Consider the following 72,089-nt stretch of genomic DNA (forward strand, 5'->3'; position numbering starts at 1 on the left):
ATTTATTTATTTATTTATTTATTTATTTATTTTCATTATTAAATTTATTTATTTAACTTTTAACATTCATTTTCACAAAATTTTGGGTTACAAATTTTCTCCCCTTTTATCCCCTCCCCCCCCAAACACCAAGCATTCTAATTGCCCCTATGACCAATTTGCTCTCTCTTCTATCATCCCTCACCGCCCTTGTCTCCATCTTCTCTTTTGTCCTGTAGGGGCAGATAGCTTTCTATACCCCTTTACCTGTTTTTCTTATTTCCTAGTGGCAAGAACATTACTCGACAGTTGATCCTAACACTTTGAGTTCCAACTTCTCTTCCTCCCTCCCTCCCCACCCCTTCCCTTTGGAAGGCAAGCAATTCAACATAGGCCATATCTGTGTAGTTTTGCAAATGACTTCCATAATAGTTGTGTTGTATAGGACTAACTATATTTCCCTCCATCCTATCCTGTCCCCCATTACTTCTATTCTCTTTTGATCCTATCCCTCCCCATGAGTGTCGACCTCGAATTGCACTCTCCTCCTCATGCCCTCCCTTCTATCATCCCCCCCACCCTGCTTGTCCCCTTATCCCCCACTTTCCTGTATTGTGAGATAGGTTTTCCTACCAAAATGAGTGTGCACTTTATTCTTTTCTTTAGTGGAATGTGATGAGAGTAGACTTCATGTTTTTCTCTCACCTCCCCTCTTTATCCCTCCACTAATGAGTCTTTTGATTGCCTCTTTTATGAGAGATAACCTGCCCCATTCAATTTCTCCCTTTCTCCTCCCAATATATTTCTCTCTCACTGCTTGATTTCATTTTGTTTTAAAGATATGATCCCATCCTATTCAATTCACTCTGTGCACTCTGTCTCTATGTATGTGAGCGTGTGTGCATGTGTAATCCCACCCAGTACCCAGATACTGAAATGTTTCAAGAGTTACAAATATTGTCTTTCCATGTAGGAATGTAAACAGTTCAGCTTTAGTAAGTCCCTTATGACTTCACTTTGCTGTTCACCTTTTCATGGTTCTCTTCATTCTTGTGTTTGAAAGTCAAATTTTCTTTTCAGCTCTGGTCTTTTCATCAAGAATACTTGAAAATCCTCTATTTCATTGAAAGACCATTTTTTCCCCTGAAGTATTATAGTCAGTTTTGCTGGGTAGGTGATTCTTGGTTTTAGTCCTAGTTCCTTTGACTTCTGGAATATACTGTTCCATGCCCTTCGATCCCTTAATGTAGAGGCTGCTAGATCTTGTGTTATCCTGATTGTATTTCCACAATACTTGAATTGTTTCTTTCTAGCTGCCTGCAGTATTTTCTCCTTGACCTGGGAACTCTGGAATTTGGCCACAATGTTCCTAGGAGTTTCTCTTTTTGGATCTCTTTCAGGCGGTGTTCTGTGGATTCCTTGAATATTTATTTTGCCCTCTTGTTCTAGAATCTCAGGGCAGTTTTCCTTGATAATTTCATGAAAGATGATGTCTAGGCTCTTCTTTTGATCATGGCTTTCAGGTAGTCCCATAATTTTTAAATTGTCTCTCCTGGATCTATTTTCCAGGTCTGTTGTTTTTTCAATGAGATATTTCACATTATCTTCCATTTTTCCATTCTTCTCTCTTTGTTCTGTGATTTCTTGGTTTTGCATAAAGTCATTAGCCTCCATCTGTGCCATTCTAATTTTGAAAGAACTATTTTCTTCAGTGAGCTTTTGAATCTCCTTTTCCATTTGGCTAATTCTGCTTTTGAAAGCATTCTTCTCCTCATTGGCTTTTTGAACCTCTTTTGCCAATTGAGTTAGGCTAGTTTTCAAGGTGTTAATTTCTTCAACATTTTTTTGGGTCTCCCTTAGCAGGGAGCTGATCTGCTGTTCATGCTTTGACTTCATGTCTCTCATTTCTCTTCCCAGCTTTTCCTCCACCTCTCTAACTTGATTTTCAAAATTCTTTTTGAGCTCTTCCATGGCCTGAGCCCATTGGGTGGGCTGGGACACAGAAGCCTTGATTTCTGTGTCTTTGCCTGATGGTAAGCATTGTTCTTCCTCATCAGAAAGGAAGGGAGGAAATGCCTGTTCTCCAAGAAAGTAACCTTCTATAGTCTTATTTCTTTTCCCTTTTCTGGGCATTTTCCCAGCCAGTGATTTGACCTCTGAATATTTTCCTCACCCCCACCTCACCTCCTGATCCTCCCAGCCCGTGTTTGTGGTCTGAGATTCAAATGCTGCTTCCAGCCTCAGGGCTTTTGGCGGGGGCAGGGCTGCTATTCAGTATGAGATTATGTTCTGGTGCTGAGATCGGGGCAGGGCCACCTCTCAGGCTCAGTTCCCTCAGGGGGTTTATGCACAGACCTTCCGCAATGGATTCAGGCTCCCGCCCGCTTGGGGAGCCCCTGCCTGCAGCCGCCTCTCAGCTTCTACCTCCCGGGGGGGGCCTGTATTAGGGGGGCACCCCACTCCCCTCTCGACCCGCCAAAGAGACTCTCTCACCCACCCCTGTCACCTGTGGGTGGAGGGACTTGTGCGGCCGCTGGAGATCCCGTCCCTGAAGCCTGCTCGGATCTGTTTCTCTCGGTGCCGCAGCCGTGGCCGCAGCAGGTCTGGGCTGGGCTTTGTGTCTGCAGCGCGACGGACCTTTTGCGAGAGGTTTGCAGATCCCTCTGTGGGTGGAGGGACCCGCGTGGCCGCTGGAGATCCTGTCTGTGAAGCCTGCTCGGATCTTTTCCTCTCGGTGCCGCGGCCGCGGCAGGGCTGCACTCAGCTCCCAGTCCTGGCGCCCAGTCCGCAGCGCGAAGGACCCCCCCCCGCGAGAGGTTTGCAGGTCTCTCTGGAACAGAAATCTCCCTCGCTCCAATGTTCCGTGGCCTCTGGGTGTGGAATTCGCCGTGAGTTACTTCCCTGTAGCCATTCTATGGGTTGTGGGTTCAGAGCTATGTGTATGTGCGTCTTTCTACTCCGCCATCTTGGCTCCGCCCCCCGGTCCTTGATAATTTTTAAAAGGAGAAAGTCCTGAGAAAGCTCTGAGGGTGAAGCAAACATTCAGGAGGACTTCAAAGGTTTCTTACCCTCTTTGTTACCTACCCTGGGTTTCAATTCCTTCTTAACAATGAGGGGAGGGTCTTATATCTCAGCAGATGACATTTTAAGATTGGAAAGCATTTGTAGATATGATTATAGAGCCACCATCAGTGATCTTAAAGGACTGTTGAAGAGTGAGAGAGGTTCCAGAAGAGTAAAGATAGGAAATTTTTAATAAAAGGAAAAAATTGGATTCTACAATTTACTGATGAATGAAACTAATATAATAGTATACCTGGCAATATGTTAGAGCTGATGATTGCATATATAATTTATCAATAGTCCAAAAAGGAAAGGATAACCATTAAGAACAAGTATCTTGTCACTCACTAAGAACAAATCATGTGGCATTAGCCTAATTTCATTTTAAATTTTCTTCATTTTTTCATTTTAAGTTTTGCCATACCAGTGCTACTGCTACTACTACTATTACTACTACTACTACTACTACTACTACTACTACTACTATTACTGCTGCTACTACTACTACTCTTACTATTACTGCTGCTACTACTACTATTACTACTACTATTACTACTATGACTTACCTACCTATGTAGCTTGTTAGCCAGTATTTATATAGCTCTCCAAGATTTTGCCAAACATTTTACCAATACTTTCTCATTTGAACCTCACAGTCATCTTGGGAGATAAATGCTGTAATTATCCTTATTTTACATGTTAGGAAACAGAGTCAGGCAGGGGTGAAATCCCAAGAAGAGTGAACCGAGGTTGCAGTAAGAGATTAGGTAAAACTTTTCAGGGAGTCCTTGTGGATATGATGAAAAAATTTAGAAAAATACAATTAGAAGATTCATGTCTATCTACGGAAACTGAAGAATATTCATTAATGGACTGACATCAAACAAGGCAAGAAGGAAACATCTAGTCATGTATTATGAGGTTCAATACAATTCAATAATTTGTTGAAGATGTAAAGGGTTTTGCAGTGTGATAAGTGATATAGTTTGATAAGTGACTAAATCAAGATGTTCAATTTAGAACTCCAAACCCAAGCAAACAAGATGAAAGGAGATGGAGATCAATGTAAGACAGAGCTAGGTTTAAAAAAATCAATAGCACTGGATGGAGGAGACATAAATTAACAAAATTAAATACAGAATAGAGGAGACCTAGATTAACAGCTGTTGAAGTGAAAAAGTCCTGGGGGTTTGAGTTGACCTCAAACTCAAAAGAAGCCAAAAGAATAATGAGGTTACCTTTGAAAGATAGCGAAATGTTAAACTATATTATTAGAAATATGATATTTGGAATAAGAGAGGTAATAATGCCACTATACTTCGTATCAATCTGGCAAAACTGAGAGTATTATGTTCAGTCCCAGGCAATTTATGAGGGTCAATGAGAAGTCCAGAGGATGGCAACCAGCTTTGTGAAGGGTCTCAAAACCACATGTAAAGAAATGGTTTAAGGAACTTAGGGGTGTTTAGCTTAGAGAAAATTAGATTTGGGGGAGATATGGTAGCTATCTTCAGAAAATTTAGCAATTAGAGATGAGGAACAACGTAATGACATGGTGCATTGTGTTGTACTGAACTGAATAATAACTCTTTCACTTCCCTAGATCTCCCTCTTCCCCCATGCTGCAGAAAGGATTCCTGCATTAAGTAGAAGTCTAGGCTGGAAGATCTCTAATGTAACTTTCAACTCTATGATTCTTGAATTTAGTCATTAAATTCCAGAAAACATGTCTATTTCTATGAGCTCAGGCATATTTCTAGGTCTCCGTTTCCTTGTTTGCAAAATGAGGGGGTTGAAATAGATTATTTTGTCTTTTCTAGCTCTCCATCTCAGAGTAGAAAACCGAGGTAAATGTTCAGATTCATGAAATGTTTTTTTCAAATACAACGTTGTTTCTTTTCCTATCTTGACTCACGTTTGGGGAGTTTATGGAAGGAAGTGGATAATCTTGGGATGGCGGCTGTGATAGTAGCAAGACATGAATCACCAATGACCCCAGTCTCTCCTGTTGCATGAGAGGAACCTGAAGAAAAAGGTCTTTAATGAGGTGGCAGCACTTACATGGGATAGAAAGAAAAGAAGAACTATTATTTACAAAAACTCCCCTTTCCTAGACCTTATTACAAAGCTTCAGGAACACAAAATCAAGAAAAAAAGGATTTGGAATGATTGGAAGTTTTGACTACTTATTTAACATTTCTATATTCTCATGTGGATATAAATGATCCCAGAAAACCCTTGAGGAGGGCTAACCTTGTCTTTGTCATCTTTCCAATGTGCCGTTTCTACCTTCCAACTTCTCCTTCTTCCCCTTCTGAACTCCAGGCCCTCCTTTCTACCTCCATCATGAGATCCCTTTGTAATAATCTTTAATCCCTGCCAACAAGTTGGATGACAAAGGTATGACGTAGACTATGCCCGTCCAGGGACATTTGAATCAGAGTTGGAGACCTACTCAAGGTAGGAATGATGGTACAATGGCAGCGTGGAAGGTTGGTATTTTGAAGACAGAAGACTCAGTTATACAATCTAAAAGCACATCAGGCCATTCCTTGGTGTATATATTCTCTGTGTATGTGTCTCTTGATCAGATGTGAACAAGAGTATGAGCTAATGACCATGCAAAGGCTTTTTTTTTTTTTTTCAGCCAGCAAGCTGTCTTCAAGGACACAGATGGTAGATGCTAGGGAACCCAGCAGCATAATTAGCCCCTTCCTAATCCCTCTGCTGTGTTTTCCCCAGACAAATTCTTGTTCTTCCTCACATCCCATTCTTATAACCTTTATTATAGACACTGATGGGAAAAAAAAAGCTTGGCGTGCTGGCACATCTGTAATTCCTAATACCGGGGAGGCTGACGTGGGTGGATTTATTGAACTTAGGAGTTCTGAACTACAATAGGTTAAGTCGATCAGGCATCTTTACTAAGTCCAGCACCAACACGGGAAGCTGAGAACTAGGGGAACACCAGACCACCTAAGTGGGGTGGATCAGCCCAAGTCAGAAACAGCAGATGAAAATTCCCATGCCAATAAGCAGTGGGATTGGACCAGTGGATGGCTGCTGTATTTCAAGTCTTGGTGAGCTAGGAAGATCCAGGCTTTTTGTTTTGTTTTGTGTTGTTTTTGGCTGAGATAGGTGATTTTATCACTTACACAGGTACTTCTTTATAACAGAATCCACTCTGCATCAACAATTCAGTGCTACTGTGGGTTATCACTAGGACTCTGAAATGCATTCATAATAGAGAAGTAGATAAACACTATTTTTTAGAGACAACATGGCACTTATCTTTAATCTAGAGATCTTTTGCCTAGGATACAGGTGGACTTACATTACTCAAATAAATGAGAATGCAACACTGTCCAAAAATTTCACTTTAGTCATTAACTTCTGGCTTCCTTCTTCCCTAAGAAATCTTTTGCTACTTAGCCTTAAAAGCAAAAATAAATACATAATTGATATTAGTTTTACTTGCATCTCTTTACATGCCCATGTCCTATTATAGAACCTCAAACTCGAAGTGAGGAAAAATAAACAAATAATATGTGGATGAGAAACCATGTAATACAGATATTGTAAAAACTGCCCCTGTGCTGGGCATGGTAGGTTCCCTGCTTGCTGGGGAGGCTGAGGTTGGTGGATCACTTGATTTCAGTTACTTTGAACTGTTGTGGGCTAACGCTGATTAAATGTTGGCACCAAGATGGCGATCTAGGCAGCTGGAGGGCTAGATTTGATGTCCATAATATCTGATTCAAATTTGGTCTCAGTTATTTGCCCACATTGTGACCCTAGGAAAGTCACTTAAATCCTCTAGAAGATGGGCATAATAACGACACCTACATCTCATGGTTGTTGTGAAGAAAGAGAGATACCGTATGCATAATGCTATGCAGATCTCAAAATGTATTTTAAATTTTGGCCACTATGAATACGAGACTTTTACCATCATGCCTCAGGTATCCTCTGTCTACCTTGGTAGGCTCCTTGTTCCCAGTATTATATTCTTCCTAGAGTCTCCCTTTGGTGGTAAGGCCCAGATAGATCATCCATCTGTCATTCTCTGTACTTTACCGCTGACATACCTGTCTTTTTCCTCCACTCCTACAGGTGCCTTGTTGAATTCTTCTGGGAACCTCCATTCTGAAGAAGATACCAGTCTAGTAATCCCTCATATCTCTAGAATATAAGCTCTTTGAGGGTAGATACCACCTTTTTTATTGGCAAGTATTTGTACCCCAAGCTCTTAGCACAGTGCCTGGTTCGTAGTAGGCTTGACATATAGGCTTGTTGACTGACTTACTATCAACACCTAAAGCCAAGGAGACAGTAATACAAAGAAGAGAGAGGCATAAGATGGGATGAGACTTAGTTAGCACCATTCTCAAACCATATGAGTGTCACAGGTGCCTGCTGTCTGTTTCTAATCTCCCAAGAAACCATCCTACATATATTCAAGAATTCATCTGGCATATTAGAAGTGCTGGCTATGGAAAGGAAGTCATTCATTTTGCAGACCCTGATTTCATTCTTTTGTGATCTTCCTGAAGAGGGCCTATTCAGCTCTTTCCACCAAACTTTGCTGGCTGTGATAAATCAGGACCCTTTGGAATAGGTTTTTCACCTCTGATTGCTGGTGGACTAGGGCTACTTACTGTAGTTCATTTAACAAAAGTGAAAACTTTCAGATTGGCTCCTGTTTGAAGTTTAAACCATTTTGAGCAAGTAGGTCAAACCCATCCCAAGGAAAGTGCCCATCTGGATATGCCTTTCTACCCCTCTTCTACTTCAGTTAAGAATGAGGTTTTGTCCACAGGTTGAGATTAGCTAAGGCAATAATTATTTTATTTTATTTTTATCCCGCAAGGCCCTGTTGTCATAACCTCTACAGAGACCATGGGGACTCTTAATATCAGCTTTATTTTGTTCGTATTCACTTTCAAATGCATAGAGTTTGTCACTTGCTTATAAAATGCATTTGTAGAACTGATGACGTTTTCCCCAAAGGATCCTGAAGTCATTTTAATTTAAATGAAATTGATTAGATGTGCCCTCTTCATTTGCTTCAGAATGACCTCTTGGATATTTGGAAATACAATTTTCTTCTTCTAATATTTTATCTTCTGGTTGGCAAACATTGACTTTCTTTCATATCCTGAATAATGGGGAAATTGAGAAGGCTTTTTTTTCTTCTTAAAAAGCTTGAACAACTTCAAAAACTTTAGAGACCTTATAGATCCAAAAAGCCTAATTTTTCTTTAACATTTAAAAATAAATAATCGAAGTTTTCATTTTCTGTAGCTATCTTCTCCCTTCCCCTGCCTTGACCTCTGAGTAACAATTGTGATTCAGGACCAGTAGTGAAGAAATAGCAGCTTGTAAATATGAATCCTTAATAAAGACTATTATTTAATTAAAGTAATAATGAAGAAAATAAGGACTATCTGGAACATCCAGGCACTGTTGTAATCCTACATCTTTTCTCAGGCTGAGTTGAAACATGTCCATTGATAATGGCCCTGAATGAAGAATCCCTAGGATTCATCAGACATAATGACAGTTCAAGGGAACATTCAGAGTGAGAAAAAACCTCGGAGATCATATAAACCAAGCCTCTGGTTTTATAGATGATAAAATTGAGACCCAGAGGGATGAAGAGATTTGTCCCACATTGTGAGACAGGGTCACAATTCAAACCCAGGACTCATGGAAGCTAGTTCACTGCTCTATTTACTACAATTCATGCAACTTCAAAATCTTTTAGCAGGTTTGAAATCACTGAGGTTTGCAATGAAGGCTCTAAGGAGGACCTGGTCCTCTACAATTTGGTTATTTTGACGTCTCTATGCCTTAATATATCAGTAAAATTCTCTGCACAAATAAAGTATATGGTGAAGGTCTTCAATGGCTTGAGGATAGGAACTATTTTCTATTTTTCCTTTTTTTTTTCTTTTTTGGTATCCCTAACACCTAGATCAGAAACCTGCACAAAGTAGCTACTAAGGAAGTGTTTGTTGGACTGGGTTATATACATATACATGTGTACATATGTATGTAATATATGTATATATATGTATGTGCATATGTATGTGTATATGTGTGTATTATGTATATGCACATATATACACACATACTTATGTGTGTTTACATACATATAAATTATCATTTAAATTTACTATATATACTATATATTATGCAAAAAATATGAATACACACACTTATTTTAAATATATTTTGATATAGTATATAATATCAAACATATATTATGTAATAATATAAAGTGATGTGTTATAATTATATATAATTAATATAAATTATATAATAAATATAGTATACCACACATTATATATATTTATCACATAATATGGGTAATGTATAATATTTTATTTTAATATAATGTATTATATATGATATATAAATATAAGAAATAAAATGAGTATGTAAAATAACATTAACATAACATAGATATGTAATTTCATATATGAATAACATCTAACCCGACCCAACAAACACTTCTTTAGTAGCTACTATATTTTTATAGCTACTATCTATCATCTATCATCTATCTATCAATCTATCTATCTATCTATCTATCTGTCTGTCTGTCTGTCTGTCTGTCTGTCCGTCCGTCCGTCCGTCCTCCGTCCGTCCGTCTGTCTGTCTATCTATCTATCTATCCATCCATCCATTCATCCATCTATCTGAAAAATAAGATTGTAAGGGTAGATTGGGAACAGATTTCTGCTGACCCTGAATATCAGGCTAAAGAATATGGATTTTATCCTCAAGATAATGGGAAGTCACTGAAGAAATCTGAGTAGACCTTTGTAATGGGAATTAAAATTCTTCTCCATTCATTAATAGGCCTCAGGAGGGGCTACTAAGGGAAGCTTGATTAGGGGAGGCTTGTTTTGTAGGAAGGCCCACATTTTTTGTTAATCATTGAGGCACTGGGTCACCAGGCTAGTACCCTCCTGCTCTGAAAAGTGTATATACACACTCTGAGGTGAGGTTTTGCTTTGGGGCTCAAATCATTGGACAAGTATTTGTGTGATTAGACCAAAGGAGACTCCGGGAAGCCGATAAGGAGACCCCTAGCTTTGAAAACCCAGATGTCAGTGCTTCTCTCTTAGGTAACGATGTATGTATTATCTATGGTCAGACAGTTGGAAGCCCCGTCTGTTGGTTTTTCTGCATGTAATTTCTGCTTGTAATTTCTTCCTTTATTTTCTCTGAAGTTCAGGGTGCTGACCTTTTCCCCTGAACTAAATGAATGATATATGGGCTTGATTAAAGTGATTGTTGACCCCTCAAAAGTTGCGTTCTTTTTTAGAAAAACAGATCTAAGAACTTGTGCAGCATGCCCTCCTGGGTATGCCAGGGTACTTGCTGTTCCAACCTCTCATCGGGTATTGTTGAAGAGAAGGAAAGCTTTCCTTGGCCAGATATGTCTCTCCCACTTGAGTCAAGATTATCTTCAATATTTACAGAACGTGGACTCATTGTGTATAGATTCTGTTAGCAGGAGCAGGGAACCTATAGAACCTCATTTGTCATGAGGATGAACACTGGAATTACTTTGCATGAATCAAGAATCTGCAAGAAGTGTATATCACAAGCTCAAGTTGATACGTCCTTGCCCTCTGCATTTTTAGTTTTTTCTCTATCACTTCCTTAAGTCTAGAAAATCAACAAACCAATAAATCAAGCCACGATTTGTAGTTTGCCAATTTCTGAAGTAAAAATACTCACATTGAAAATTAAATAATTATCTCTCTCAGGAGCTGGTAGGAGCTAGCTCTGGTACCTCACTGAGTGGGTCCTCTCCTTCAAGGACTGGTGCAATGCATGACAGAGTGCTGAGAAGCTGGGTTCTTAACCTGAGGTCCATGGACAGATTGCAGTGGGACTGGGAACACAGATGGGGAAAAATATATCTTAATTTTCACTAACTTCTAACTAAAATTTAGAATTTCCTTGAAGTATGAATGTAGACATCAAAGATTATTTGGGGCAAGTTTCCATTGGCTTCACCAGACTGTCTAAAGGGTCTGCAACACCATGGAGATTAAAAATTCTTGATCTACAACAGTGGTTCTCAAATTTTGGTCTCAGGACTCCTTTACATTCTTAAAAGTATCGAGGACCCCCTCCCCAAAGAGCCTTTGTTTGTATGGGTTATATCTGTCAATACTACATTAAAAATCAAAACATCTTCATATTATTATGAAAATGGTTTCTAATTCATAGACAACCTTAAAGTGTGTTGGAGTCTCCCAGGGGTCCTCAGACCACACTTTGAGAATCACTAATTTAGAGGAAATAAAAGTTTATTTTTTTTAAAAAGGCTTGGATTATTATCTGGGGAAATGTGGGTCATGGCTCCACTTGATGTATGTTTCTTATCACTTCATGATGCTGAGTGATTGGGGACATCTCAAACTCTTTTTGTTTTTTTCTTTCTCTCTCTTTCTTCCTTCCTTTCTTCTTTCATTTCCTCTTCTTTCCTTTCCTTTATTCCCTTCTCTTCTCTTTCTTTCTTTCTTTTCCTTCCTTCCTTCCTTCCTTCCTTCCTTCCTTCCTTCCTTCCTTCCTTCCTTCCTTCCTTCCTTCCTTCCTTCCTTCCTTCCTTCCTTCCTTCCTTCCTCCTCTCCCCCCTCTCTTCCTTTTTTTCTTTCTCTTTCTCTTATTCTAGTATAAATAAAGGCACAGATGCAGAAGTGCATGCATGTGTCTGGAAGAATGTAAGTGTTCCATTGTCTCTGGAGTGAATGGATGCTTTCTCTAGTAGAGTCATGGGAAATAAGACTGTAGGGGTAGATTGGGATACGATTTCTGCTGTTCATGAATGTCAGGCTAATGTTCGAGTTTTTTCTTAGGGACAATGGGAAGTCATTAAAGATAATAACAATACTAAAAGCTGATCTGGGAGAAGGAGATGATAAGAGAATAAAGTCTCTAGTCCACTGGGGATTAGGGAACAGGGCTGACAGTTAGTCAAATGGTAAATTGCATCATTTGTCTCCTTCCACCTCTCCCCTTTCTGTCCATCTCAGTGCCTATCTTGCTTTCAGGCAGCCTTCAGCAACTGTCCTCTAAAGCCTTGGCTGATGTGGACATCTACAGGGTGTGACCCTTCCTCAAAGACTGAAGATGCTTCACTCTGTCATGGTGGAAATTTGGGGCCAGAGGATTCCTTCCTTGTGACCCAGAAATGAGACTACTCAGTCAGCTGCCTACTCAGCCTACCTGTGGAGGCTTATACGTTGGTGGAGGAAGTACTCAGGGCTTACCTCTGCTATCTCTAACCATCCCATTTCTGCTTGGTCTCGGCTAAGTTGCTTCTCTTGGGCCTTAATACCTGACTGGTAAAATAAGGACTACGGTTTGTTAGATGATCGCCAAGGTCCCTTCCAATACTACCAAGCACTGTGTGTGGTGAAAAGAATGCTCAGTTTGAAGTCAAAAGACCAGTTGAAATCCTGGTTCTGACACTATCTCTGTGGGCAAATCACTTTATACTAGAACAAACCTTAAGGGGGGGACATACATATTATATGTGCGTGTATATACACACATGCATGCACACATGTAAATTATACAAGCATACATATAATATTTCATATACAGTGGCCCAAAAATCTTGGTATAGTTATTAGCATTAATGGTTTAAAACTTCACTAAGACTTTTGGGACATCCTGTGTATGTGTATGTATATGTATACATACATACATACATACATACATACATACATACACACACAGAGGCAGCAGAATGGAACAATATAAAGGTTATTAACTTTGGAATAAATTTTGGGTTTACATTTTCTATCACTTACTACCTGTGTGATGTTGGGCAAATCCCAACCTCTCTGGGCTTCATCTGAAAATGAGCAGATTGAGATAGCTGGCCTCTAAGTCCCTTCTAGCTCCAAATCTACGATTCTCCTCCCTCTACCTAGACAGTCCTCTCCACTGGATATCATCTCTACAAGATACGCCCAAGTGCTACATCCTAGGTTTGGTTCACCTTCTTCCAGACCTGGAGGGGCATCACAAGTCCTGGCATTCAGGAGAGGCCTGTAGGCTCCCTTGTGGCAGAATCCCAGGTTAGGAGAAGATATTCTGAGAAGATGGTATAAAAGCAATTAGAAGATGGAAGCAGCGGTGTTTTATTTGTAGCTGCACACAGTACCTTCCGCTTCCATGTTTCCCTAATATCCCTCTATCATCTATATACAACACATTCTTTCTATTCCCAAGACTGGCCATGGGAAAAATTATGATGTGGGCATTTAGTTTTGTCCCCTTCTCATTCTGGAGCTTTAGTGCCCATGGCTCTCAAGATAGTCATACTCCTCCTTGGCTTCACTCAGCCAGGGCATCCTCCTAATAGTCTAAAATCTAAAATGTTCTAAAGTAACTAATGGTCTAAAATCCCACAACCTCTTTCATTTCTCCACTCCCCCTAAATACAAACTTCTGATTTCTTCAGAGTTGCTGTCTTACTTGGGTTTTGAGGAAGAGTGAGGCAGGGGAAAACATCCTAGATATGGAATCCAAGGAATTGGATCCAGATCCTGGCTTGGCCACTTTCGGTCTCTGTGACCCATAGGGCAAGTCATTTCACCTCTTGGACCTCAGTTTCCTTACCTGTAAAATGAAGGGACCTTTAAAGTTCCTTCCAGCTCAAAACATACAATCTGGTGATCCTAAGACAATATCTTGATGAATAAATTTGTGGCTTTTATCTTACCCTGGGGTATTTGATTTTATAGAGTAGGTTTTGCTGAAATGAGTCTCAAATGAGTATATTTTCAGATTGTGTGACTATGTGACATGAAGACTTTTATACATAGCTGGGGAGAAATTGGGGTGCAAAGAAGGGACTTAATCTGAACGCTTTTAAAAGCATACCACATAGGAGATTATCATGAAATACTGGCCTCCCCACATATCTGTATTCATCTGCTTCAAAATCAATATTTATCCTCCCTTCCCCAAATTCTCTAATTCTCTAATTCTCTCTCTCTCTCTCTCTCTCTCTCTCTCTCTCTCTCTCTCTCTCTCTCTCTCTCTCTGTCTGTCTGTCTCTCTCTCTCTCTCACACACACACACACACACACACACACACACACACACACACACACACACACACACACACCACCACCACCACCACCACCACCACCACCACCACCCTCCCTCTTTTCCCTGGCCCATGGTTTTGATAGATATCCACAGGTAGAGTTCAAGTCAGATTCTGGCCTCTGGCCAGCATACCCCTGCCCATATACCCACCACAGTCTACTGGGAATAGCACATTATGTGACACGACTCAAGAAGACTTTTAAGGCTTACATTAGCACCCTGTCTGCAAAGTGCTTTACAGTTTCTCAACACATTGCAGCTTCCTTGTGATGTGGGTGGATGCTTCTTACCATTTTACACAAGAGTTCTGAGAGTGGAGTGATGTGTGCAGAAGGTCATAGCTCAAAGGAGGAGGATGCCTTGGGTAGCAGCTGCAGGGCTTTCAGGTTAGGACAAAACAACACCACAGATTGGGGCTCAGAGCTGAGTAGAAAACAATGGCCCCTCACTGTCCTATCAAACCTTACTGAGACTACATAAAAAGGAAACACGTTAGAAGAGCTGCAAAAACAGGAGATGTGATTGGCTCAAAGAAATATTAAACGCTTACTCTGCCAGGCACAATGGGACGTGTTGGGGAGACAGATGTAAAGGGAGAAATCTCTACTCTCACGGAGCTTACATTTGTCAGGAAGACAAGTAAACTATTCCAAAGGACTCATGATGGAAAATTCCATCCACATCCAGAGAAAGAACTATGGCGTCTGAATGCAGAGCAAAGCAGACTATTTTCCTTTTCATTTTGGTTTTCTTTCTCATGGTTTCTTCCATTCATTATAATTCTTCTACGCAACATGACAAATATGAAAATGTGTTTGATAGTAATATGTGTAGAGCCCATATAAGATTGGATGCCATCTTGGGGAGGGAAGGGGAGAAAATTTACAACTTATGGAAGTGAATATTGAAAGTAGAAATAAATTAATTAACTAATAAAAAAGAAATAACTTTTAAAAAAGAAGTAAACAAGTGAGTGGAACTTTTGATTATATACATGCATACAGACATACATACATAGATATATGGATGAATGGATAGACAGCTAGCTAGCTAAATGAACAGAGATGGATAGAGGGATGGATAGATAGATACATACAAACAGACATATATATAAATGAATGAATAAACAGACAGGTAGACAGATGGACAGATAGAGGTGGATAGATGAATGATTGGATAGATGGATGGAGTGATACAGATGAATAACAGATGATTAGATAAGTGAATAGATAAATAGATATTGGTGGATGGACGAATGGATAGATTGAGAGATGGATGGAGAGATAGAGCTAGGTAAACATGAAAGAAAGATACAGATAAAAGAAAAATAAACACATGGCAGTTGTGGTTTAGGCACTAGTAGTTGGGGGGAATTAAGGAAGGCTTTGTATAGAAGGTGACGCTTGAGCTGTTTCTTGAAGGAAATGGGGAAGTCTATGAGACAAAAGAGAGGAAAGAGTACGTCCCAGGTTTGGGAGAGGGTCACTGAAAATGCAGATATGGGAGATAGAATGTTTTGATCAGGAATGAAGAAAAGAAGAAGTTAGACTGGGTCACAGATTGTGGAAAGAGGAGTAATATATCATAAAGTTGGAAATATAGGTTGGGACCAGGTTGTTTAGGGCTTTAAAAGCTAAACAGAGGAGTTCATATTTTATCGTAGTGGCAATAAGGAGGCGTTGGAGTTGACTGATGAGGGGAGTGACATGATTAGATCTGTACTTAAGGAAAATCATTGGCAGCTATATGACAGAATACCCTGGAGAAAGGAGAGGCCAGAGATCTTATGGAAGTAGACAGTTCTTCTGAGGGAGACCAGGCAGGCAAATGGCTCTTGGTTTTTTTAAATTAACTGACCTTCAACAGGTATTGTTGTCTCATTCTCAGGGAGGTTTCCAAAAACACAGGTGTCCCATGTATGCCACTATGCTATTAGTATATATTGCAGAACCATTGCAAGGCTAGGGCAGAGACTAGTTCATTTATACAACTTGGGCACACAGGAAAAGCAAGAGATGGTAGATTCTGTTTGAATGGGATTTTCTGGTGTATTAGATATGTATTTAAGGTAAGCCAGTCTCTTGAGTTCCTTTGACTGAGTCTTGGGTATTCAATATGAATTCTATTTGGCTTATTTCTAATCTTATTAAAAAGAACAATTAAAATAGTCCCTCATGTATGAGAGAGGTGAGACACTTCTCAAAACAATGCCTCTCTGTTTCATTAGTATAGAAAAATACGATATTTCTTAGGGAGCTTTCCTAATTCTTTGTAACATTTCAAATAAGTACTTTGGGACAGGTAAACACGCACTTTATCATCTGAATATGTATTAGAGAGTTCTAATATATATTATAAATAGGTATTGAGGGATTATCTTACAAGGCATAAAGAACTTTGTAATCGCTCCTGTGGAAGGGTTATGGTCTATTGTGTAATATGTGTTCAGTACTCTTCAAAAATTCATGCTATTTACCTGATAGACTTTGATGGCTGATAAGAAGTTGTAATAAGAAACTATGTCACTGAGGCATGCGGTAGCTCAGATTCCATGTATTATCCAAGGTCCTGGTCGACATAGTCTGTACAGTAAGGATCCCAGAGTTCCTTGGTTTTTCACATAAATAATGCAAAGTGAATGCTCAGCTTTCAACTCAGTAAATGTGCAAACACATAATGACCATGAGCCTAATTGTCCAGGCTCATGGTTGTTTTTAGTAGGAAGCCTTAACAGCTTAACAACAAGGTAGGGACAGCCTCATGCATTAGGCCAAAGCAGGAGAGTGAGGTGGTTCTCCATATTACAGTCCCTCACTCAGCCCAGGGTTTAGGGTACCCTAGGGGTATCCTTCTTCCTTAAATCTCACTCTGGGGATAGCTTTATTCATGTTTCTTTGCAGTAATTCTCCAGTGTTCACCAGAAATCAGCAGATTCTGATGCTGCATAGGCCATAGGGCCAATTCTTTTCACAGATTCACATGAGACTCTCAGAGAGAAGGGAGAGAAATTCTACCCTGGCATTGCCCAGAGTTCAGAATAGAGGCATCACTTGGGCATTTCTCTTGAGAGGCAAATGTAGCCATTTTCCCCCAGGGGTTCAGAAAATGACTAGGCTTGAGCTCCCTAACTTTTCCAGTATATCCAGCAACAGGAAAATGCCTGAATGTAAATGAAGTCATGGAGTGATCCTTATAAATTCGATATAAATTCTTATAAAACACATAGTATAGAGCAGTAGTGTTAAACTCAAATAGAAACTGGGGCCAGGAATTCATACATAAGATTCCTATGGACTGCATATTAACTTAGTTTAAAATGTAATATTTGCTTTATGAGCAACTAGGTAAAGCAATGGATACAGTGCCAAGCCTGGAGTCAGGAAGACTCATCTTCTTGAGTTCAAATCTGGCCTCAGATACTTCTAGCTGTGTGACCCTGGGCAAGTCACTCAATCGTGTTTGCCTCGGTTTCCTCATCTGAGTCCTCATGAGCAGGACAAGGAAGTGGTGAACCACTCCAGTATCTTTGCCAAGAAGACCCTAAGTGGGGTCACAGGGACTTGGACATGACCGAACAACAACAAATCTGGCTTATTCTATTTTTATTTATTGTGGTAAACATTTCCCAATTACATTTTAATCTCTGGTTCAGGTGGCACTCAGGAGTTTTGTGGATCTCACTAAGGAGTATTGTGGGTAACGCATTTGACACCTCTGGTATAAAGCACCCAATTAAGTAGAGAGTTGGTAACTATTTTATTTTAATTTTTAAAAAGTCCTAACGGAGTAGACATTCTTTTAAAAAATTAATTATTTGTTTCTAGTTTTCAACAATCACTTCCATAAGTAAGTTTTAAATTTTCTCCTCCTCCCTCCCCAAGACGGCAAGCAATCTTATATGGTTTCTACAAGACATTCTTATTAAACACGTTTTCACATTAGTCATGTTGCATAGAAGAATTAAAACGAATGGGAGAAACCAGGAGAAAAATCAAAATAAACAAAACATAACAAATGAGAAAATAGTCTGCTTCATTCTGTGTTCTGATTCCATAGTTCTTTCTCTGGATGTAGATGGCATTTTGCATTGAGTTCTTTGGAAGCGTTTTAGGTCCTTGCACTGCCGTGAAGGGTTTAGTCTATCAGAAACAGTCTTCACACACTGGGGCTCTTACTGTGTATAATGTTCTCCTGGTTCTGCTCCTTTCACACAGCATCAGTTCATATACTCTTTCCAGGATTTTCTGAAGTCTGACTGTTCATCATTTCTTATAGTACAATAATATTCCATTACATTCATATACCACAACTTGTTCAGTCATTTCCCAATTGATGGGCATTACCTCGATTTCCAGTTCTTGGCCACCACAAAAAGAGCTGCTATAAATATTTTTGTACATGTGAATCCTTTCCCCATTTTTATGATCTCTTTGGGATACAGCCCTAGAAGCGATATTGCTGGGTCAAAGGGTATACACATAGAGTAGGCATTCTTAACCTGGTTCAAGGAGTCTATGAATTTGGATGGGGAAAAAATCACATCTTAATTTTTTACTAACCTCTCACTAAAATCTGGCATTTCCATCAATAAGGAATGTAGACAACAAGACTGATTCTGATAATGGGTCCAAGGTTTCACCAAACTGCCCAAGGGTTCCACGATCCACACTCACAGCTGAAGCAGAGTGGTTTTAGAGAATGCTGATGCAGGATTTGGCCTGGAATGGAGGAAAAAACCCTCCAAACTGTGACCAGTGGGGATCAAAGCAAAACCACAAGGGCAGGGAGGAGGCAAGATCCTTGACTTAGGGGTGGAAAAGATCCCAGAGGTCATCTAGTCCAACCCTCTTATTTTACTCATGATGAAACTGAGGCCAAGATTATGGAGGGGAATGCCCAAGGTTACCTGGGAAGTAATGAGTGCAGAGCTAGGTTGCAGACCCAGGTCCTCTGATCCCAATCCAGTGTTCCCCTGACTATGCCATGCTGTCTTTCAAGCCAACTGGCGTCAGCACAGATTGAGGTAAGCAATCAGTATGAGTCATAGTTGTGAAAAAGGATGAAGCAAATTGCAAGGTCACAGCCCAGCAGGATCCAGTATCAGTAAAAATCAGGGTCAGCAAGGATCTGTGCAGGAAGAGAACATTTTTATCAGACTAATCACTATCTCAAGAAGGGTTCCAAGGGAGCTGCTGTCCTGTGGAAACTGAGGTCTTTAATCCCAAAAGTTCAGAACCCAGTCAACTTCATTCTTGGGGAAGAACTTTTTAGATCTTAAAGGATCATAGGATTTTAGAGTTAGGGATCATCCAGTTCAGATCATTTATTATTGCATCCCCAGTGCCTAGTACATTTTGCTTGGCACACAGTAGGTGTTCAATACATGCTTCTTGATTGATAAATACAATAGAGGAAACTAGAAGGCTAGGCTGGAAGAGGGTAAGTAATATGCAGCTGGATGTGGCAGAGGATAGAAAGTTGGTCCTGAAATCAGGGAGAAGTGAGTTCAAATTTGACCTGAGACTTAACAGTTGTGTGACCCTAGACAAGTCACTTAACCCTGTTTATCTTAGTTTTCTCATCTGTAAAATGAGCTGGAGAAAGAAATGACAAACCACTTTAGTATCTTTGCCAAGAAAACCCCAAATGTGTTCAATGAAGGGTTGGACACAATTGGAATAACTGGTCATCAGCAAGTAATAAGTGGAAAGTAAGACAGGTGATAGGTACTGAAGTCAGGTTTTGAACCTAGGCTCTCTGATTCCAAACCAAGTACCTTTCAGCCATGATAATACTGCCTCTCCAAAGAGGAAAGAGGTACAAATCCATGTAATCTATAGTGAACTGGACCCTCTGTTAGCTCACTGCTACCTCCTCAGGTGTCCTAGGCACTGTACTAGGCATCTTGAAGAATCTACCTGCTCACTTCTATAGCTCTTGAGAAACTGGCAGAGGCATGGAGAGAGAAGAGGTTCTTTCAATGAACTAGCATTAATTGTTATTAAGGATTTGAAAATGCAATAGATTATTTATAGCCACTAGTAAGAATGTAACAATATTATATTTTGTTGACTGATCTGAAGAAATATATACCATATTTGTTGGGATATAATTTAATACGAGGACTATTTCTATGTTTACACACACACATATACACACTCATTTTTCTCCCTGAAAACTTTGAGAAGCAAAGTATTCCACATGTGAATACAATGATTTATGCCAATGTCACCCATCGGCATATTGACTATTGAGGGTGCTTGCCTGGAAATAGAGCTAGAGGGGAATCAATCACCCATCTTTCCAAGACGTGATTCAGACCTCCCTGGTTCCATTTTGTGGGAGCGGGGAAAGAAAAAAGGGGCAAGAGGGTTGGAAAAAAAGTTAGGCATTGTGCCAGTGAGGCAGATCACAGAGAAACAGATGGAGATTGTGAAGAGCAGAGAGTGGGGTAAGGAACTGATGAAATTTAAATGTAGGAAGGAAAACAGATGTGCAAAGTTATTTATTTCCTCCTCCACAAAGATCAGACATTTCCCTTTGGGGGAAAAAAGGAAGGTAGCTGATCATTGTGAGCTCTTACTGAGGTCTAACTTCTTTCAGATTAAAACTTTAGTTTCTGTCTATCTTGATCTGGGACTGCTGCTACTGAGGTAAGTAATTACTGCCAAACTTGAAATATCTTACCCTTTGAAAATGGCAACCTTCATAACTCCTAAGTATCCTGTGTGGAGCTTGGTTTTGAGAGGTTAGGATAGGGGATGAACTGGGGAAAGGAAAGCATGACTTGGTTTTAGTAATCTCTCATACGTATTTATGTATCTATCTACATATATATATATATATATATATATATATATATATATATATTTTAGTGTGTGTGTTCATCCTTCATTGCCAAAGAAGACCATGCCATTTGAGAAATAATTACATGACTTGCACTTGAGTTTTGCTTTGTTTGAGTGAGGGAGGGCTGTGCAGGTCACCAGCCTCACTTCTCCTCCAAAGCCATCTGAATCCAGTGACCAGATATTCATCAGGATGACTGGAGATGGCCCAGGATGAGGCAATTGGGGTTAAGTGACTTGCCCAGGGTCACATAGCTAGTGAGTGTCAAGTGTCTGAGGTGAGATTTGAACTCAGGTCCTCCTGACTCCTGCACTGGTACTCTGTCCACTGCACCACCTATTGGATATTACATATTGTCAGACTACCTAGACAGCATCTAGCACCTGCCCAGTGACCTATGGAGTAACTTGTCTACCCCCTCCTCCCATTTTTCCAGGAGTTTCAGGAGCAAAAATGGCCTGCTATTCCTGGATGCTTTACTTGCAAACATGGGAACCTGTCCAGCCTAATGGGTAGAGATCATCTGACTCAACAAGAAAACATGCTGTTGAGGATCTCAAATACATCTCCTCATATTGGTACTTCATGGAAAGAACAAAGTGCCAAGACCCTATTCTTTGTTTAGAAAGCAAAGAACAATTTTCTCAGCCTGGTATCTAAGATATTTTACAATCTGATTCCAACCTACATTTCCCACCTTATTCCCCTCTCAACCTTCTCTGTGAACTGTATGCTTCACCCCAACTAGTTCTCTGAATAAGAGAGGGTTCACTCTCTTCCTATCTCAGAAACTTTGATTAAGACATTTACCTCTTGTACTGGTCTCTTCTCATCCAACAACATTGTAAGCTCTATGAGGATGGGCGCCATACCTTAAACTTTGGTGTATCTCTCCATGGTGCTCAGATACTCCAGCCTTGCATCATTCATTACCGACTGTACTATTTCCTGAATGTCTCTTTCATACTTCAAGCTCAATATATCCCAAAGAGAAAATAATATTTTTTCATCCTATATCCTCTGAATGTTCCCATTTTTTGGAGGGAACTAGTAAATTCACAATCATTCCATTTTGTAACCTAGATATCTGAGAAGTCATCTAAGATTCTTTTCCCTTCCTCATCTACCTTCCCCTCCATTTCCTTTGTATACAAGCAAATACCAAGTCCTGTCCATTCTATCTATATAGCACCTCTTGTATCTTTTCCCTTCTCTCCACTCGCAGGAGCATTATCTTAGGTTATTATTTCATAGTCTCTCACTTAGACTTCTGTTACATCCTTTGAACTATTTTCTTTGCCAAAGTTGGCTACCAGTTAATGAAGTCTTTGGGTCATAGAAACTCTAGAAGAGACCCCAGTAAAGGAAAAGATGAGCTACAATTGATGTCAGTAAAGGACTAAGAAAATCACGGATCTTTGAAGTGTGGGAGATATCCTTTCCTCTTTGCTAGAGTTGTTTATTGAGAGTGGACTATAGTTCAAAGGTCATTTCCTCATATATATTTTCAGAGGATAGAGAATATATATATATATACATACAAATTTTGAAAGCCACTGTAGCTTCTACTAAAAAAAAGCTCACTAATATTTGGTGATTATACCTTGGTAGAACTCTTTTGCAGAGGAATTGATCTTACAGATTTATACTAATATCCTTTGCAGATGACATATCATTGCATTCCACTTAATATCTAGATATGTGGGCAAATTAACTTGCAGGCTAAAAAAATACATTTTTGTCCCTGAAAAATGGAAAAGAATTTCTGGTTGAAAAGGGCTGATTTTCTATTCCAGGTCATACTTTTAAATAAACAGCCTGAAACTTCTCTCTGTGACAACGAGCATTCTGGTTCAGAAGGGTATCACTATATATAATACTCCATATTTCCAGGGTTTTTAAGACAGAGGGAGTAGAAAAGGCTCCTTTTTTCCCTTGTTCCCTATTTCCCCACTCATAGATTCTTGGAAGTAAACTGGATTGTGTGTGTGTGTGTGTGTGTGTGTGTGTGTGTGTGTGCATGTATGTGTGTTTTGATAGAACCTATAACTTCATTGCTATGAAAAATTGAAACAATTCAGACAATAATCACACCTACATCACAAAGTTGCTATGAAGACCAAATTAAATAATATTTGTACTATCTTTAGCACAATATCTGGCAAATAGTGGGCACTTAATAAATGCTTTCTCCCTTTCCTTGGCTTATTCCCTTCCCTGAAACTTATTATCTTAGCCAGTTGTCAAGAACACTGAGAGTTTAAATAACTTGCCCAGGGTTACAGAGTCAATATATATTGGAGGCAGGATTTGAACTCAGGTATTCCTGATTCAAAGGCCAGTTCCCTTTCCACTATGTTAGAAGTGTCAACCACTTACCTGCTGGCTGCATTATGGTCTGTCCAAAGCAGATCAAAATGCAATTGAGAAAGTTTAATAAAATACAATGGAACATATTGTTAATATGTGATTTTCCAAGTCAATATGCTGCAGACAGGGATGTATGTATGGCCAGTTTTCCATTTAAGTTTGACGCTGTTGCACTATGCCATAATCCTCTTCACCTAAGAAAAATAGCTGAATGTCCACTTGGTTCTTATTACCTAGGGAGGGAGTTTTCACCGAGAGACCATACTCAGAAAGAGTGGCTCGACAATTCTGTAGGTAAGTTGAGAATAGCAGCCTTGTTAGAATGGATAAACTTATGCAGTCCTGAACTCTTCACTTAGCCAATATGGTGCATTGGCCTACCGACTGCTATTTTCAAAGTACTTTCATAATCATTATCTCATTTTATCCTTCCAACTATTTTGTCCATTATATAAAGCAGGCATTCATATCCCTATTTCATGGATGAAGAAACTGAGGTACAAAGAAGTAGATTGACTTTCTCATGGTCACACAGATGACTAGTGGTCAACCCAAAATTACAACACAAGTCTCCTGACTCCTGGCTCAGTTCTCTATCCATGACATCAGGCTCATTAGGCAAGTGGAGTGGTCATGAACAATGAACAGTCCCTTCTACAGTTCTAATGGTCTTTGATTGTCTTTAGCAAGTGTTCTCTTGTAAGCTCATTTTTCCTTGTGTGAAAATGAACAGCTACTTAGACACCCCCACAGTTAAATGAGGGGTGTAAAATCAACAATTACTTAGGCTAAAAAAAGAGGATTTCTATGCCTGTTTCCTTGATTTGAAAAGTTTCAATCTAAGGAATATTCATAGTACAATGTGCTTGGAATGTAGACAACATCAACTCCCTCGAAAAAGATATTGGCTCGGATTCCACAAATCCATTTCAGGATATGGATTCTTTGACGGCTAGTTATTTTCAGTCATCTGGGGATCAGATGTTGCCAGAAAGTGTGTAACTCATATGGTCAAAAGGACAGCTGTGTATTTTGAAAAAATCCTGCCCATAAACATCAAAATGATAAACAGTATGTTAAAATGCTCATATAAATAATGCTGTGATATTCATAACTTTTGTCATACCTGTTGGAACACAGACATTCCATTTTGTCCTTGTGTGACTCGTTTGTCCTCTTAGCTCGCTCCTTTTTTCTAGTCTCCTTCCTTCCTTTCACCATAAATCTTTTTCTCTATCTGACCTCTTTTCTCTTTAGTTTATTCCAAAAAATTATTGGCTAAAGTCACATTCGTGACATTCCCTGCCATTTGGGACAAGTATATTTCCTCCCTATGTAACTGACCTTTTACCTTACATGAGATTCATTCATTTATTTGGCTAATAATATATTAATTTGATCAATAACACATATGGTCAATGTTACATTTTTTTCTGGATGCAAGGAAAAATGTACTCAAAAAAGAAATATTCTTTCTTAAAGAGCATATAATATAGTTTGATAGACTAGAAACTCATAATCAAGGACAAGAGATGGAAAATAAAATGTAAAAAGTACTAATGAGTCGACTATAAGACTTACAGCTAGAAGCTGTCATAGGACACTTAGTCTTTTATAGGTGTGGAGGAAGAGGCCCTGAGAGGTTGCAGTTGCAACTTGCTCAATGAAGCTGATCCAGGATTCAAATTTAGTCAGTCAATTTTTGTTGTTTTTGAGTTGTTTCATTCCTGGCTGACTCCTCATGACACCATTTGGGGTTTTCTTGGCAAAGATATTGGAGTGCTTGGCCATTTCCTTCTTCAGCTCATTTTATAGATGAGAAAACTGAGGCAAACAGGATAAAGTGACTTGCCCAGGGTCACACAGCTAGCAAGTGTCTGAGGCCACATCTGAACTCAGGTCTTCCTGACTCTAGGTCCCATAATCTATCCACTGAACCATCTAGCTGCCCATAGTCAGTCAGGAGACAAGCACTTATTAAGTGGTTACTATGTGCCACATTCAATAAACTCAGTTCCTATGACTTTGAATCCACTATGCTCAGGTCAGTATATAATGTACTGGTTAGAGTGATAGCCCTGGGACAGCAAAGACCTGTGTTCTAGTCCTGCTTTTAATACCTATAGTACCTACCTCACAGCGTTATGAGGCTCAAATAAAGTCGTATATGGACAGTGCTGGTCACACTTGAAACTGCTATTTAAATAACTTATTGTTATTACTTAGAGAAGACATACTGAAAGAGGTATTTATCAGGGTTCTGAAGAGTAAAACATTATTTAGGCAGAAGAAGGAATACAGGGTGCAAAGAAAGGTGGAAATTAGCCTGGCTGGAGCACAAGGAGTGTTTGTGAGTAGTAAGAAAATGGTTTATTTTGTCAGAATTTCCTTTTTCTTTTCTCTTTCTTCCCCTTTTCCTCCCTCCTTCCTTCTTTCCTTCTCTCTCGCTCTCTTCCTTCCTTCCTTCCTTCCTTCCTTCCTTCCTTCCTTCCTTCCTTCCTTCCTTCCTTCCTTCCTTCCTTCCTTCCTTTCTCTTGGTTTTTCTATCTTGTCCAGGCTGGAAATGCAGGGGCCAGTAGCAACTGAATTCCATGGCTGATTAGCTGAGGGGGAGCATTGTTTTGACTTTTAATGGTAATAAAATAATACAAAGACAAGCTTAAAAACAGTTTCTGACCTCAAGGAGCTTATACTTTTTTGTCAGGAACATTCCACAAGATGACTTCAAAAATGGAATGTATTCCTTATGAGTCAGTTTCCTATCACTGGGGAAGCACACAATTAGAAGGCAGATTTATGGCTTCTAGAAAGGAAATTCACATTAGGTAGAGGATGAGACTAGGTGATTTCAAAGGCAACTTCCAACTTTTACATGATTTCTGTACTAACGTATAACCCAATAACGTTTTTGTGGGTGAAAAAATATCAAATGTCATTCCAGCAGGTGTTGAATGTAAATTGTTAGCAAGTAATGACTAGAGCTCAGATCATTAAGATTTCTATAACAGAAAGCTCTGCTGTGTTTTCATTGTATATAAATATATAACTATTATAAATGTAAACTTCCTTTTAAAAATGGTTATTATTATCACCGTACTACTGCTAATCATGCCCCTACTGTTTTCATAATTTAAATACTATGAACAAATTAAATATCATTTTAAAAATCATCATAATGCATACTAATGGCGGGACTTTCAGGTGTTCAGAATTTTTGTGGTTAATATTCAAAGCACAAAATATTAAGTGGTATTAAATACTGGTGATTTGTTGTTCAATTGTTTCAGTGGAGTCCAACTCTTCTACAAAGATAAGAAAAATGGCAGTGGCAGTATAGGAGCTTGAGAGAGAATCAGAAGAATCAGAAAAAACTGGGTTCAAATTCTGACATCAGCCAGGTGACCCTGGCTAGGCAAGTTGTTTCCCTGCTTTATCTCTTGAGTTATTGTCTGATAGTAAAATGTTGAATTTACATATAATTATAGAGTTGAAATTTCCCAATCCATAACCTGTTGCTGCTGATGTTTGGCCACGTCTGACTCTTTGTGACCCCATTTGGGGTTTTCCTGGCAAAGATACTGGAGGGGTTTGCCATTTCCCTCTTCAACTCATTTTACAGATGAGGAAAATGAGGTAAACAGAGTTAAGTGACTTGCCCAGGGTCACACAGCTGGTAAGTGTCTAAAGCCACATTTGAACTAAAGAAGAGAAATCTTCCTGACCTCAGGCCTGGCACATTAGCCACTATTCCTCCTAGCTTCCCCCTTCCTAACTAAGAGGAAGCCAAGGGGAGAGCCTGAACGTTAAAATCACAGCTCACAGTATTCTTACTATAGGCCCTCCATCCACCGAACCATCTATCTGTCCTGATTGATTCTTATAGCAAGAACTGTGTTAGTCTGGGGATATAGGGATAAAAAGGAAACAGTCACCTCTAGGTGCCTACATTCCATTGGGTAAAACTCCATATATAAAGATACATAAATAAATACAAATAAATTTCTGGGGAAGGAGAGGAAAGAATTGGTAAATATGGGATCAGCAAAAGTGACCATTGGGATTCACACAATTTTGGCATGATTTGGAAGATGAAATTAAGGGATCCCTAATCTGTGTGCGTAAAGCCATAAACAAACTACCATCACAGCATGTGAGATCTGGGTGTTGTTTAAGGGATGATCTTGAGAAAGTGCCTGGGAAACACACACACACACACACACACACACACACACACACACATACACACCTAGCTTTTATGGCATCCCACAGCAAGCAACCTTTCCATCCCTTTGCTTTTAACAATTGCTTCAGGGATGCACTGCTCCCTTAACCCTAGCTGTCTAGCTCATTTCAGCTTCCTTTGCTGACTCCTTTTCTCTCTCCATTCATTGATGACCCTGAAGTTGAATCTGGGGCATTTGCTCTTTCTCTCTAATGCTCCCTCCCTTGGTGACCTCAACTCCCCCACATGCCTTTGCTTATTCCACGTCTGCATCTGCTTCTCACATCTACAGTTCCAGCTCCATACTTCTTGCTGTCTGCAACCCATTGTCACTTGACTGTCCTGCCAATACTTAAAGCTAAACATACATGAAAGCCAAGATCTTTGTTATTGCCTGCTGGAACTCCAGTCCTGAGGGTAAAAAAACAGGTTATAAAATTGTAGTGAGAATACCTTCAGTCCTGAGTTAAACATTCAACCTTTTCCCTTAGCTTCCCCTTAGGAAGTAGGCAGTGAGGTGGCACAGTGACTAGAGTGCCAGGTGTGGAGTCAGAAAAACTCATCTTCATGAATTCAAATCTGACCTCAGATGATTACTAGGTGTGTGATCTTGGGCAAGTCACTTCATCCTGCTTGTCTCAGTTTCCTTATCTATAAAATGAGTTGAAGAAGGAAATGGCAAACTATTCCAGTATCTTGTCCAAGGAAACATCAGATGGGGTCACAAAGAGTCAGATATGGCAGACGTGGCTGAACAGCTACAAGGTTAGGAAATGGGGAGGGACCCTCCTTGAAAAAGACCACAATGGAAATATTCACTCTGGCCCCACAGGGTCACAAGATAAAGGACGCCTATAAAATGAGTGTTTGTACTGCCCTACAATCCCCAGGAACAGTGCTGTTGAATATAAGTTCTATGTCATCAATTGTTTCTAGTAACCACATAAACAGAGGCAGAGAAGCTTTGAGTAGCTTATAATTATGGCTTCCTAGTGACCTGATCTGTATAAATACACCGCCTTTTAAGGGTGGAGTTTATGTAGATGCTCATTTTACAGCCACACACTGACTTCTAAATGTTATTAAATTGTGTACACAAACCACTCATTACATGGTGCATCGCTATTGTTTGAGGGTTGTTTTTATTTTTATTTTTTCAAAGTAAAACAATGCTAACAAATTGTTCTCTTGAGTTTACTCTGAATTAATTGACTGATTGCTCTAATTCCAGCGTGGCATTGAAGTCAAGGTGATTCACTTCCTCATGATTCTTCAAAACACTGATATCAGAAATGATGTGTGCAATGAGATAACCAGTTATTAGAATGGATCAAGTAGTGGACTTGAAGTCTGAAGGACCTGAGTTCCAATTCTGCATTACTTACTTATCTGGAAAATCACCTAACCTCTCTCAAAATGGGGATAAGAACACTTATGAGCAGGGAATAGAAAGCTATGCCTAGAGCCAGCAAGACCTGAGTTCAAATCCAGCATTAGACACTAGCTCTGTGACCTTGGGTAAGTTGCTCGACCTCTGCTTGCCTCAATTTCTTCTTTTGTAGACAGGGGATATTAGTATCACTCCCAGGGTTGGTGTGAGGATTAAATGAAATACTGGGAATATAGTAGGTGTTATACGAATGCTTGTTCCTCCTCCCTCCATGTGTCTCAGGCTTGCTATGAAGTATAAGTGAGATCATATACGTAAAATGCTTTGTGAACTGTATGATATCAATGTTAGCTGTTACTATAAAGACTGCCATATGGCACAGTGCATAGAGTGCTAGATTTGGAGTCAGGAAGATGTGTTCCAAACTGGTCTTAGACACTTACTAGCTGTGTGACCCTCGGCAAATCATTAAACTTCTGCTTGCCTCAGGTTCCTCATCTGTAAAATGGATGCTAAAAGCACCGATCTTCTAGGGTTGTTGTGAAGATGCAGTGAGATAATATCTACAAAATGCTTCTTAAACCTTAAGGTAGTACATAAACGCTAGATGACAATGATGATGATAATGATTTAAGGTATAGTCTTCAAGGTAATTTCCTGGTCTCCTTATCAAGCCTCTTTTACATGATCTCTACTTAAAGAATCAGCACCATTTTTCTAATATGACAACAAAGGAAAACGATGGATGTTGGAGGTGATGTGGGAAAACTAGGACAGTAATGCACTGTTGGAATTGTGAACTGATCCAACCACTCTGGAGGGCAATTTAGAACTGTGCCCAAAGAGCTATGAAACTGTTCATACCCTTTGGTCCCAGCAATACCACTGTTGAGTTGGTAGCGCAAAGATATGAAAAAGGGAAAAGAACCGATTTTTGCAAAAAGTATTTGTAGGATCTTTTTTGGTGGTGGCTAAGAACTGGAAATTGAAGGGATGCCCATCAACTGGGGAATGGCTTAACAAGCTGTGGTGTGTGACTATAATGATTGTATTGTGTGTGACTGTATTATTGTGCTACAAGAAATAAAGAGCAGGATGATTTCAGAAAAACCTGGAGAGACTTACAAGGACTGATGCAAAGTGAAACGAACAGAACCAGGAGAATGTTCTGCACAGTAACAAAATATTTTTTAATGAAGAATTGTGAACAACTTAGCTATTCTCAGGATTACAATGATTCACAATCCCAAAGGACTTTTATGTGTTCATTCTTCGTTGCTGAAGAAGACCATGCCATCAGAGAAATGATGATGTGACTTGCACTTGACTTTGTTTTGAGTGAGGGAGGGCTGTGCAGGTCACCAGCCTCACTTCTCCTCCAGTGCCATCTGAATCCAGTGATGAGATATTCATCAGGATGACTGCAGATGAGCCAGGATGAGGCCATAGGGGTTAAGTGACTTGCCCAAGGTCACACAGCTAGTGAGTGTCAAGTGTCTGAAGTGAGATTTGAATTCAGGTCCTCCTGACTCCTGCACTGGTGCTCTATCCACTGCACCACCTAGCTGCCCCTCAATCCCAAAGGACTAAGGATGAAGCAAACCACCTCCAGAGAAAGAACTGAGATTGTTTGAATATATAATGAAGCATGCTATTTTTCCATTTTCTTTCTTTCACTTTTTTCCTTTCATTTGAGACTTCCTGTACAAAATGACTAATATGGAAATGTTTTACGTGATTACACATGTACAACCTCTATTTGATTGCTTACCATCTCAGGGAGGGAGGATGGGAGGGACAGAATTTGGAACTCAAAACTTTAAAAAAAATGAATGTTAAAACGATTGTTTTAACATGTAATGGAAAATTATATATATATATATACATATATATACAATACACATGTATATATGTATATGTATGTGTATATGTACACATACATACACATGTATATATGTATATGTATGTGTATATGTACACATACATACATATATATATACATACACACATATGAATCAATGACATTTCCCTCTTCTCAAGGCTTTGCCTATTTGAGTGTACCAGTTTCCAGTAGCTGGCAGGTCACTGACATTAGCTACTGCTCCTATGCTCCAAGAATTCCCTTGATGTAAGTACATCATAAAGCTCCTGGGGAGTGGGATCCTTGAATGATCCACATTTCTTGGGAAAATAAAACTCAGATGGGGAAGAAATAATAAGAGCTTGCCTTTATGTGACACACTATGGCTTATGATTCTTGATTCAGAACTGGAGGGGACCTCAAAATTCATCAAATTTCTCCCCATCATTTTACAGGAAATGAAACAGAGAGCAGGGATCAGTAAAGAGATTCACCCTAGGTCATGCCAGTAATAAGATGTGAACCTAGGTCCTCAGACTACAAATTCAGCAATCTTTCTACTCTACCACATTGCAGCTTTGTCACAACAACCCTAGTGTTCTCATTTTATGAATGAGAAAACTGAAGCTCACTCTGAACCCAGATCTTCTCATTCTGAGTCCAGGTATCATTATACTACAGCTATCCCTTTGACGTGTGTATTAGGGGTGCAGCAACCCACCCCCCAATCTGGAAAATCCAAGTAAAAATTTTTGGCCCTCCATTCATACAAGAGAAGCCTGAATTATTACTGTTTTAAAAGATTGTTGTGTTTGTCCTTCATTCTTGAAGAGCACCATGACATCAGGAAAATGATGACGTGACTTGCAGTTGATTTTGATTTGAGTGAGGGAGGGCTGTGCAAGGTCACCAGCCTCACTCTCCCCTCCAGAGCCATCTGGGTCTAGTGGCCAGATATTGATCAGGACAACTGGAGATGGTATAGTGGAAGACCTTGACCCTTAAAAGATAAATTATGTTGATATTATAAAATACTATATATGTATATATGTAGGTATGTATATGTGTATATATGTGTATGTATAGGCATGTATATGTATATCTATATGTATATACATATATGTATATATCTATGTGTATCTATGTGTACATGTATGTATATACATGTATATATGTGTGTATATATGTATATATGTTTGTTGGATAGATGGAAGGCTTGGTAACTTTGGGAATGTGAAAGATAAGAAAGGCATCTGGAAGCATTTATTTGAACTGATTAAAGTGGTTGTGGACCCCTCAAAAGTTGCCTTTCCTTTTATAAATGCAGATTTAAGAACTTGTGATAGTAGGCCCCCCCTGTGTATGTTGGGGTGCTTACTGATACAGTATTTTATCTGTTTCTGAGTTTCTAAACTTTTTCTGAGTCATCTGCTGACTCTTGCATGTCATCTGCATCTTCTGCAAAACCACCCCCAACTTCCCATTTGATTTCTTATGGTGGCTTGTGATATATTGAAACCATGGTGGGGAAAGTCAGAATGTGGAAGGGATAACTTTATACCCCAATACCAGACTTTTTTATACCAGGTCTGTAAATCAAGAGCACAAAACTTTTCTAGGGGATTAATTTTCAGTTTTTTGAGGGCAAGAAATAGGGAAACCAGTATGTTGATCATGAACAAGAGGATTTGGGGCTTTAGTCTGTATTATCGGTAAATTTCAGGAGAAGGAAAATTGTAATTACCACAAATTAGATGAATCAGCAGCACCAGGGTATGACTCAGTCAGATCAATGCAATGCAGGTCTCCTGCTCTCCTGGAGGAAGTTTGCCTTAATTCAAATGAAATGAAATTGATTATCAGCCAGCCAGTGAGGTTTGTCCCTGAGGTGAGAGATCACTTCTTTTGTCAGCTGAGCTAACTACCACCCACTCAGTTTCTCCAGGGGTAATTTCAGACTAGAGTGAGTGGATGGCGTAGCTCAGAATGGAGGAGGATTAATTTTAGCAGACAAATCTTCTGGAAGTTAGCTGTCACTTGGGTATTCAGTGATCTGTTTTCTGCCAGAACTGGGAACTGGATGTTCAGTAACTTCAGTTCTGATGTTCTTGGTTGGGAAAAACAAAATAAAAAACACCCTCCCCCCCCCCCAAAAAAAAACCCACCAAAAATTACCTTCCTTCTACTTTTACCTCTTGCTTGCAGCTTGGGGATTCAATAGATAGAATACTGGAGGAAGACTCGAGTTCAAATCTAGCTTCATATATTTACTAGCTGGGCAAGTCACTTAACCTCTGATTATCTCAGTTTCCTGAAGCGTAAAATGGGGATAATGATAATATCTACCTCCCATAGTTGAGAGGATCAAGTGAGATAATAATTCTAAAACACTTAGCATGGTGCCTCGCACTATATAAATGCTTATTCTTTACCTCTTTTCAATAGCTTCTACTTTTGATTTTCTTTCTGCTGGCCTTTTGAAAAAGCTGATGGAAGAGCAGGTAGAGTGCAGAGCTTGGAGTCAGGAAGTCCTGAGTTCATATCCTGCTTCAGGCATTTACTAGCTCTGAGAACCTAAGCAAGTTTCTTAATTTCTCTATAAAATGAAGAGTTGTGCTGATGGTTTCTGAAATCTCTTTCAGTTGTAGTAAAATCTATGATCCCTTGAATAAACCAAGGTGTCGGGGCTCAAGGCAGCTAATGGGTAAAGTTGCTGTAGGATTTAAACATATGTTCAGTGTAAAAGGGCATTCTAGTTCCACCCGAATCCCTTCTGGAATGGTGGAAGGTAGACTAGAGACTTCCAGCAGCCATCTGAACCATTCCTAGGGAATCTCTAGTTTCAATGATTGTCCCCACCCACCCCAAGATAGGATTTCTGAGGCATCAAGTTTTTGTCTGGGTCCAGACCATAGGTTTTGTTGGATCTATGGTATATGAGAGTCATTCTAAACTTGTCAAGTAATTTCTATCCTTTGATTATCAATGTCGACCCAGAATCTCCTGGGCTGATTATTGACACAGCATCTACTGAAACAAAAAGTATCAAGGAAAAACTGATCTAACCCATGAATTCAGGGAGCCAAGAGCTGTCTGATTTACCCTATTCAGTTCTATTTTGTTCACCAGAGCAAAAGCCACTCTCTGAAATTCAAAATACAGAACCCTCAACAAAAGTGACCAAAACTAGTTTCCACCAGTATATAATAAGATGTGGAGATGGAGCAAGAGGACATGCATCCTGGAGTGTCTATGACAAGTGTTCTTAACTTTTATTGGTGTCATGGATCTCTTGGCAGTCTTGTGGAGCCTATAGATCCCTTCTCAGAACAATGTTATTAAATACATAAAATCAAATACATAGGATTACAAAGTATAAGTTACTTAACCTTGTTTGCCTCAGTTTCCTCATCTGTAAAATAAACCAGAGAAGGAAATGCCTAATCACTCCAGTATCTTTGCCAAGACAACTTCAAATGAGGTCACTGAGCTGGACATCACTGAAAACAATTAAATAACACAAGGAAACCAATTACAATGAAATATAGTTATCAAATCAGTTGACAAATAAACAAAATAAGTTTACAGACTCCGACTTAAGTCTCAGTCTACTGAGTTTATAGAGTTAAAGAATTAAAGCTTTGGTTTTGACAAGTTTAGAAACTCGACTTCGATGCGTATAATGCAACTCCCATTATTAGATGCTTCAAAGAAACACTGAAGTATTGACCCTATTTTTTTCCCTCAGTCTAGGAGAATGGGCTTTTCAATTGTGATCAAGAATGGCCCAGCTTCCTACCTACCTGGGCCTACTTACAGAAATCTACAATGAATGGAAAAAAAGGATTCCTTAAACATGAACCCAATGGGACACTCACAACATGGTGAGACCCAGTTGAATTTTGTCCTTTGTTTCCAATTCTAGAATCCAAAAGTTTATGTTTAGAGAGGAGCAAAAGGCTTAAAAGAGTCAACAAGATGGAAAGCTCAGGATCAGAGGTCAAGACAATGCTGTAGGGTGGAGGTTACAAATAATCAGTCCCTCAGCAAGATACAGAAAGTTAGAAAAATCATGGCAGAGGAACACAAGAAGGAAAGAAAGATAGAAGGAGTGGTTGAGACCTAGAAAGAGACTTGGGTGGTATCATAACCCTCCCAGGAGTATTTATATTTCTCTGTCTGTCTTAGTTACAACCCAACTGAAGCTCTAATCTGTAGAATCCAAGGCAAAATAATGGGGTATATTTTGGAGTAAAAGACCACCTTATCAATGACTTTTACATCATAGCTACCAGGTAAGAATATTAATAGTGTGTGTGTGTGTGTGTGTGTGTGTGTGTGAGAGAGAGAGAGAGAGACAGACAGACAGACAGACAGACAGATAGACAGACAGATGGTTAATGATTTCTCAAAATAAGCATGGATTTCTTGACTATAAGTAAGAATCACTCTCTTACTGAATAGGAAACTAGAATCACACATCTGCTCACTTTATTGTGGGTAAAGAAACATTTATTTTCTCCATTCACTGGAGAAATTGTCTAACTTGTTTGATTAGAGGAGACGTTTATCAGCTTAAAAGTTCCATTTTTTTTAAACTAAAATGACCTTAATCAAAGTGGAATAACATCTCATGTTTGCATACTACTTGAAGTTAGGCAAAACACTTTATAAGCACATGACCCCATCTAATCATCACAATAGCCTTGGTAAGTAGGTATTATTATTGTCACTATTTTAGAGCTGGAGAAACTGAGGGTTAGAGAAGTTACATGACTTGCTTGGGGTCATATAAATAATTAGTATCTCAGGTGGGATTCAGACCCAAGATTTCTTGACCCTATGTCAAGCCCTCTATCCATGATGGCATAGTGCTTCTCAAGAAGACCATGGCATGTTGTCTGTTATGACCCACTCATCAGATAGCATGAGGAGAGACTGTAGTAGTAAGCTACTTTTTGGGGACTGGCTGGTCACTGGCTTGATTCTGGCTCTAAAGATATGTCTTTTAGACTTGGTATAAGTCAATACTTCCTAACAATTTGAACAATCCAAAAGAAAAATTGGCTCTGTAAGGAGGGAGAGGCTCCTCCTCAATGAGTTGGAATAAATCACCTCTAAGGTCCCTTCTCAAATCTGAGATTCTGTAATTCTGATTGTTAGTCTTGGGAACCAAGTCAAAATTTCCATCTCTCCATGAAACTTCTCTGGATTGATTGGAGATGATCCTATCCCTCAATGAAAAAGAGCACTACAGGATGTGTAACTCCAAAATGGGGGACAACATATAAACAAGACCCATGTGGAAGAATGTGCACATCCATTTGTGATCAAAATATGCTCCCCACATAGTTGTTCTTGAAGAGGACCAAAATGACATCACGATGATAAAGTCAGGTTTCAGTGTGTCCAACTGTGACTGGTCAGACCAATATGAGCTCGGAATGCTCTATCACAGATTGGGCACAGATAGTCCATTTGAATATTTGGGGTGGATACCCTAAATTTGTGCATCCTATGTTTCCTTTGAGCTATTTCAATTCTGCTTTGCTCATAGAGCACAGCACCTTCTCTGTTGAAGGCATGCCATGCTGAGTAATCCTGTGCCAGTGTCTCCCATGTCATACAATCCATTCCAAAGTTTTTGAGAGAGATCTTGAGAGTGCCTCTTCTGACAACCAGAAGAGTGACTCTTCTGATCGCCTGCCCCATGTGAGTTCTCCTTAATGTAGTCTTTCTGGCTAGCATACGTTTTGCATTTGAACAATGTGGCCAGATCATCGGAGTTGTGCTCTCTGAAGCATAGTTTGAATGCCTGGCAGTTTAGTTCGAGTAAGAACCTCACATATAGAAGACCTTAAGAGCATAGCTTTAGTGCTAAAAGGGACTTCAGAGGCTGACATCTCCATTTGGCAGATGAGGAAACCTAGACCTAGGGAACGTTAGTGACTGGCCCAAAATCATACAAGTTGCAACTTTCCAAGGTAAGATTGAACCTACCTTTGAAAGGAAACCTTCAAATTTCTCTTTCCCCTGTTCTACACTGCTATTGACTTCCCTGCCTTCTAGATATTTGCTTTGAACTACTTCCCCAGAATTGAGGATAAGTATGCATTAACCTGTGTGTTCTCTTGCAGCAAAGAACTAATTATGATCAATGATATAACTGGTCAGGCCTGGATGTTCAGTCTATGCTACTAGACGGTTTTTGATTTGTGGAAGTCAACTGGCTAATGTGGAGTTTGAACCCATGACTTGTTCTCTTTCTTCACATTCTAAGCAACTGAAGGGCCGAACATCGAGCTCCGTTAATGAGAATCTTACATGAAGATAACCATAGCCAGGCAAACAAAGACATCTTAATGAAGTTAAGCATTACTAATCCAACAATTCAATTTAATTGAATACAAGAAACATTTATTAAGTTTTATACGATACCCCAATATTTTGAAGTAATTGATGCAAGCTTATTTTTAAGTTTCCATTTTTAGAGTTTGAAGCAGCTGTAGACAAATAGAAGGCTTACAGAACCCTAATTATCTATTACTCTAGATGTCCACAAGACTTAAAATGGAATAAATAGAGACTCTCTAGCCCAGATTTTATGCTTAATCTGTATTATCTTGGAAACAGAATAATAGTTACAGAAAATGCCAAAGCCTCGGTTGTGTTTTTGTTTGGCTCTGTCAAAATAGCCTTATCCTATGCCTCTCTTTTCTAAGTTCAGTGATTAGCTCTGCTCAAGACCCCATCACTACGTGCATGTTAACAAAAGTCTCAGAAACAGAAAAGATTTAATAGCAGATTTTGGCATGAGATTTTCAAGGAGAATAAACCAGAGGACACATAAAACACAACAGGAAGTAAGCTTTCTATCTGACAATGAAAGTCAGGTTTTAATTAAAGTCAAAATTCAATTTTTTTTTTGGCAAAATATCAAAACAACTAAAATTTATCCAGCTAAAATGAATGTCATCTTGGTTCCTATTCTGTATGCCAATGAATCATTGGTTTCAGAAAGATTGTTTAATAATGAGATTCTTTGCCATATTTTACAAAATTATAAAATATGATAAAGCCCTGCCTATGGGTATTCCACAAACTGGAAATTTGTGATACTCCACATAGGACCTAGGATGAAATGTATCTATGTATTATTTATATAGAAAGGGTTTTCTAATTAAATTGATAATATAAATAAAATTATAGGAGAAAGGAAATATTTGTGACTTGCGAGAGCGAAATCTTTTTAGACACTTAAGAAGAACTTGTTTATGAACAAATCATATGCTAATTATAAATTATTCTTATCTATTAACTAAAAGAGGTCCTTCAAGGTCTTCTCTATGGGTTTAGTTTCAATTACTGTGTGATTGAAGGTAATTAAGTTACAATTCTTTTTTAAAATCATCAAAATTCAGCATTCTTTGTAATTTAAAGTGAACTTCTTTCCTATTAGTATAAATTTATGTAGGATTCCTCTAGCTCTGGTTCTTCAATATCACCAATTCTAATGTGATAAACACAACAACTCTACCAAAGACTTACCAAAAGCTTCATCATTTGAGGGGAGCATTATTAAGCTATAACTATGTGTCAGGCACTGTGCTAAGAATACAAAGAAAGCCAAAAATCCCCCCCAAACAAAACAAAATAAAAAACCAACCCATAGTCCTTGCTTTTGAGAAGTTCATATTCTATTGGGGGAGAAAATTTGCAAATATACATACATACGTACACACATACATGCATATAGACACATATATTAAGTGGGAGGTAATGTCAGAGGGCAGATGCTGGGGTATAGGGTGGGAAAGTAAGCAACTCTCTCTCTGAAAGGCCTCCCACAAAAAAATGGGATTTAAATAGAGTCTAGAAAAAAGCCTTGGAAGCCAGGAGGTAAAAGTGAGGAGAGAGAGCACCCCAGGCCTGGGAGACAGGTGGTATGTGTTCTTTCCATCATATTCTCTTTATTTCATTAATTTGCATATAAAAATCAAGCTCTTTCCCTCATCTTTTTTTTTGCTGAGCTTATGTTAGTAATAATATCTATATATCTATACTAAGCTTATGTTAGTAATAATATCTATATAGCTATATATCTATATCTGTATCTATATATTCAATACATATTGAATGAATTGAATGAAAGTATTTTCTATTAGTTATAAAACCCATTTTCCTCCTGGAGCATCAGAGAGTCCAAATATAAATCTCCTTTCTTCATTTGTCTCTATTGAGGTTTGTTAATTCAGGAAAATTTCTCTTTTCTTATCTCTGTTGAAAAGGCAGCTGATGTAAAAATCAAATCTATGGAGTTTTATGGGATGAAAATTGGTTTCTAGCCAGTTGTTTTCAAGAAGGGCATTAATAGGTCTAAAATAGCTCTTGCTCCTTTTGTGTTCATTAATGATTTTGTGAACAAACAACTCTTCTTAAGGAAAGGGGGAGAAAAACTCTTGGGGATGAACAGCCTGCATGAAATGCTCTCCACTCTGGGACATCACCCAGTGACACAGTGGGCCATGGAGTGAGACGTTTAATAAGGAAAAACAACAAAAAAAGAATCCATTGATGGTTTTAATGCATTTCAAGTATGCATTGATGAATGCTAATTTATTGTGTATGCTGAGAAGACTGACAGAAAGAATAAGAGATTTATCTGTAACTATTCTAATTACTACAATAGATACACTAAGACATCTTTTTAGCCTTAGAGAATGCCTCTGTATGGCAGGAACATCTGCAGTGCCACCATATTGGTAGTTTCTTTGGTCCATACATATCCAAATGAAGTATCCAAAGATTAGTTCATCAGTCTGGAGTAGTTATTGTGCCTGTCTGGCATTAGATAAGGATGACTCACTCCTGCACAAATTGTAGTCCCTAGGAAACAAAGACATTTTCCCCTCTGACCACCTCAGTATCACTTCTGTCTGGCCCCATTCTCGGCCTTCTTCCTGACTCACGCCCCAGAAGAAAGATGTGGTTTGCTGAGCACATAGGAGACATAATATGCCAGGAGTTGTTGAGCAGGTGGAAAGTGGAATTGGGAAGGCAGTTGGCAAGGAGTAGGGAAGAGATTTCAGCCAGCAACATTGCTACCAAATATGTGTACCAAAAGCTAGGGTTGAAATTTCTTACCTAAGTGAACATATTCAATTCAATTCAACTCAACAAACAAGTGAATCTCTACCATGCAAGATGTTAAGCTAGGTGCTAAGGATACAAGTTGAAAAATAACATAGTCCCTGCTCTCAAGGAGTTTACAATCTGCTGGGAAAAATATGACCTGTACAAAGGTAAGTACAAAACAGGGAATGGGGTATTGAGGGTAATGAAGGGATCCAGACAAACTACTCTGGCAAAATGGAGCAAAGAAGAAATACTTTAAGCTGTGGGGATTAAGGAAGGCTTCACAAGACAATTAGGTTGCATCCAAGAGAATTTATGACTATTGTGGATGAGGAAACTGAATTGTAATCAATTTTTAAAAAATATTCTGTTGTGTTTATATCATGCTTTGGAATTTTGGGGAGGAAAACAAAAAGCCAAAATGGGGGGGGGGGGAACTCTAAGAATGTTCTAAAAAAAGACATCTTGAGTTATTTTAGACAAAATAAAACAACGGAGGCAGCCTCAAGATAGGAGCTTAGAATGAATTAGTTTCAGGGAATGATGTAGCTCTTAGTTGTCCAATGTAATCCCTTCCTTATTGGAATGAGACCAAACTTAGGGCAATTTCACGTATGCATGTTTTTCTCGCTTCTGGTTTAAATAAAAGATAAAACACACCAATATTTAGAACAGTTAAGCCATTCAGGAGAACCACTGTGGGAACAGTGAAGCAGGGGGATCTCAGGGAGAGAAAAAGGAATACGATACCTACGAACACCTTTCTTTGGACCTTTAAGACAGGGGCCCTAGTAGCGTTATAGCAACTGAGTGATCATGAAGCCCATCTCAATGAATTCTAGTTAGCCACCAATGCCAAAGTTCTTTTTTCTGAGCTAACATTTCCAGCCCATATTGCTGTTCCATCACTTCAGTTGTGTCCAACTCTTCATGACCGCATTTTGGAGTTTTCTTGGAAAAGGTGTTGGAACATTTTGCCATTGTCTTCTCCATTGCCTATGTACTTTTCATTAGCTCAAATTATTCTTAATTAATAATGTTATTATTATTAATCCAAATGTTTGTAGGATTTCTTTAGTCCTATTACGTGCAGGAAGATACTGTGGACTAAAGCTCCCGCTGCTTTGCTATCAGTGTCTCTCAGCAGCACTTCCTCTCCAATGGAAATACCAGCAAAGAACTGACTAAAAGATAGTATTCTTATCACATTCCTAGAATCCTGTTGACTGGAATACTGGACATGTGTAGAAAGGGAGGGTGGAAGCATTCATTATACTTTCCTTTTCCTCAAAGTACTGTCAATGTCTTTATCTTCCGTATGGTAGTTCACCATCTAGCTTCAAGCAAGAAGCTTCACTCTAGAAATGTTGGGGACATCTAATTCAGGTAGATTGTTAATGAACTGATGCCAGAACCAAAACAGAAAAAAACAAACAGTCGGAAAACGCCACACCATTAGAAAGCTGTAGACAGGAAACGGCCAGGGTATAAACCAAATGTGGGGAACCTGTCGCCCGGAGGCCACATGGTTCTTAGGTGCAGCCTTTTGACTGAGTCCAGGTTTAAAGAACAAATTCTTTAATGAAGGATATTTGTTCTGGGAAATTTGGATTTAAATGTACACTGTAAACTAAAGATAATTCTGCAAGAAAGAAAAAACTAGAGTTAAATGGTGGATAATAACATGTGGAGTTGAAGGTAAGCAAGGCACCTGGCAGTACTGGTATGATTATATTTCTTTCAATCCTAATCCACGGGTTCTTAACCTGGCATTATTTTAATAATTGTATTTCAATATAATTCATTTCATTTGTAATATTACTTTGTGCATCAAAAACATTCTTTGGAGAAGGGATCAATAGCCTTTACTAGACTGCCAAAGGGGTCCATGACATCAAAAAGCTTAAAAAGTGCAGTAGCTAGCTGGTGTGGTAAACAGAGAACCTGCACTAGAGTCGCAAAGACCTGAGCTCAAATTTGATCTTAGACACTTGCTAGCAGAGTGACCTTGGGCAAGTCACTTAACTCTAATTGCTTCCAGGGGAAGAAAAGCTCAAAAACTCTAAAACTTTTTTCTTAAGCATTATTAAATGAACTTCACTGTTCATTTCAACTTCACAAAACACATATTAAGCATCCACTATATGCAGAGTATTGTGCGTGGCCAAGGGAGTTATATGAAGAGTAGGCATAGTCTCTGTCCTCAGATCACATGAAATCTAGAAGGAGATTATGATAAACACAAGTGGTTTGTGAAGTGACTTTTCCGCTAGTTCTTCTTAGTTCACTCTGCATGAATTTACATGTTTGCACATCTCTCTGTTGTAGTGTTTTTATTTTTTAAATTTATTTTTATAAATGAGTAATCTGTTGTTTTGTCAGCATAGAGAATTCCCAGTAGCACACAGTATGTACTTAATGCCTTTAGTAATTAAGATTTATGGTGTTGCAGGAATTGCAAAGGAGAGACATGACATCGCCAGTGTCACGTGGCTAATGTTAAAGGTAGAGTCTGGACCCTGCCCTTCCTGACTCTCAGCCTTGCTCTCCATCTGCAGTAACATGCTGTGTCTTACTGGTTTTTATACAGTTATTTTTTTATGGATAAAGGACATACTGTCTGGATTATGTGCGATTATTTTCTCACTATTCACATTGGAATAAGCCTTACCATCGAGGCCATAAAACCAACCCCATTGTTTACCCGATGACAACTTACTGGAATTGTAAACATAATACCTACTAACAAAAAATGAGCCTCCATAGGCCTGGATTTGTGTTTACAAGCCTATTATGTGGCACATGATGTCACAGCGGGGCAAGAAAGGGCTTTGTGGATGTCTTAACAGGAACTAATTAACCATTTTAACTGCTTAATAGCTTCTTAATAGGATATGACACAATGGGCTCAACTAAACAATTAAATCAAACTTTTAATCAGAAGTGTATTTTGGTTATTAATAACCTGGCACAGTGAGTCATATGTAGCATTATTATCCTTCCCAAAGATGAATTTCCTGTTACGCATCTTGTTTAGTCAGTACACAACCTTGTTAACACATCCTTTCTCTTTACATAGCATATCCTTTCTCTCTATATAGAGTGAATGTTAAAACACAAAGTAGCAAATATCTTCTCACTGACTCACTGCAAAGACAAAATCCAATAAAGCTATATTTGGCAGCGTGCACTGGGATGGATAAAAATCGGTGGTCCATGATGTCTTAGGGCCACCTGTTCTAACGTGGAGAAAATATCCTTCCTCTGTCTTCTCGAAAATACTTCCTCAGTAATAGTTCCTATTTAGAATAGTACAGTCTTGTTCCACTTGGGATTCATTAAATATTTAAAGATCTTTTAGCTGTTTGCCAATAATATTTGAGTTTGCCTTGTGAATGACTATATCTTTGGTTTTTGCATTCTGTGTATATTTGTCAAAAGCTGACTGTTTTCACTTGGTGAAATGATGTCTTAAGAATAGTCGTTCATTTTTACCTATGGAAAATTTTCTGTTTTCGTGTCTAACTATTAAAAAAGGACAGTATAGTGTAGTAGGTAGACAGAGAAAACAGGAAGACTTAGGTTTAAATCCTATAAGTTCATTAACTATTCCGTGCTCTAGATAACTCTCTAAGACAATAGATTGTCCAGAACATTCTGTTCTGGATTGGTGGTAGCACTTAAGAGTTCCTTTTACCAGTGGAATCTCAGAGCTAGTCTCTCCCTTTTCCCAAATATTAAAATGTTCTAACCTAGAGTTTTGGAATTGTTTTATTAATAACTCATATTTGTATGCAAAAGGCATGCAAATCTTAGTGGTTATCTAATCTGGCCTTCTCTTGTAACAACCTTCCTTATTTGAATATTTCTGTATATTTTCATTTAATAAACTTTTATTAGTTTATATATTGACCTGAATTTCATCTATGCTATTTTTAGCTCTGATAACTGGGGCCATCTCTAAGTCATACTGATCTATATCTTGTCACTGGATCCAGATGTCTCCAGAGGAGAAAGTGAGGCTGGTGACTTGGCATAGCTCTCCTTACTTAAGTCCAATTCACTTGCAAGTCATGACATTACCAATGTCATGGTCCTCTTCGAGAATAAAGGACAAACACCAACAAAATACTGAGCTTATTTATCTCACAACTTAATAAAAGTCAGAACTCATGGAAAGCCATGGAGGGAAACCCTACAGAAAGTACCAGGGAGGGAAAATGATGCCATATTCTTTTACTGCTAGAGCCCAGGTACTCTTCATATGCTCATTTTAATTCTGTGTTTTGAGGGATAAGGAAATACCATCCTTCTACCCTTACCTTCCTCCTGGACATTTCTAATGGACTCGAATCCCTTAGGACATATTACATATCCTAGTTCATCATGATTGGGTGATGAGCAAGATTCAAACTCAGATTAATCTTCCCAATGGCGCCCCCCTTTCTATTTTATTGCTTTTTCACTGGAATCTTGACGTTTCTTCATATCTCCTACCTTCTCCAGATTTATTGAGTAATGCAGGAGTCCATTCCTTTCTTCTGAGGAGCATCCTATCTCCTAGATATTTTCTTCTCTTTAGCCTGCATGAAACCTTGTCTCACCTGGGTCCCATTTCCTCAGAACCCTGTCTGTACCAGATGACAGTTACCCTAATAAATGAACTGTCCTACCCCAATTCATGTGCTAAAAGGAATTAATGGATTAATACCTTCTAAGAAATAATTGCAATTCAACAGGGACTTTTTTTTAATAGACAATGACAACTCAAAGGGGATGACTGTAAATGATAGGCATTTTAGTTACTGTGCTAGATTAATGAGCATGTATATTTGGTTAGAGGAAGAAGAGAGTGAAGAAAAAGAAAAAGGGGAAGTATGGGCTTTTGTAATAGTATTTGAAGACCATTCACAAGTGGCCCTCTCCTATGCCTACACATAAGACTAACCTTATGATATGAGACAGAAGCTGAAGTACTGGAGTAATTGACTATGTGCCAGGTACCACCTGCCACTCAGTGATTACCTGCTTGAATGAAAAGGACTTTGAGAATCATGGGGTGGATTTAAAAAGTTAAATCCTTTTGGATCCTCAGGGATTATATTTGGCCTTTACAAGATCACTGTTAGCATTGGAGAGGTAGTTTTGGTTGAATGATGAGGTTGGAAACTAGACTGTAGGGAGTTGAGAATGAGAGAAAAGAAGGTGAAGACATAGATTATAAACAGTCTTCTCAAGAAGATGAGCTTCTGGGGCAGCTAGAAGGTGCAGTATATAGAACACAAGCCCTGGAGTCAGGATACCTGAGTTCAAATCTTAATCATTTAACCCCTCATCTTAAAAAACAAAGAAAAAACTCAAGAAGTTGAGCTACCAGAATATGAGAGACCTGGGATGATAGTATAGATGGATCAAGTAAATATTTTTTCAGGATGATGGAGTTGTGGATATGTTTGTAGGGAAGCAGTCAGTGAAGGCAGCTAGGTGGCACAAAGGCAACTTGTTGTTGTGTTCATCCTTCATTTTTGAAGAAGACCGTGACATCAGAGAAATGATGACATGACTTGCACTTGACTTTGTTTTGAGTGAGGGAGGGCTGTGCAGGTCATCAGCCTCACCTCTCCTCCAGAGCCATCTGAATCCAGTGACCAGATATTCATCAGGATGACTGGAGATGGCCTAGGATGCAGTGGGAGACCTTGGCCTTTTCAGGTACTGACTTAGAAGGAGTTAACGCTCATTCAGTGAATAGACCTCTTTAAGAAGTAGTCATGGGATGGCCCCTCAAGTAGAGGGCACAACGGAGATGGTGCTGGTCCTGGAGTCAGGAAGAACTGAGTTTAAATCCAGTCTCAACTATTTACTAGCTCTGTGACCCTGGGCAAGTCACTTAACCTCTATCTCCTTCAGTTTCTTCAACTCTAAAATTATAACATTACCTCCCAGGACTGTTGTGAGGATTGAATGAGATATTAGCTGTACATCTCTTAGCACAGTGCCTGGTACATAAATAAGTACTTAATATATGCTTATTTCCTGCCTATCCACCCCTCAGTGAACCCCCAAAGACGGACTATTAGTGATACATTAGGAATCATAAAGAGAACAGTCTGCTGGAGAAAACCGATGCAGCCGAATCATTTGGCCATGCAGAGGGCTTAGCTCAGAAAAGAGAAGGCCAGGAGACGACCCCCAAACTTACCAAATTTATACATTTCTGGTCATGTATGAGATAGCGAGCTTTGAATGTGATGGTAGTCACTTGCCTTCCAGACTCAGATGTGTCTTAGGTTACCTTAAGAAAGGTATGGTGTCCAGAATTAGGAAGCCAACCTCTCTGTACTCTGCCCTGATCAGATCTCATTGGGAGTTCTCAGTGGGATTGATCTGGGGTGCCACATTTTAGGCAGGGTTTGTTTCTTTGTGTGTCTTTCCCTAGTGCTTAATACTGTGACTAGAATAAAGTTAATGCTTAATAAACATTTATTAATTGTTTGATGACTCACTGGATCTCCTCCACAATGGTGAGTGCTCTGACAAGTATACATTTTCCTGTTTTAGGTCTGACTTATTATTAATAATCAGAGGTTCATTGAAAAAGGTTATTCTAATTTTTCATCTTTTAAGAAATTTTATATAATTATGACATATGCTTGGGAATAATTGAATGAATGAAAAAAGTTTATTAAGCTCTCACTATCTGTGAAGCCCTGTGCTACATGTAAGAGACACTAATTGGATTTAAAATAGTCTCTGCTCTTAGGAAGCTCACTTTTTAGCAGGGGAAATCATACATAGAAGGATTCAACTGCATAGTGGGTAAGAAGGGCCAGAGATCATAAAGGTTAATGACAGGGCATTTGGCAATATTTGAGGGTTCCAGAGATACCATGTTAGAAGAGACAGCTTTAAAGGTGGCATTTTGCTTACTGAATTGGTTGGTCAATAAGCATTTATTAAGTGCCTACTATGTGCCAGGCACTGGGCTAAGTATTTTTTTTTTTGCTTATTTTTATTTTCAGCAAACAATGGGCTCAAGAGGATTTTGAATTTTCTACACATTTCAGGCAGAAAGAATTTAGGTTTTAAAAAAAAGATGGGAAGATGGGCCTCATTCCACATGGAAATTTTTGGGGACATTCTCAAAGACAATCCAGTCTGTTCTTCTATTGCTGCTTAATTCTCAACCCAGCTCCTAGGCTTTCTGCAATCCAAAACAGTGAACACAGCTCTGAGGAAGCCTTAGAATGTCTGGGATTATGGTTATGGATTCCAGAGACCCAAGCAAAGCTCATTGGAAGTCAACTCTTCCATCCTAAATTTCTGTGACCCCCATGGAGTGGTGTGGATGAAATGCTACCGGGATGAAATACCTCTTCTCATAAAAGAAAGGGATAGTCCCCTATCAGAAGCATGGACAGGTCACATCACTATTGTGTGTTGGCTCATAAGACAAAAGAGAAAGAAGGTTCTTTGTTGGGGGGGGGGGGAAGAGAAATTAAAATCAAAGTAATATTATTCATTTTGGGAAAGTATCGTTACCAAAAGATCAAGACTCCAAACATCCCCTGCATTTCAGCTTCTCTTCTCTCTTTCAAAATCATTTGTATTACAGTTACTCTCTTTACATTCAATAAAACTGTGATAATACTGACAATGGACAGAATTCAGTGGGGTTAATGGAGAATATGCAAATATGCTACATTATTATTCCCTCCCAGCATTTTACATCATATTTGGTCATATGCTTATTAATATTTTTATAACAGTTTAATCTATGCAGTGACATATCTACCACTTAAAAATTAAGGGGAAAATAATAATTATTCTGCTTTAAGAAAAAATTTTCTTTTAATATTTCTGAATTAGCACTTGCCTCTGGCAAGGAGGGAAACTATGTACATTATACTGTATTACAACAATGATAAGGAACTGGTAACAGAAGTAAAAACTTGCAACAGATCTAAGGAAGTTATAGAACAAATTGAAAATTGTTCCTCACTTCCACGGTTACACTTAGGATAAAATTGCAGAAGTATTATATTTGCATATATATGAAAGAATTAGAGCCTCCCTATTCTAATTGGAATTGTACATCACTCAGCAACTTGCTTTGAAAACTTAGAACAGGTGTCAACAAAATGGACCAAAAGTCATCATTATATACAGCTTTTGGAATTTCTATCCCTTTCCATCCAAAAGTAAAGTAAGGATCAAGTTATCAATAATGGACCTAGCTTTTCTGTTAGAAGGATGGAATTCATAACCTCTAAAGGACAGACTCACAGATCCAGTCATTTCGGCCATCTTTATTCTAGATGCCGCTATTTGTGAATTCAACCCATTTCTTGCTTATCTGTACAATTATGATACCCATAGTGAGTAGATTAACTCTACCATGGTCCAGCCCATCAGATATTGGAAGACACTGTTAAAAGTCTTCTCTATTTGCAGTAATTGAATTTGTAGTGATATTAATCTTTAATTAAGGATTTTCTTCTTGAAGAACTGGGGACCAATGATTCAGGTCAACATACATCAATCTGTTCTAGTCATTAATGATCAGGGCTGAGATATGGTATATTAACACAATGCCTGTCACATAGTAGGTACTATGTAAACACTTATTCCATTCTTTCCCCTATAAATATGAAACAGACAACAAAACATTCCCTTCCCTTCAGGTTGATTATAATTTACCAGGGTTGGGGGGGTTGGAGATAAGACATATAAATCCATATATGGATACATATATATATATTGTATACACACATACCAATACATACACACATATATGATAATTTGAGTAGGAAGAAGAGAATACTAACAAATAAGGTGATCGGGGAAAGATTCCCAGTGGAAAAGACATACAAGGTAGACTGTGAGGGTAGTTAGAGATTCTAAGAATTATGGGTGAGGACTGACCACATTCTAAGCCAGGGGGACACCCCAGGCAAAGGTCCAGTGGCCAGAGATGGAATGCTAAGTTGAGGAAATATAGCATTGTTTAAGGTTACACACTGCAAGGTATAGAAACTGTATTCATAATACAGAAAAAGGCCTCTGGTATTTATATCTCTATGCAAGACAATAATTCAACAATTAGAGAAAGATTCTGAATTGTTAAAGTCCATTGAAATAAATGCTTGTTGGTATCTATGTCGTCATCCCATTTGGACCTACCTCATGGAGCAATGGAAGCTACCATGATACAGTGAAGTCAATTTCTTTCTGATGCTGGTCTTAGACATCCTGTAGACTGTAAACCTGATTTTTCACAATGTGGTCCTAAGATTGGGTTCACATAAACTATTGTAATGAGAAATTATTCCATATCTCCTGGTCCCAGACTGCTCTATATCAATAATCCAAAAAGTATGGAGAGGTCAGAAACACTCCTGTGCATTCTATTGTAAATGGGGTGATTACTTCTACATTTTTGAGGTTAGCAGACAACTCTCTAAGGTAAACACTCCAATCCAATCTAATCTGAGTCTAATGAGCATTTATTAAGCCCTTGGGAAACTTTAATTCCCCTGGGGAAAACATATACACAGGTAAGAAAATATAGAACAGGGACAAAGTAATACCAAGATATTTCAGAAGTTCTGGAGCTAGTTGCCACAGAGGAGCTGTCATCATTAGGTTAGCTTTCTTTTTTCCCTCAGAGTTCACCTCTAGGGAGAGAATATGGCAAGAACTGGGAGAGAAGAGATTTCTTTAACCTACATGCATAAGGAATGTTTCTTTCTGGGTGGGTTGAAGGGGCAGAGAATCAACCAACCAGAATGATGTTAGAAAATGGTTCATTGGCAGATGTGAAACCTAACTAGGGATGTTTAGGTCTGTGGTAGATGTTTTTTGTCTCTCACAAATGATTTTCAGAATCTCTTCAACAGCCAACACACGTCCTGTCTTCTCAGCTTGTTTCATTTTTTTAAAGTGACAACCTCAACAATAATGCACAGCTCACTGGGTCTCCTAAATACCACCCCCCTTTATATTTACAAGGTAGGCTTTCCCCCATTACCCAGCAGGACTCAGCTGTATTGGCAGGCGGTCATTAAGCCTTCTCTAGAGTATAGAGTTTGGATGGAATACTTTTCCTTGGTATCTTTTTGAGAAAAAACACATAAGTGCCGTAACCATGTCAGTAAATAAATCGAGCATCTTGACAATTTAACAATGGTATATAAACTGTGTCATTTGGTGACTCAGATTTGGTTTTCCTTTTTTGGACCTCCTCTTATTTCCCATGTTAGAAATATCAGCACAATGGTAACTCATTTTGAGAATCTTACACTCTTTTTCATGTTTCTTCTGTTCTATCAAAACTGAATGGTGCTGTGAGTTTCTTATCTGTCAGTATTTAACAGACATAGCCTTAAAGACAGATATGAACTTAAAAATGTTTGTAAGCCATACTCTTAAGTCTAGGAAGGTGAAGAAATTTGGGATGATAATGCTAACCAAGTTAGTATTTTTAGAAATATGAACCAAACAGAGCAAAACCGCCCAGCTAAGGTGGAATAAGACTAAGAGGATATAAAAAAGGAGCTTGCTTCCTGGAAACCTTAGCTCCTGAAAAAAAAAATCTATAGACTAATTTGTTTACTACAGTGGTGAATATTTCAAATACATCAAGACAAAACACAGTATATCAAAAACATGAAGTCTAATTTCTCACTCGAGCAAAGGAATTGATTCTGTTTTCTTTTGGACTTGTACTTGCGTTTTTCTTTATCACGCCATCTAAGGGTTTAATTGCAGTATATTCTCTTTGATGAGGACCAGGGGTTTCGTTAGGCAGGGTCCCAGGTGTGCTATCAAATATGCTATTAGATATGCTTTGACTAAGGATGCAAGAAGGCAGAACCAGAACAATTGTAGGATTTCAAATAATTCTTGTAACAAGGGAGGCAATTTACCAGCAATTTTTGTGGTCAAGAAAGCATGATGGTAAGTGATTGAAAGAATTTTTTTTTAATCAATGCAATAAGATTGAAATTTGGGCTCCCAAGGCAATGTTTCAGAGCCTCCTTCCCACCTCGGCCCTTTAGCATTTCTTAATTAAAATACAAAAATGAGCTGTAGTAGAGGTCAGAGATCACAGAGTTTTAGGGCAGTGCTTCTATAACTTATATCCTGTAAAGTTAGGTCCCGATTAGTGGAAAGAGAATTCAGGAAAATGGTCACATTATTCAAACTCAAACTGTTTGAAATTATAATTATATGCAAATATGATAACTGATTCTAACCCAGTGGAAATATTCAGCGTGGATTCAAATAATGCAACCACTTCACAGGATTTCTTTGCACTAATTGGGACCTAGTTTATTACAGTTCTCCATTTTCCTTCGGTGGATGTCCTACAATGTGGGCATTGCTTGGGTGATATTTTTCCCTCTGCTTAATATTTCATTTTGTGCCAGAGTGAACAACGCTCATCTAAGCTGGTGACCCTCTACAGCACTGTCCATTATGGTACAAGTACTGTTAGATAACTTGCAAACCACTAGATTTGACATGAATACTGTTTCTAGCTTTCATTTTAATGAAAGCCCATTTTTCATCTTTATTATATGGCTTTGTTAAAAATCTCTTCTGGCCCCAGGATCTTAGCTTTCGCTCTCAAGAATTTCCTTTGAGCGTTGGCCCAGTGTTTCAATTGAGTTATTTTGATGATAAGGTTTCCTTTAAGATGATTATTTTTTTAAAGTTCAAGCTAATAAAAATAACTTATCCCATTAAAAGTATGCTGGGGAGCAGAAGAACATTTGAGGTTGCTAATTGCTCATGTTACCAGTCATCCATGAGGCATATGTTGAAAATGTACTAAAGGGTTCTGGAATGTCTCTTGAAGTCATAAATCTTTTACAGGTACAATTATGTGGGAGCAGAAATAGGAAAGAGCACATCCAACATCTGGAGTCAGATGGGTTTACTGAAGTAAAATTACAAAATTAAATTTAGATGAACTTAATTAAAAAAGAGGGGGATCTCATTTAATATGGACATTCATCACGTCCTTATTGAAGTCTCCTCTTGCCTCCAGAAAATACAATAAAGTGTGAATACAAAAGCTGGATAAAGGCTGAAATGAAGTGAGAAGAGATGGCCAAAGAAATTTATTCAGGAAGAACAAGCTTCTTCATTCTCTTCTATTTTGTGACGCAGAATACTTCATTATTGTTTTTTAATTAGCAACAATAAAGGAATCGAGCTTGGAACATTATCTCTTGAGACTGTCTCTTCTGTAAGGAGATGCATTGTACGTGTTTTGTCACTTAAGCAGCAGGAATGTTAGGTTTGGTTTCCACTCAGTTAAACCAGTTCCAAAACCTGATATTTCCACTAATGTTTCAAATAATATTAGATATGATGTTAAAAGACATGAAGCTTTATCTAGAGGCGTTATGGTGCTGAATTTGAAGTCAACAAGACATGGGTTCAGAGTATTAGATTTGGAGTCAGAGAGCTGAGTTCAAATCCCATAACTGAGATTTACTTGGACATTTCTGTGACCATGGGCAAGTCATTTCCATTCAATGAGTGTGAGTTTTCTTAGTAAGACAGCAACAAAATATACGTACTACTTGCCTTATAGCATGCTGTGAGGCTCAGATGAGAGGACATGGACAAACTCTATATAAACGTCAATCATTATCACATGCCAAATGGAATTTGGTTTTCCTTAATTGAAAAACTGCAACAAATGGACCTTTTAACTTTGCAATATGGGTTCCTTACAGTCAGCCCAAGAGTGACAAAGTGGTCAATGAAACCACTGTGTTTCAGCAAACGCAAAACAGAATCAAACTTCTGTGCACATGATGCAGAGGCAAACGTCTTGAGACAATAACGTTGGATTTAATGTTGGTATGGAAACCAGTGTTTTTATTGTAATGAACTTTTATTTTTTTCAGCCATGCTGGTTGATTGATTCCTACGCAAAAAGATAGTGACAACAGTTAATGTTAATTTGTGAAGATCACTAGTTTATTTAATAAATTATTTCCATACTAAATTATTTGCTGCTTGTGTGACCTGTGTAAGTTGCTTAAATGACTTTGGTTTTGTCATCTATTAAATGAGTGGATTGGATTAATTGATCTTTATGGTCTTAGCTCTAAATCATAATCATTTTCTATCTCTAGCAATCTGTTTCTCACTTCTGCTTTTCCTTTATCCACTATTTTTAGGAGTATATCAATAGGAAGGCTAGATATGGGATGACCTCATTCTTTATTGTCATTCTTCAATTGTTTTTCAGTTGTATCCCACTCTTCATGACTCCATTTGGGGTTTTCTTGGAAAAGATATTGGAGTGGTTTGCCATTTCCTTTTCCAGTGGATTAAGACAGAGATTAAATGACTTGCCCAGGATCACACAGTTAGTGAGACTGGATTTGAACTCATGAAGATGAAGCTTCCTCCAGGCCTTGGCATTCTATTCACTGTGTCACCTAGATGTCCATTATATATGTACATATACATATATATGTGTGTGTATATATATATATATATATATATGTATGTATGTATGTATGTATGTATGTGTGTGTGTATAATTTTGTACCTAGGTGGCTTAATGGAGAGAGCTCTGGGGCCAGAATCAAGAAGACGAATTCAATTCTTGCCTCAGACAGTAGTTGTATGACCCTGGGTGAGTCCTTTATCCTCTTTTTGGCTCAGTTTAATCAACTGTCCAATTAGGATAATAATAACTCTTACTCCTTACTGAGTGGTTGTGAGGATCAAGGGGAAGGCATATTTGTAAAGTACTTAGCATAGTGCCTGGCAAAGGGTAAGTGCTTAAATACTTGTTCAATTTCTTCCTTCCTTCTTTCTGACTGCAAGTCAAGGATTCTATGCCTGTGATGCCTTCTTGCATATCTCTCTCTCTCTCTCTCTCTCTCTCTCTCTCTCTCTCTCTCATACACACACACACACACACACACACACAGACACACACACACACACAGAGCAGCTGGGTAATACAGTGGATAGAGCATCAAGCTTGGGGTCAGGAAGACCTTAATTTAAATCCAGCCTCAGACACTTAAAAGCTGTGTGACTTCAGAAAAGTCATTTAACCCTATTTGCCTCAGTTTTCTCATCTGTAAAATGAACTGGAGAAAAAATGGAAAACTAGTAACTGTCAAGAAAATCCCAAATGGGTTAGAGTTAGACACAACCAAAATGACTGAACATCAAATAGATATATACATATCTAGCTGCACAGAAAATATATGGACACACATGTACATACCCACACACATGCACATATATGTACATATCTACAAATATACATGCTTGTACATGTGTACAGACATATTGTTTATATATGCACACATATAGTGCATGTATGTGTGTATACACAACACACATATACACATAACACACATACACATACATATATACATACACATACACATACATGTGTATACCCACACAAATTGAAATTTGCAGAGTATTTTCCTTATAACTACTCTCCCAGGTCAGTAGTGCCAGTGTTATCACTTTCATTTACAGATGAAGAAACTGAGGTTCCTTGATCACACAATTCTTCTCTGGAGTGTCTGAGGCAGGATTTGAACCCAGTCTTCTGACTCTGTCTAACCCTCCCTGCTACTTTATCCTGTCTTTTCACTAAGCTGAAGGTCACAAGATCTTGGGTTCTATGTATCCAGAGTAGCTGAGATTTGAACCCAAGCTCTGTTACTTACTAGATGTAGGACTTGGAGAAAGTCAGTTCATCCCTTTGAGCTTCCATTTCTTCAGCTTCAAAATGGGAATAATAATATGCACATTACCATCTCACAGTATAGTGAATATATAAACATAGAAATGCCGTATATGGGTCAGCTATTTTTATAATAAAGTCACAGGATCTACACTCATGGCTGAGGTAGACAGAGATACATCACAGGGCATGTTTCACCTTTAGTGTGGCATTCATTATAGAAATATACAATTAGAGCTGGGAGAGACTTCTAACATCATATAGTCTAATCCCCTTATTTTATTAATGAGGAAATTGGAGACACAAAAAGAAACATGACTGGCTCAAGGTCACAAAGTAAATGGTAGAGCTCAGATCAGAACACTGACAGTACAATGATCTTTTAATCACACTGTACTAAGTGTACGAGCCATAGTATATCAGGCTTACTGAGTTCACTGTCTCTTCTAGTTTCCCAAGACACACAGTAATGATTTTAGGCTTTTTAAAAGTTTATCAGAAGTATGTTGCATTCATCTTTACAGTGGTCTTTTAGAACAAGCCATTAAGCATTCAATTAGATTTTTCATGGACCTCTGACAGAAGCGTCTCATTATTTAAAGCAATGTTTCCTCCCTTTCCAAATTCAGTAGACTCCTTCCCGGGATGGAAAGATTGCCTTTCATCAAAAGCTCTCAATCTGTCCAATTTTCCATAAGCCACTGTGCTCTAATGACATTTGTCAGATTCAAAACTTGATAATAAGATAAGCAAATTCAGTTTCAACTTAACTGCACCCAAAATCTCTGAATGATAAATGGGGCTGCAGCAGATAAGCCAGTGGACCGAGCTTTGTTGTTAGTCATGTATGGCTCTGATCATTTTCAAAGTATACGATAGTGACAGATGAGAGGAAGGGAAAATGCCATCCTGAAGCAAAGTTGAGATTCTCAGGCCAGAGGCTTCCACTGCAAAGGTCCTTCTCTGATTCCAATCAAGTTGAACTCTTCTGTGACGCGTTGTCGCAGCTTCTTAAAATGTTTAATTGGAGGTCAGTTAGGAGAATGATACTTGTCCTAACCTCATTTTGTCCAACACTACTCAGCCTTACAAGCTCAGTGAAATGGATAGGCCTTCAGAGGCCACTGAGTCTAACCCATACCTAGACAACCAAATCTCCGCACTGTTCCTAGGTGCTCAGCAAGTCTTTCTCTTAAGATCCTCCCTGGAGAATTCATTCCACTTTTGACTGCCCCTAAATGTTAGTGGTTTCTGTCCTCATATCGAGTTTAAATTTGTCTTTTTGCCCACTGCTCCTCCTTCTTTCCTTTGGGATCAAGCAGAACAAATCCTTTTCCACATGAAAAACCCTACCTTTTGTAGGTACTATATTTTATTGGTACTATAACAGGGGCGCATCCTTCCTGCAATGGTCCAAGTGACGGGTAGGCCCATCCCTTTCTTGAGGTTACCACTCAGTCCTATCATCTTTGCACTCCTTTCTGGCATGTCCATTTTATTCCCTCCAGTAGGCAGACTACTTGTAGGACAAACTGTCCCTGTGCCTATTACACAAGTGACCTCCCCCTACACCACCTCCCCTCTGTATTCTGTGCATTGCTACTACATCCTTTGTGCTCAGAGGATTCTCAGATACCTCACTAGCCACAGAAGAGGTCGGTACAGTCACTGACAGTTGTCCTGGGTGAAGGAACATCTTAGGTGTAACATTTATATAATGCTGATCAGCTCTTGTGCTAGGTCAATTTTATGTAGGCTAACTATCTGACTTAAAGATCAAAAGAATGGATAACTTAATGAAAAAAGTGTGGTCAAAAAAGTGCCAGGCACTGTGGTTAGTATTAGAAATATAAATGTAGAAACTCCAAAAGGTCCCTGACCTCAAGGAATTTATATCTCATGAGAGAAGACAATGCATAAAATAGATTCTGAGGGTTACACATTGGATCATGTTTTGGAAATGGCTGGGAAACTGGAATGTCTTCGTTCTAGGTAAGATAAAGAAAAAGCTTCCTGTCACTCCCAGGGCCACAGTCTGGTTCTGGCAGGAGAGAGATGAGGAGAATGGCCACAATGCTGGCCGCTCAGTTTGCAAATGGCGGGAAATGATGTGTTTTCTTTGTTTGGGGCAAAAAACTACCTCTAAGAGCCCAGGTCCTTAGGAAATAAGGGATAAAGTAACACAGAAGGCATGTTTCTTTCAATTTTTTCATGTTAGTGAATTGGCCACTCTCATCCTTTGACTCACATGGAGTCTTTACGATCCACTATGTCAGTCCATTCCTCTGATACTTCTCTTTGATAATCTGTATCTAATTCTACCCATTATGGACATTCATGATTCCTTAAATATCAGTGCCTTGGACCCTAGGTTCTTCAGGATGATTCCTGTTGTACCCAGGTACTGCACTTCCTATTATCAGCTTATTTCTGTCTCACAACCTTACATTCCGAGGCAATCTGACCAATGTATCCTGCAGACAATTGGGGCTTTGTCTACAAAAGTCCAACGTATTCAAGCATACTGTGCTTTTTGACCCAAGACATTTTCTTTTACTCCATATTGATTGTCTACGTGGTCTGTAATGAAACAGAGTCAGAGAGTGAACTCCAGGCTGTGGGGGTGTATTTGTCTTGTGGATCAAATAGTTTAAAGCAGGATTTATGGTAGCAGAGAGCTGTGGGTCAATAGCTTTTAAAAAAACCCCACCATGAATTGTAAACAACAAAAGAACTTTCTCAGGTGTGAAGGAGAGAAGAAATCAGACAAACGAGAATAAGAAGATGGAGATGGGCAGAAAATCTCCTTCAGCACAATGACTGAATCTGAAAAGGACTAGGGCAAGCCCGAGGAGGCCCAATTCATGTTACTGCTATACTCTCTAGGATGCTTTTTCTTCCTTCATGTCTATCTTTCCAAATGGATCTTTTCAGGGTTACTTACTCATGTCAAATTCTCTTCTACCAGTTCATTGCCCTCGTACTTTTCTTTCTGAACCACTTGTAAAACAATGAGACCTGCCCTGAGTGAGAACTTACCTAGTTGCCAAACCCATCATTATCATGGGGCCAAAGAGGCTTTGTGCTAAGGTGTCAACCTCTGGGTGGTGTGCAGCCTTTCTGGAACAGGGCATCTTCCTCCTTCAGGCCACCTCTGTCCTATGCTGCACTTGTCAATAACCTTGTGCCTCCGGTAGGACCGCCCTCGGCCATGACACCCATGGCCTTGCTCCAGGGAGAACCTTCTCAGACCTGTGGGATGAACTCTGGGTTCAGGCCACTCCCTTCCAATGCTACTACACCCACAGAGGAATTGTCCTCTGCTGGGCTTCCTTTTATCTCACTCTGTCCTAGATTTAGTTGTAAGCTAAGTAAGGCCCTATCAGTTCACACATAGAAAGTCTTCAAGCAGTTGGTTACAAACAAGTCGTCAGCTGGTTTATGGTATTTTTCATATATAATGAGCCCATTTAGATACAGGCTCCCTGGAATTTTCCCCTCCCTGTGAGGATACATCAGTTTACAAAGGGTCCTTTCCTGAAAGGCTTTCTCAGAGCAGTTGAGCTCCAGTATTAAAGCATCAATATTCCAGTCTTTCATAACCACAACTTCACTGTGCAAATCTTGGACCCAGGCCCTCTCCCTATAGGAGGGTGGAGAAAACACATTTTCCTTTTCCTCTGCCTAAAAAGAACAACAAAAACCCCAAACAACAAACAAAACAAAAAATCAACACCAAAAACCACACCATATCAAAATACCAAAAAACCTCCCAAAATAAGCAAAAGGTAAAACAAACGTAAACCTCTTCTTTTTCTTCCCTGAATCATACCTCTACCTTTAGTTCCCTCTGCAGCATTTTTTTTGTGCATTTAAATGTTTCTCTTGCTTTTTGTAATAATGCCTCACATTAGTAAATATTTTCAAAGTGCATTCACTTCTATTATCTATTTTATCCTCATAATAGTCCTGTGATATAAGGTAGACAGTAGGCATTATTACCCCCAGTTTACAAATGAAGCTGTAAATTATCAGCAGATTGGAACCAAGGTCTCCTCACCACCAGGCAAGTGTTCTTTCTTCTATAATAGTAACTGAAATTCTCATAGTAATGTAAGTGTTTCAATATTTTTTCCTTTAAACTTCACAGGAATCTTAGGTAGGGTTATTATACCCATTTTACAGATGAGAAAATTGGGGCTCAGGGAAGTTAAAAGTGTAGAATATTCTAACATGTTTTCCTGATTCTATTTCTTATAATTGGCATTTAGAGAGTGCTTTAGTGTTTTCAAAATGCTCCCCATGTATGATTTCCTAAGCTGGTTAGATGACACAGTGGAGAGAATGCTGAACCTGGAAGCTAGAAAGACTCAAGTTCAAATCTGACTTTAGATACTTAACAGCTCTGTGACCTTGATTGCTGTCTGTCCCAGTTTCCCAACAACTACCTTTCAGAGTTGTGAGAATAAAATGAGATACTATTTGCACAGCATTTTTCAAACCTTGAAGTACCAAAAAAACCACATCCTCATCCTCATCCTCATCCTCATCCTCATCATTATTTCCTTCAAGTCTCACAACTGAGTGAGGAAGGTGTTACAGGTAGTCTCATCATTTTAAGAAACAGACACTTAGAAAATTAATTAACGTTCCTCTGATTTGAATTCATGTCTTCTTAATGCCAAACCCAGGATGTTCTCTGCTATCCTCGTATCTATCTCTCTGAACTATTCCCCCAAATAAACCTGACTGGTTGTTGGCATCATGGCTCAATACCATGATATATAGTAGGATTCTAGATACTGCGGTGCTGGATTTAGGGTTAATAATCCTAGCACTACTTCTAGGAGAACCTCCCTCGACTCTCTCAAACAATGCAAACTGTCTTAGCACTATCTATCAGGGTTAGCTGGCAATTTCCCAAGACTGCTAATGAAAGTATAATTTGGATGTATTAACGACGATGGATAAAACAGAAAGGAGCTGCAGGCTGAAATCTTTCCTTGGGATTCGAACGCTACGCATGGAAGCAAATGAGGGTCTGTTCCTCCATGCCACCCTCCCTCTGTTTAGAGAAATAGGATGCTTTTTTTGAGAGTCTAGATAAGCTCTTCTCCCATTTCTTTCTAGTCCTTTTTACAGCAGTGATTTAATGGCTCTTTGAGTTAATAGTTGATTCCTCCTTGCGCTTCAATTTACACGTCAGAAACTAGGACTCATCCAACTGCACTATGGTGAGGCTTAAGTGTTTGGAAAGCCCATTTAAATCATGAAATGAGAAATGTCACTGAGGTGCAAAGTGATTTAATTATCAATAGGGATGCGATAGTCAAATAAAAAGGAAAAAAAGGGGGTATTTTCATTTGATTTCATATGTAAAAAGGCACCAAATTGTGTAGTCAGCTCCAGATATCAGCTGAGTTAATGCATCTTCCAGGCTATTTCGCAATCACTCTCCCATTGTTCCATAAATGGATTTTGAGAACCTACACTGTTATATGGAAAGTAAAGTATAATAATATGACTGGATGAAGAGGCATGGCAATTTGAGGCCAACGTACTTACTAAAGTAAATATTAATATCAAAATTACCTAAATAGGCCCTTGGAGAATTAATAGAGACACAGGCCGCATCTAGGGTCAGCACAACAATGGGCAGATACAATGAGTGAAGCCACACACACTGTCTTCTCTGTTGGCCGCGAGCTTTTCTACCCAGACAGACCTGATGGTGGAGAACGAGATGTACCAGGCATAGCACACATGCCGCTAATCCAACCCACAGAAAACTAGATGGACTCTTTCATCAGATTTTCTCCTGTTAGGAAGATCCAGCTCCAAGATGTGGATTGTGATGGGCTGGAAGCCAGGTCTCTACTTAGACCATTTGGGTACCCAAGAAGCCACTTGGGAGTCTGAACAATCTATCCTGGCTACCTACGTGGCCCATCTCAGCTAACAGGCAGACGTAATTGTAATCATTGCTTCTGCAGGACTTTCTGGCCACATGACATTTAGCGCATCCATACTGCAACATTTTCAGAGCCTAGCCCAAATCAGTAAGTGATGGCACCATGATAAGCTTCTGCTGACAGTAGGCATCCAAAGGTCAGTAAAGGTAAAGTGGCAGCAATGGCATGCATTCTTAACTCATTCTCATTAAAACCTTTAATTGACCAAAGCACGACTTCTTTTAGGTTCCAGGCCTTTGGACTCATATTAATTTTCATGCCTGTCTAGTTCTGCCTCCATGGAATTGAGACTTTCTCTCTCTCCCCCTCTCTTTTTTTCCCAAGGATGCCAAGTCATATAATCCTTGATGCTCTGATAATCAAATCTTTCTGAATAGACAACAGTTTCATTGTCACAAAAGAAACCATCTTCTCTACCCCTATCCCCACTCCATACCTTGTTCCCATTGTGCAGAAATAAAGAATTCTAATCCTTATTTTGTGTGTCTATTTTTCAAAGCTATTACCCAAACACAGGGTTTTCTGTTTATACATTGCAGATCTGCTTCCTGTGGACTGTGGCCCATGAGGCAATTGGATAAAGATCTCATAGTGGTCAAGGGAGAATTATGCTCCACTTCTAGAAGTTTCCCTTTAGTGCAATATAGCTGATGACAGTAATATTTCAATGTTCTCCTTGCCACATCTCTAGATCTTACTCACCAACGCAGGCAGAAGCAAAAATCCTTAAATTGCTGGCATCAGTGTTCGAATCTAAGCTGGCATATGCTCAGGTTGGAGATCCTGCCAAAAGTCAGAGGAAAACATTTATAAGACAGAGCCTGATGGATGATTATTTTAATCATGCTTGTCCAGTGCAGACAGCAAGCTTGGTTTATGAATGCCTGCTGCTGCCTTAATGATAAGACTCTTAAACAGAGTTGAATGCCGTGCACTGAAGCATTGACTTTTTTTTGTCCCAACTATGAGTCTGACTATTGATCTCCACATGGTTGTTCATACTGAGAACCAGTCCATTCATGAACGCAAGCAGGGGGAATAACAGTGCACTGCATGGTTAGTTTTAATAAACGACATTAGGGACATTGTCAATGGGGAAAAATGGGTAGCCAATTCAAGATGACCGAAAACTATGCTTCATTGGTACAGTCACAAGTGGTAACCCTGTAGGGGTGCCCAGAACCCTGGTACATGGGAAAGAGGCCAAGGGGTGGTTGGTCACACACCAGCAGGGATGCCAAAATAAATGTCATAGTAAAGGATATGGATTGGCTACATGAGGGACTTCATCCTGCACCCTCCATGCCTGTCTATCTTTCTGGAGCACAGCTTTGTATTGGTATGGTCCCAGAATATGGACTCTGTAATCATCAAAAGGATACACGGATGTATGTGTATATGTGTGTATATATGTATGTAGGTATGTATTTGTGTGTATGAATTAATTCCTTATCCAGGCTGGCCCATGAAACTTAGGAAGGAGATCATGTGATATAGTGGGCCAACAACCAACCTAGGAAACAAACAAAACAAAAAACCCACTGCATTTTGACTTATTGGATCAGAGTTAAGATCTCAGCTTTGTCACCTACTCCTTTGGTAACCTTGGACAAATAACTTAAACTCTCTCTGGGTCTCAATTTCCTTATCTAAACAAAGAAGGAACTGGACTAGATGAGTTCTAAGGTCTCCCTTTTAGCTCTGAGTTACATTATCTGTCACAAATTTTAAACACACATACATACTCACACACACACACACACATAATACAAGCTAGAAATTTGTCAAAATCACAAGTCCAAAGCTGGAAAGGACCTTAGAAGTCAGCTAGTCCAACCCCCTCATTTAACAAATGAGGAAACTGAAGTTTAGAAAGGTTAAATTACTTGCCTAAAGTCACCCACACACTAAAACTATGATTTAAACCCTGGTCCTGTGCCTCCAAGTTCAGCACTTTTTCTTCTGCACTGTGATTTTTTTTAATTCAAAGAAAAAGTTTTATATTTAACTATTTGCTCAGAGTTTTATTTTTGGATTATTGTAATTTCTACATAAAAAAATTAAACTGTGCCAGCAGTTATATGACTAAAGGGCCACATGTCATTGGAAGAATTGACATAATTTGGTAACTTATTCGATCTGTTTCAGGGCAAGGCTGTCCTATTCATTTCTATTTTGCCCTATAGTACCTAGCGCACTCTTGGAAACACTGGCAGTCAAACTTTTTAAAAATTGAATATAGCTTCTTGCATTTAGGACACCAATATAGCCCTTATCACAAAGCAGTGGTTCATAACTTGGGGTCTGTAAAATTTCTTTTCTTTTAATATTTTGAAAGCTGTATTTCAACACAGTTTTCTTTGTAACTAGTCCTATGTGTTTGATTTTATGAATTTAAAAACGTTATTCTCAGAAAGTATCCATTGGCTTCACCAGACTGCTAAACGGATCCATAACATAAAAGGTTACAAAATACAACCTCTGGCTGATGTTAAGACTTGGAAATTTAAATCTTGTTATTGTAGAATTATCATTATTAAAAAGCATTCTTAAAGATTAGTAGTGCATGCGGCTGACAACTCTAAGCTCAGTTAGTGATCAAATCTGTTCTGTCTCAGAAGTTTCAACATTATGTAGACCTTGATAACATTAAGATTATCCAATTAATGCAGATGTTAGTTGGAGTTTGGTCTTGAGTAATAATATCCAAGAAAAACAGATGTCATGTTTAAAAGGAACACAAGCTTTTCTGAAGAAAAAAGGTACCGAAAAGTCAGGTGTTAGCATTTATTTAGATGGCAGAAGCTCAAGCTGGAAACACTTCCAACAAAATTGGAATCGTGAAAACAACAGAGATAAAATTAAAGTCTTCCTCATATAAATTTGTTAATTTCTAATTTCTTCAGGCTTCTTAGCAAAGTACTTTTACTTTAATTCCTAAAATGCCATTTCCCCATTTCGAGATAGCTTGGCTTTTTCAAACAAAAGTTCATAATATACATTAGTAGAATTTTTTTTCTATAAAGCATAAGTAATTCTTTAGTAGAAATTATCATGCTTTGGATCTGGAAAGTCGTCTAGTGATCATCCCTTCCAAACTATTCATCTATAGACAAGGAAACTTCTTTAACTAAGGAAGGGAGTTAAATGACTTTCTTACAGTCATAAAGCTAACCTCTGGTAGTGTAATAATTAAAATGCAAGATCTTCTTATAGTGAGGGCTGTTCTCTTTCCACTCTACCAGAGCTTACTTAGCATTGTACCTGGCATATAGTAGGTGATTAATAAATGTTGATTGATTGGGTGATACCACACAATGACATGTCAAATACTTTTGAGCTGTACTCAAGGCTCCTCATTTGACTCATCATTTTGGAAAGAACATCATGATAGATTATCATCTGTTGTTATAGGAGGGAACAGCAACCCGGTCTCTGGAGCAGGAGAAAAGAGAAGAGCATTGGTGGGCTTACCTCCCAGATTTTCCTCTAGAGTCAGCATATGCCCAACTACCTTTGGACAAAAATGAGCCCATAGTTGCAGCTGCATGCTGAACTGGACAGTAGTCAAGGAGAAATTTTTCTATAACCTAAAAAATTAATTCCCCATGACAGGTTCTGGGTCCTTTTTAACTATAGGAATCCTTCTCTAATGCCCTTTTAAATCCCCTTCTCCCTTCCCTCAGACCAAAACTAGGCTGGTCAAGTCTTAGCATAGTGACTGATACAGAGTAAATGCTTCATAAATGCTTGTTGAGTGATACAGAAGACTTCTGATCCCATGAGTTAATGGACATTAATTTGCCACCAGCCGCTCTGCTTGGTTTTAACTCCAATGAGGCATCTTCATCATGCCTTGCCCAGAAAATGGCATCATGGAAATTGCTTCAGTTTTGCTACTCATACCTCATCAGTACCCTCAGTTGTCTCTGCTACTCTTGTTGGAGGGTCGAACAAAAAACTCTCATGCCCTTTCTTTATAGAGGGTTCAAAATCCCAGCCATCTCATTCATTTGCCAACAGATGCTATACTTGACTTAGAGGTTACCACCATCATTCTCCTGCCTTGATCCTCCCCCAACAGGTACCCTCTTCAGGCACCCCTTCTCACCTTTCAGCTTTCTTTTATCTATCATCTTTCCCCTATTGGTTTATAAGTTCCTTGAAGACAAATCTTTCTTTTTCTTATATATATCTCCAGCACTTAAACACTGTGTCTGACACATTAAGTAGGTGTTTAATAGATGTTTATCATATTGTATCATAGGGATGGCAACACATTCTCCACCTAGATATTAGCTTATGTAAAGGATTTACCGGTATGTAATAGAAACTGTCTGGGGAAGCCTGGAACGATGAGAAGTGGAAATCTGACACGTGGTTTGTTGAAATGAAAGTATGTTGAATGTTGGTCCCTACTGCTTCTAGCATAAAATACAAGATTCATAGACTGCTATTTACAGTAAAACTCTCCTAAATCTGGCTCTGATCCACCTTTTCAAACTGAGGTCATACTATACCCCTTCACGAATTCTACATTCCACATCCCAATAAAATGATTCTACTTTTGGTCTTCAAACTTAGTATTCAGTCTGGGGATATGAAAGAAGGAGCTCCTGCATAGTACCCAAAAGCCAATTTTTAATTTTTCAGTGTGAAAATGTATAACTCAGAAATTGGCAAATGCTACAAATTAAGGTTTAATGTATCAGTTCGTTGACTGTATAGACTTAAGAAAAGAATGGAGATGTCAGCAATGGAGATGAAATGTGAAAGTGTGTCATGTATAATCTTTTTCCTTTAGAGAACTGATCATTAAACATTTATTAGCATACCCCTGATTCTGTCTTCCTCATCTGTTTATGCCTATATATCTGTATATACACCTGTGTATATGTACATAGGTGTATATGTGTATATACACATTATATAGTATATAATATCTGTGATATATATATACACACATTGTGCTATATATGTACACACACAGTTATTTATTTATATAAATATTTTAGCATAAATGAATGAGTGGGTGATGCTCCCTTGTTATTTTCACCTCCTGGAATCCTTTATATCCTTCAAGTCTGAGATCAGGTGCTACCTGCTATGGGAAAGCTTTCCTGGGACTAAAAGTTGGCATGGCCCTTTTATATTCTCTCCTATTTTAAATATAGAACTTCTTGTCTAATGCCCTTAAATCTTCTTCTCCTTGCCCCTTCCATACATTCAGACCACAAACTAGGATGCTCAAGACTCAGCACAGTAACTGAAACAAAATACATGCTTAATAAACGCTTGTTGACTGATAGAGACGACCTGATCCCATTGGTTAACAGGCAACGTCCATTTGTGACCAGCTGCTCTGCTTGGTTTTAGCTAAAAAGTTGTAGCTAAATGGTTTTAACTAGAGTTTACATGCTTAGTCACTCTCCAATTGTTAGTTCCTTCTAGGCAAGAATTATTTTTTATCGTCTCTAAAAGAAATACTGATGCCATTTTGCTGTTAGATCACGTTAATTCCTCAATAGATTCCTCCTTCTCAACGAATCACTTTCAGTAGCAATGACTTTGAAATATGTTTAAAAAAAAGAGTTCAGCAGCATCAAAGGACATATTGATTTCATCTGACAATAGACACACTGTTCCACACCCGCAACTTCTGTACCTCTGCAATAGAGGAAGTGCATTTTCTTGACTCTTCCCTGTGGCTAAGACTGTCCATTACAAATCAGCATTTTCAGTTTGGGTTCATTGTTCTATTTAACTTGCAGTCATGGAGGATATGACTTTCCAAATACCTCTTATTTTACTATAGAATAGTTCACAAAAATCTTTCCATGCTTTTTTAAATTCTTCAAGTTCATTGTTTCTTATAATAATATGTAATAATCATGTATATTCATGTACTCCTTTCTGTTTAGTCATCCCTAATCAATGAACATACAATTTATTTCAAGTTTGTTTGTTTGTTTGTTTGTTTTTGGTACCACAAGGGTGTTGCTATGCTGCTTTGGTACATATGGGACATTTATGTCTATCCCTTCTTTGCCTAGTCTGTATGCTTTGTTGTAAGATGATGAACATTTTAATAGCCATTTTAACATAATTCCAAATTGCATTCTAGAATAGTCTACCTATTCACAATTCCACCAGCAGTGTATTAGTGTGCCTATCTTTCCACTGTACCACTGACATTAACTACTTCCATCTTTTATTATTTATTCCAATTTGCTGGGTATGAGGTAAAACCTCAGAGGGTATTTTGATCCGTATTTCTTTTAATATTAATCTGTATCATTGTATCATTCTGTGCTTAATAGTTTCCAGTTCTTCTTTTGAGAGTTATTTGTTTGTATCCTATGACCTTTTAGCCACTGGGAGAATGGTTCCTGGTCTTACATGTATAATGACTCTCTCTCTCTATTGAATATCAAATGCTTATCAGAGATATTTAATACAAAATATTCCCCCAATTATCATTCTTTTTTACCTCAGTTGTCTTGACTATGTTCATGAAAATCCTTTAAACTTTCATGTAATCAGTACGTTATAATTTATCTTTTATTCTGTCCTCTATCTTTTATTTGGTTCAGCATTCTCTCAGCCGTGGCTGAGAAGTGTCCATGACCTAGTTCTTTTCTAATTCTTTTATGGGATGACTTGTATATGCAGACCATCCATACATTTTGATCTTTTGTGAGGGAGGGAGGGCAGAGATGGTTTTTCATTTTATTTTTGAAACTCCGCATGTAGTAGGAACTACTAGATTATGAAGAAATAAACAAGAAATTCAACTCCTGGCCTTGATGGATTCATGGAAGAATTCTTTTAAACATTTAAAAAATGACTAGTAACAGTAAAATGCAAATTATTCTCAAGAATTGAGAATGAAAACATGCCACCAGATTCATTTAATAAAACAAATATAGTTAGTCCTGATCCTGAAAGCAGCTAAGTATGAAGCACAGAAGAAAACTTTAAATCAGTATCATTAACGAATGTTGATTCTGAAAAAACTGAAATCAAATCTTGTCAGACTCCCGAGATTCATCCAAGAAGTCATTCATCATGATCAAGTTGGGTTTTTACCAAGGATACAAGGATGGTTTAACATTAAGAAACCATCAACATAATTGATCACTTTAAAGACAAAAACATGCCAAATGACACCATTATATGAATAGATGAAGAAAAAGTCCTTGACAAAGTACAACAACCATTTATGGGGGAAAATACCCCAACAACTTCTATAAGCTATAAGCAGAGAGAGACCATTTTAACATCAAGGTATCTATATAGAACCAAAAGCAAATATCATGTATAATAGAGATACAATAGAACCTTTCCCAATAAATACAGGAGTAAAGGAAAGATGTTTACTCTCTACACCATTATTTGATATAGTTCTAGAAAGGCTAGCAATACCAATAAGGAAAAGAAGGAAATTAAAGGCATAAAGGTAGGTGAAAAAAGATAGAATTATTGCAGTATACTGATAATACGATGGTTTGCTTAAAAAATCCTATGTAACATGGAAAAATATTACTAGTAATTAAGGTGATTAATAATTTCAGCCTACTTTTAGGCTGCACAATTAACCAGCAAAAATCAACAGCATGTCTACATATGCTACATACATATATATGTGTATACATATAATATCCAAGAGACAATAATAGAAATATAGAACTATAACCAGAATCTATTCCCTGATAGATAAATGGTCAAAGCATATGAACAAATAATTCTCAAAGAAAAATCTAAAGCTATTAATAATCACATGAAATAATGCTCCAAATCACAAATCATAAGAAAAATGCAAATCAGAAGAATCCTAGAGTTTTAATCTCATATATTCCTAATTTGCAAAGATGATAAAAGATGTGAAGAGGCAATATTGGAGGAACTGTGCAAAGATAAGCGCACCAGTCCATTGCTGATATGTGCATTTTGGACTCATGAAAGGAAAGTGCATCTTTTTAACTAGAGATTCCATTTACTAAGTACATATCCCAAGGAGACCAGTGATAAGAGGAAAGTTCTCATGTACATGAGAATATTTATAGCAGCACTGTTTGTGATAGCAAAGAATTAGAAACAAAGTAGATGCCTATCGGTTGGGGAATGGACAAACAAATTATGATACATGAATGTAATGGAATATTGCTGCGGTGTAAGAAATGAGAGATGTGATAAGTACGGAGTATCTTGGGAAAAAATTGATACAGTCAACTAAGTAGCCAAGAAAAAATATGCAATGATTATAATAACATAAATGGGAATACTGCACTACACACACACACACACACACACACACACACACACACACACACATACACACATACACAAGGTGAATGTTACAAAATGATAAAAAAAACGCATGTAGGAAAAATACTAGGGGCAGCTAGATATCAGGGCACAGTAGATAGCGCTCTGGACCTGGAGTGAGGAGGACCTGAGTTCAAATCTTGCCTCAGATACATATTACTTGTATGACCCTGGGCAAATCACTTAGCCAAGATTGTCTCCTAAAAAGATAGACTACATCTCCACCCTATCCTTTCACCTTTGCAGAGGTGAGAGGTCTACAAGTATTGCATATTATACATCTTTTATGACTTTTTTAACATATCAATCGGTCATACTGATTTTTTCCTTTTATTTTTCTTATTAATATTTGTTGTACAGGATGGTTCTCTGGAAAGGGGAATAGGAATACTGGGAGGAATTATGGTAATATTTAAAAAATCCAAATGATGCTAATACAAACTTGTTTAAAAAGAGTGATTCAAAGTGGAGGGTGATTAGAACAAAGAGATCTAGAAGAAATACTACAAGTAATTTCACTTTCATCTAGGGAGAAGATGGCACCTGACCTGGGTGCTGAATCAATTAATAAACAAACCTTTAGTAAGCATCTACTATATATATGCCAGGCAATATATGAGGCACCTGGTTCACAAAGTGAAATAATCCCTGTTCTTGGGGTGCTTATAATCTATTGAGGAACATAACATGTAAACATATGCACAAAATAACACACACGTATTTCTATTTTGGAAGAGGAGGCACAAGCAACTGGGAGGATCAATAAATGCTTCATGTAGAAGGTAGTGCTCAAGCTTTACCTTAAAGGAAGCTAAGGATTTTTAGAAACAGAAGTGAGGAGAGAGTTCATCACAGATATGGGAGATAGCCAGCTGGTACAGAGATAAAAGATACAGTGCTTTGTATAAAGAACAATAGTAAAGCCTGGTTTGACTGGCCCAAAGTTCATGAAGTATAATAATGCAAAATTAAACTGAAAAGGTAATATAGGAGTGGTTTTGAAGATCTTTAAACAATACACAGCAAAGTTTATATTTGATCTTACAGATAACAGGGAATGATTGGAGCTTGTGGAAAAGACATTAAGAAAAAGATTTAAACAGAGATGTGGAACTAGTGAATACTAGACATTAAAAATAGTCTGCATAACTGTGGTACAAAATTATGCAACAGTCAGTAATATAGAGAGGGGAGCATGGAATGTGTCAAGGGAGGAGTGGTAAAGAATGGTTGGAGTCAGATTGTGCAGGACCTGAATTCCCAGAATAGTGATGGTATTTTACTCTAGAAGCATTACTGAGTCACTGAGAGTTTTTGAATGAAAACTGGCTTGCCCAACCTATCAAGAAGATTAATTTGGCAGTTTTGAGAAGGATAGATTAGAGAGTGGAGAGTCTAAAATCAGGGAGACAAGATATAAGGTCATTACCAGAGACCAGGCATGAAATAATGAGGTAAGATGGGATGACATGTGAGTGGAAAGGAATGCACAGATTCAGAAGATATCACAGAAGATGAGTCTACAGAACTTGTAGAGTTGTTTTTATGAAGAAATGGGAGAAGAGAAAGAGACAATGATGACTTCAGTGTTTCAACTAGCACAATCATGGTGCCATTAAAAGAGCTAAGAGAAATGGAAAATGAGGAAGACTTTAGGGGCAAATTATAAATTCAGTTCAGGACATTATGGTTTTGAGGTATAAGCGAGGTAGGGAGATGCCCAGAAGGTAGTTGGAGGTTGAATATGAGAGCTGACCACTGAGGCCTTGCATGGATGATATTTCAGTCAGACAGACAGACAGATACTGAGACAAAAAGTGACATGGAAAGAGAGACAGAGACACAGAGAAAAGAAGAAGGAGAGAGAGAGAGGGGGAGAGAGAGAGAGACAGAGAGGAGATAAGGCTAAAGACAGTATCCTTTTTCCTAACTATTTCTGTCACCATTATTGCCTAAATACAACATGAAATGAAAGAGAAATTTAATTCTTAGGGACAAAAAGAAAATGCCCTGATCTATTCTCTTTCCAAATACCTATGATAATTCTTAATACAGTCATTTAATATTTCCAGGCCCCAGTTTCTCCTGCTGTAAAGTAGGGTAATTGAGCTAGATGATCTCCAGTGTTCCTTCTAGCTCTAGCTCTATGATCATGTGACCCTCTTTTTTCATTTTGTATACACAGAAATAGTCCGTATTTCTTCGTTTTTTAAAACTTGTTTGTGTAGATGTGGGTGTTTGCCTTTGAAATATATATACACACACAGCTGCCTATAATATATAAGATTTGTAGTCAGCATAATTTTCTCATAGCATCTTTCAGGGGCTTGCAAAAAGAAAATGCTAAAAGCAATTTCCTTTGCTATAGTCAAGCTCCTCAGTCCTTCTTAAATATGCCACTTACGAGTGAGAGAAGAATGTGGTAAGCACACTGAAAGTGAATGTGTGTGTGTGTATGTGCATATATATGCATAATGTTCTTTTCACACTTTGGATATACCATATGCCAGGTTCTGTCTGGGTTGGTTTTTTTTAGCCCACTTGAAAGCACAGAGATTCGAAACTCATTTATGCAAACCACAGAACATTTCTAGATGACACCCTGTGCTATAAAGAATGAATGAGAGAAAGATTCAATGTAGACGAAGATGACAATGAAGTATGAGCTGCACTGCAGTGTTTAGTTGAGTTGTCCAGCTATCTAGGTGAATTGTGCCAGTCAGAAGGGGGGACAGCTAACCAGGCTATATGACAAAAGCAAAAAGCCCAAGAATCATCCAAGGGACTAGGGCTTATTTTGTCGGTAGCAGGAATCCCTGGAACTATTTTTTAGCACCACAGGGAAAACTTCCTCAAACTTTATGGCCCCTTCCCTCTAGCAGTTTTTAGTCAAACCTTTCTTGGTGGGAAACATAATACATAGAAAAAACAGTGGCTCTGAGGTCACAGGACCTGGGTTTAAATTTCATCTCTGACACTACCCATAGAACCTTGAGCAAGTCACTTGTCTAAGCAAATAGGGG

This window comes from Notamacropus eugenii, chromosome 7, assembly GCF_028372415.1.
Source record: "Notamacropus eugenii isolate mMacEug1 chromosome 7, mMacEug1.pri_v2, whole genome shotgun sequence".
NCBI classification, from domain to species: domain Eukaryota; kingdom Metazoa; phylum Chordata; class Mammalia; order Diprotodontia; family Macropodidae; genus Notamacropus; species Notamacropus eugenii.